This window comes from Oryx dammah, unplaced genomic scaffold, assembly GCF_014754425.2.
Source record: "Oryx dammah isolate SB20612 unplaced genomic scaffold, SCBI_Odam_1.1 HiC_scaffold_4, whole genome shotgun sequence".
In the NCBI taxonomy this organism is placed as follows: domain Eukaryota; kingdom Metazoa; phylum Chordata; class Mammalia; order Artiodactyla; family Bovidae; genus Oryx; species Oryx dammah.
The window spans coordinates 32,339,581-32,411,669 of NW_024070188.1; the positions used below are offsets into that span (position 1 = coordinate 32,339,581).

General features: G+C 41.1%; 1 protein-coding gene and 1 long non-coding RNA gene across 3 annotated transcripts; one reads left to right on the forward strand and one right to left on the reverse strand.

Annotated features, from left to right (window-relative positions):
* Nucleotides 1-7,320: 7,320 nt before the first annotated feature.
* Nucleotides 7,321-58,167, forward strand: BVES (blood vessel epicardial substance). 2 transcript variants are annotated; one of them, XM_040239110.1, is made up of 8 exons: nucleotides 7,321-7,442; nucleotides 16,194-16,430; nucleotides 19,985-20,109; nucleotides 22,949-23,136; nucleotides 24,183-24,291; nucleotides 36,743-36,910; nucleotides 37,845-37,986; nucleotides 57,569-58,167. In XM_040239110.1, exons 2-8 carry the CDS (start codon nucleotides 16,205-16,207, stop codon nucleotides 57,691-57,693), a joined length of 1,083 nt encoding a protein of 360 aa, XP_040095044.1. In that variant the 5' UTR covers nucleotides 7,321-7,442; nucleotides 16,194-16,204; the 3' UTR covers nucleotides 57,694-58,167. The 2 variants fall into 2 exon arrangements, with proteins under 2 accessions (XP_040095044.1, XP_040095045.1); XM_040239111.1 differs by lacking the exon at nucleotides 7,321-7,442 and adding an exon at nucleotides 9,202-9,268.
* On the reverse strand, nucleotides 37,937-48,043 carry LOC120862940. Its single transcript, XR_005720887.1, has 3 exons — nucleotides 47,967-48,043; nucleotides 43,602-43,780; nucleotides 37,937-38,023 (listed from the first exon to the last, which is right to left on the reverse strand). It is a non-coding gene; the product is annotated as an uncharacterized LOC120862940 (long non-coding RNA).
* Nucleotides 58,168-72,089: the final 13,922 nt, after the last annotated feature.

The window sequence follows — 72,089 nt, forward strand, 5'->3', positions numbered from 1 at the left end:
CATTTTAAAAAACTTTAATTCTAAAGATTAGAATTTCCAAATATTCTGTCAACTAAGAATTACCTTTGAAGTTTTACAAACAAGCAATTTAGCTCAGAAAAATTTAATAAATGATCTGAATTTACTCAGTTTACTAAATGTAAAACCATGATTCAAATTCAGCTGCTAATTCCAAATACCATACTCTTATAATTCACTGTTCTCTTAAAGTACTGGGTCACTTTTTTGAGTTTCAGTTAGGTTTTGTTTCTTTTAAGGGTTGAACCCTTCGGGTAAAAGCTCATTGTTCAATGAACAAAGTATAATTCAACTTTTTAGGGAACTCCTCCCAGAATGGAGTATTAGCAATATTTAGCCACTGTTTTAGACTGTGGGCCTTTGGGTTGCAACAGTGATATGGAAGATTATACCCTTTTGCTTTGTTATTTCCTGTTTTTTATTTAGCCAAGATATAAAACATTTGTTCAGTGTATAACCTGAAAAAAATTAACCAACTGAGTCAATGTAAAAAGCAGAAAACACACCTGGCTAAAATCCAAAATCATTATTGCAAAATTCAGACTTAAATTGAAGAAAGTAGAGAAAACCACTAGGCCATTCAGGTATGACCTAAATCAAATCCCTTACAATTATACAGTGAAAGTGACAAATAAGACTCAAGGGATTAGATCTGATAGACAGAGAACTATGGAAGGAGGTTCATAACATTGTACAGGAGGCATTGAACAAAACCATCCCAAGAAAAAGATATGCAAAAAGGCAAAATGGTTGTCTGAGGAGGCCTTACAAATTGCTGAAAAAAGAAGAGAAGCAAAAGGCAAAGTAGAAAAGGAAAGATATACCCATTTGAATGCAGAGTTCCAAAGAATAGCAAGGAGAGATAAGAAAGTTTTCCTCAGTGATCAGTGCAAAGAAAATAGAGGAAAACCATAGAATGGGAAAGACTAGAGATCTCTTCAAGAAAATTAGAGATATCAAGGGAACATTTCATGCAAAGATAGGCACAATAAAGCACAGAAGTAGAAGAGGTGAAGAAGAGGTGGCAAGAATACACAGAAGAACTATACAAAAAAGATCTTAATGACCCAGATAAACATGATGGTGTGATCACTCACCTAGAGGCAGACATCCTGGAGTGTGAAGTCAAGTAGGCCTTAGGAAGCATCACTACCAACAAAGCTGGTGGAAGTGATGGAATTCCAGCTGAGTTATTTCAAATGCTAAAAGATGATGCTGTTAAAGTACTGCACTTAATATGCCAACAAATTTGGAAAACTCAGCATTGGTCAGAGGACTGGAAAAGGTCAGTTTTCATTCCAATACAAAAGAAGGGTAATGCCAAAGAATGTTCAAACTATTGTACAATTGCACTCATTTCACATGCTAAGCAAGGTCATGCTCAAAATCCTCCAAGCTAGGCTTCAACAGTACATGAACCAAGAACTTCTGGCTGTACAAGTTGGATTTAGAAAAGGCAGAGGAACCAGAGATCAAATTGCCAAGATCAGCTGGATCATAGAAAAAGCAAGAGAGTTCCAGAAAAACATCTAATTCTGCTTCACTGACTATGCTAAAGCCTTTGACTGCGTCGATCACAACAAACTGTGGAAAATTCTGAAAGAGATTGAAATACCAGACCACCTTGCCTACCTACTGAGAAACCTGTATGCAGGTCAAGAAGCAATAGTTAGAACCGAACATGGAACAACAGACTGGTTCCAAATTGGGAAAGGAGTCCATCAAGGCTGTATACTGTCACCCTGCTTATTTAACTTATATGTAGAGCAAGCACATCATGAGAAATGCTAGGCTGGATGAAGCACAAGCTGGAATCAAGACTGCCGGGAGAAATATCAATAACCTCAGATATGCAGGTGGCACCACTCTAATCACAGAAAGCAAAGAGGATCTAAAGAGCCTCTTGATGAAGGTGAAAGAGGAGAGTGAAAAAGCTGGCTTAAAACTCAACATTAAAAAAACTAAGGGCCATGGCATATGGTCCCATCACTTCATGGCATACAGATGGGGAAACAATGGAAACAATGACAGACTTTATTTTCTTGGGCTCCAAAATCACTGCAGATGGTGACTGCAGCCATGAAATTAAAAGACGCTTGGTCCTTGGAAGAAAGGCTATGACAAACCTAGACAGCATATTAAAAGCAGAGACACGACTTGGCTGACACCGGTCCATGTAGTCAAAGCTACGGTTTTTCCAGCAGTCCTGTATGGATGTGAGATTTGGGCCATAAGAAGGCTGAGTGCTGAAGAACTGATGCTTTTGAATTGTGGTGTGGAGAAGACTCTTGAGAGTCCCTTGAACTGCAAGGAGATCCAACCAGTCAATCATAAAGGAAAGCAGCCCTGAATATTTACAGGAAGGACTACTGCTGAAGCTGAAGCTCCAATACTTTGGCCAGCTCATGAGAAGAGCCTACTCAATGGAAAAGACCCTGATGCTTGGAAAAACAGCATGCAGGAGATGGGGACAACAGCGGATGAGATGGTTGGATGGCATCACCAATTCAATGGACATGAGTTTGAGCAAACTCTGGGAGACAGAGCAGGACAGGGAAGCCTGGCGTGCTGCAGTCCATGAGGTCACAAAGAGTCAGGACCGAGGGACTGAACAACAGCAATGCAAGATGTTAACAGCAGGGGAAACTGAGCAAAGGAGAAAGGGGTATATAAGAGCTTTCTGCACTATCGGCTTAATCGTCTGTGAACCTAAAACTGCTCTAACAAAACCAAGTCTATTATCGTTTTAAAAAGGAAAATAAATTTAAAAAACAGTTAGTGAGGTTGGTTTTCAAACTGGTCAATGGAAGAGTTAATGTAATATTTAATGAGCTTAAGTACAGAAAGAATCTAATCAAAGGGAACCATCCTACAGTGCTGGTGGGAATGTAAATTGGTGCAGCCATTACAGAAAAAGCAATATAGAGGTTCCTCAAGAGGCTTAGGAGGAGACAGTGGCGGCCCACGCCAGTGTTCTCGCCCAGAGAATCCCAGGGACGGGGGAGCCTGGGGGGCTGCGGTCCATGGGGCCGCGAAGGGTCGGACACGACTGAGTGTCTTCACTTTCACTTTTCACTTTCACGCGTTGGAGAAGGAAATGGCAACCCACTCCAGTGTTCTTGCCTGGAGAATCCCAGGGACGGGGGAGCCTGGTGGGCTGCCGTCTACGGGGTCGCAAAGAGTCAGACACGACTGAAGCGACTTAGCAGCAGCAGCAGCAGCCACAGCAAGAAGCTAAAAATAGAGTTGCCATATGATCCAGAAATCCCACACCTGGGCATATATCTGGACAAAAGTAATTCAAAGAGGTCCATGCATCCCTATGTTCACAGCAGCACTATTTACAATAGCTAAAACCCAGAAAAAAACTAAATGTCCACTGACAGATGAATACATAAAGAAGATGTGCCATAGATCGCACAATGGAATACTGGTAGGCCATAAAAGGAGTGGAATTATGCCATTCGCAGCAACATGGATGGACCTAGAGATTATCATACTAAATGAAGTCAGAAAGAGAAAGACAAATACTACATCGTATCACTTATATGTATAACCTACAATATGACACAAATAAACTTACCTATCAAATAGAAACAGATTTGTAGACAGTGGCTGCAGGGGAGGAGCAGGAGGAATGGATTGGGAATTTGGGATTAGCAGATGCAAACTATTACATATAGAATGGATAAACCAAAAGGCCTTACTGTATAACCTAGGGAGCTATATTCAACAACCTGTAATAAACCATAATGGAAAAAATATGAAAAAGAGTGTGTGTGTGTGTGTGTGTGTGTGTAAAACTGAATCACTTTGCTGTGCACCAGAAACTAACACACTGTAAATCAACTATACTTCAATAAAATAAAAACTTTATTAAATTACTTTACTAAAAAAGAAAGACTTTAACCAAATTACTGTTTAATTGCTGATCAGAACTGTCTACCATGAGACCATACCAGAAGCTATGACCCTCATGCAGTTAGGAGTAACATTTGAAAGAAAGTCTACACCAATGTAACCAAGGGCAGATAGAGGTAAGGAAGGTAATGCTACATAATTTTAAAACCAGTGACTTCCTCAGGTCTTGATTTATTTTCATGAAACTTATTCTATCTGAACTTTTAAACTTCATCAAGGTTTTGTTCAAATGATAAAAGCAGATTATGATGCCCATAGAGAAATAAAGGTAGAAATAATTATTTATATCAATCCAACCTGTACTAGCCAGAGCTTTTGCAGAGGAGACAGGTTTCCCTACATTTTGCTACTTATGCCTCATATCCTTTCATTCTACATTTCTGTGCAAGCTACCCTTCTGCATCATATTTGTTTTCACACAGTGCTCAGAATCCTTCAATCTGACCTTTCCATGACCAGCAGAAGGAGACCAGGGAGACTAGAGCACTCCCAAACCTGAGTTTTCATGTCTAGAATTCTATTTCTAATTTTATAGAGCTGGTATTCATATATCAACAAAAAGAAATTTAAAAATAAAATTATGCTTTGAATCCTTAGACAGGGTATAGTGAGGGAGATGAGTTAAATTCAGTCTAACTGTTCTGTGGAACACAGACTCCAAGAAAACAGGCTCTATCAAGACTCAAGTTTGATGATATCAAATGCAGTACTCTTTTCATAAAAGTATGCAATCTTGACATGATTGCCTCGCAGACATCTTATCTTTTTATGTAAGGAGTGAGAATGTCTTGTAACAGCTGACTCCATAACTACACCTCTGGAGTCTGCCATTCCAGTATGCAAAAGCCAGAACCTGGGCTCTATTTTAGTAAGTATGTGTTTAAATTTTAACATAATAATCATAGAAAATTTAACAGAAGCAGCAGCAGGAGGAGGGGCAGGAGAGGCTGGAGGATGAATGAAGATGAAAACGAAAGGAAGGAGAGAGAGGGAGAGAGAAGAGGAGGAAAAAAAGAAAACTCATCTACAACCTCAGTACCCTGAGGTAAGAAATATAAGTACTTTAACATCCTGGGTGATTTGTAATGTTCTTCACACTCTTGTAACTTGCCTTTTTCTATTTAACATCTTTTTATGGGAGGCAGTGTAGGCAGTGACAGAAGTTGGCAGGAACTGCATAGGTAGTGGACAGGAGCATAAACTCCAGAATTAGCCTGCCTGGTTCACATCATGGCCCAGCTCCTCATTAGCTGTGTGACCCTGAGCAGCCTACTCGACCTCTCTGTTACCTCAGTTTCCCATCCACAAAATGAAGATAATAATAGTAACTACTTCATAGAGTCCATCATGAGGATTCAGTGGCTTTACATAGCTACTTACATCCACTTATAAAAGTGCCTGGCACAAAGTACACTCTATATCGAGGGGAAGTAAACTTTTTCAGCAAAGAACCAGATAGTAAAAACTGTAGGCTCTGCAAGATCGTATAGTTTCTATCACAACTCTTCAATATAGCCCAAAAGCAGTCATGAATTAATGAGCTGACTGGGTTCCAATTAAACTTTATGAAGACTGTGCTTGAATTTCATATAATTTTCACATCATGAAATCTTCTTTAGATGATGTCAACCATTAAAAAATGTAAAAACTATTTTAGATGGGTAGTTGGCTGGGTATCTGGGCCAAAGTTTACCGACCCCTGTTCTGTATAATTTGCAGATATTATTATGTCTCTAATATCTTTCTATGAATTATTTTTAATAGCTGCATAGAACAATTATAGCTAATTGTTAGGATGACCTAAAATTTACTTAGTCCCCTATGACTAGAATTTAGGTTATTTCCAGTGTTCATTACTATAAGCCATTCTCCAATGATTATCCATGCAAAACTTTTGTGTGCATTTACGATTAAACCTACATCTTAAACTGCATGTAGCGGTAGCTACCAAAATCGCTAGCAGTGCATCTACAAAGAAGCAGACTCTGAAGAAGTAGCCCTGAAAATAAATTTTGGATAGATACAGCAAATTTCAAACATATTAGAGAAGGAGGTCTATAAGTAGAATATGTAGCCATACACACAGAACTTGCTCTGTATTACATACTAAGCCTTTTATGCATATTAAATCAGTTGGTCTTCCAAACAGTCCTGAGACAGGTGCAATCATCATCATCATCATCCCCTAGGTATAAAAGAGGAAACTGAGGCACAGAAAAGCTAAGTAACTTCCCCAAGGCCATACAGCTGGCTGGTGGTAGAGGCAGGATTCAAACCTGGTCTTTGCGGCACTCTGAGCCATGTTCTTGAAGAAGATGCGGCACTGCTTCTCCACTAGAGACAGCTGGCAAGGGTCCACACCCAAGTAGTCACTTTAAAATGTACCCGTGGTCTTTGGAGCATGTTTGGCACACATGAAAGACCTCACACTTTAATAATCGGCACAAACTCTGTCAGTCAATGGAACACTTGGGGTGGAAACTGTGAATGCCCAGCTAATATTCCCCTTTTGTCCTCCAACTCCTCCCCTGTACCTATTTTTCATTAATATGCCTAGCATTTCTTACCCCAAACAGTTGTCCTCTATAAACAGTAAAGACTGATTGGGGCATACTTTCATTACCTGGCTTTTCAAATTAGGGGTCCCGAATCTGCCAAATTCAGGCGGCAAATTCGGGTGGAGCTTCGCCTACAGTGGAGGCCAGGCGTTGCCACGGAAATGTAAATTTCAGATCAGTACCTTCTTTCGATGGAAACAAAACAGTGGCTGGTGTCGAAATCTCCCGCGTGGCCCCCCAAGCAGCAGCAGGGCCGGCTCCCTCGAGGGCGCCATCCCGCGTCCGCGACGGTGGGGACCAAACCCCCAGCTCCGCCTCCAGGCTCAGACTCCAGAGTTGTGCGCTCTCCAGGTCCTTCCGCCTTGTGCTCAGATGCGAGCGACTATCCCAGAAAGGAGTTATGCGACTTTGTGGGGAAATGATTCTAGTTTTCATTTCTTCTCCTGATTCTTCTCCCTCCTGGGACCCGACCGCTTCGAGTTATCCCCATGAGGATGAACAACCTACGCCGCTGGCCCCAAGATGTTGCCCGCCCCTCACTCGTGCCCAAACAAGGGCAGAACCCAGAAAGAGAGAGGAAACCAGAAAAGAAAAAGCGGGTGTTTCAAACAGACCACACTTGTGCCGACGCGGCAGCGGAGTTGCAAGAGCCGAGAAGGGAATCCTGGCCGAGGCCGGGGACTCCGCCCGCCGGGGGGCGCAGGGACGCCGGGCGCGTGCGCGGTGCGGCCCCAACCCCAGCCGCAGCTGCCGCGATGCCTATTTTAGTCAAAGCCGCTGCCGGCGCCGGACCCGGCACCCAAGGAGCAGCATCTCAGCCCGGGATCGGCTGAGGTTTTCGCGTCGCGCGCCCGTCGGGTGGCCAAGTCTGTGTCCCCCTCGGCCGCCGCTGCTGCCCCAAACTTTGGCCAGCGCCGCCCGGGCTCCGCGCCAGGGACGAGCCAGGTAAGGAGCGAGAGGAACAGCTGCCTCGGGCTCCCCCAGGGCGCCGGGTTATTTGCAGGCTCGCGCTCTCTAGGCTAAATCGGGAAGTGAAAGTTAGATCCCTGCACCGCTGGGAGCAACTTTGTCCTCACGGGCGGTGGCTGCGGGATCTCCGTGCCCCGGACCACTGGGAACCCCGCCCTCTCCTCTCTGGCCGCGCCCTCGTGGGGTTCCCTGTCCTTGGAAGCCGCCCTTCACCCGGGGTCTGGACAGCACGCTCACAAACCTGCCACTCGAGTCTGGCAATGCCAGCGTCCTCGGGTGCCCTGGCCCCATCGGGTGCCCGGTCCCGCGGTCTGCTGCCCGTAAGCCCTGGGTGAGCTCAGCCTCTCCACTCCCCGCCACGCTCCCTGGGCTCCCCACCCGCGAACCCAGTACCGCTCTTCCTCACCCCCTGTAGGGCCTCCGGGTCCCACGCGTAGGCAGCGCGCAGCCGGGCGCACCGTGTCGCCCGCCCTGGAGTGCCGCTGGGAATGCGAGGTGAGTCAGGGCGCTCACTGCACACCCCTTGGGCCCGAGAGCTTCGGACCAAGAAGAGTTGATATGGCCTTTCCTCTTTGAGGAGCGAGGTGAGCCGGGCGCCTGGGGAGTGCAGATGGATAGGGGACCGGTGATCCACCCGCGCCCTCTCTCCATCGTTTTCGGAGGCTTTGGGAAACCGATTGTCGGCCAGACAAGTCCCAGAAACTGCTGGCTTTTGAAGCAGGAGTAAGTGCGAAAAGACTTAGTAACATAACGCCCTTTACCATTCCGAAAATAAACAAAGGTTCAGTTAGGATTATGGAATGAATTGAGCCAGCCTAGGAGCACAACTTTTGCTCATTGTTGTAACCTTTTACATTTCTGCAGTTTGGCAAAAGATTAAGCTTAGTTTCACCATCTAGCTACTGATCCCTGCACACACCTATTTGAAAACCAACAGATCAACAGGACTTTACTAGAAGAGGGAATTTAAGAAATTAGACTCCAAGGAAACTAATACAAGAAAGAAAATTCCTCTTGATTTAGTCAGAATTAATGTGAATGCTTATCATTTTACCAGTCTAACCTCTCTCCGTTAGACCCGTGCATTCTCTGCTTAAGGATAATTCAGTGTAAGCCACATGAATCCATTAGGTAGTAGTCAAAAGAAATTGAAACCGGCAAGATCCTATCAATATTTGCTGACAGTAGATCACTGGCATTTCAAAATAGACATATAGATAAGTATACACAGGTAAATAGTAGACCTATAGATAAATAGTAGACATATAAATATACAAGTCAAATGAATCGTATGTTAATAACTATATAGTTATTAAGTTATTAACTATATATTTAATAAGGTGTGCTACATCAAAATATGTTATAGGATTAACTCACCTTTTAAAAATCCATGTTACTGTGTCCTTGGTTCTTGGGTTAGTAGATCATAGTTTTCCTGTCATTTTTCTTGACCATAAATTGATACTTTTATTTCCACTTAGAGAACTTTTAAAAGCCTGAAATTGAATTACAGTGGATTAATTGACAATACAGGTATAATCATGTGGATGTGAGAGAGAATGTGTATTAATTAACTGTGTAAATCTCTATTAGAGCCACAGGCTATTAAAACTTGAAAAGGTTTCGATGACCATCTAGTCCAGTTGTCTCAATTCCCAGGAAGAAACCCACCCAAAGAGCAGAAGTGACTTTCTCTTACTTAGGTTGGCTTTCCTGGAGCTTATAGTACAGAACCTGACTCTCAACCTTGGGAAGGCTTGGCACTCTTCTGCCGTTACTACTAGGCTTGGGGAGACTGAAAGGTAATTTCTAAAAGTGTTTGTCATTTTTGTGTACCTTATGTATGGCTTTCACCTCTGCCTCTGGCATTCTCTACAGAGACTAGGCTTGGATATACCTAGATGAATATGACATAGTCTGTCTTGTAGGGAACATAGGGTAATTTGAGGAACAAATGGGACAATGGAAATGAAAACACATTCTAAAATGCAGTAGAAATGGCAGTTAATTTTAGCTTATATGATACTAATGCATAGGCAGAGGACATTTAATATAATTCTCCCTCTTGAAAAAATTGTGAGATTAATTCTGATTTGGTTCTTGATTCCACCATCTTAATAAGCTTATATTTTTATTGATTCAAACATTTATTTTTTTTAATTTAAATTTATTTATTTTAATTGGAGGTTAATTACTTTACAATATTGTATTGGTTTTGCCATAGATCAACATGAATCTGGCACGGGTGTACACGTGTTCCCAATCCTGAACCCCCCTCCCACCTCCCTCCCTGTACCATCGCTCTGGGTCATCCCAGTGCACCAGCCCCAAGCATCCTGTATCCTGCATCGAACCTAGACTGGCGATTCGTTTCTTATACGATATTATACATGTTTCAGTGCCATTCTCTCAAATCATCCCTCCCTCTCCCTGGAAAGTAGAGGATTAAGAGGTATAAGCTATTGTAAATAAAATAAGCTACAAGTATATATTATACAACAACACAGAACTATAGCCAGTATTTTATAACTATAAATGGAGAATAACCTTTAAAAATTGTGAATCACTGTATCATACGCTTGTAACATATAATATTGTACATCAAGTATATGTCAATTAAAAAGTAGTTGAATTTTTATTATTTCTTTCCTTTTTTTCAGCAAATCAATATCTAAGTCAACTATTTCTTATATGTATGAACTGTTTTAGAACTATGAGACGAGATCTTTGACTTGTTTATTTACTGTTTGTAAATTTAGGCATGCATATTTTTCTATTATCTTAAGAGATGTGGAATTCTTTCACATTAATGTATTAATAACATCCTTGAAAAACGGCCAACCTGATACCAATTCATTCTGCCACCTGAAACCTTTACTTCAGTATGATGAAAGAAATGGAAACATATGGCTTATTGTGTGAACTTATTGGAAGGAAATTCATATTTTTAAATGAAATTTTTAATATGTTTTGGGTCTCCATTTGGAATTCTTTCCCTGAAACATAATAATTCACTTATTCTGTAAATCTACATAGTTTTTGTCAGGGACCAATTTGTATAATTAATAATAGTATTTTTAAAGTACCAGAGAAGACTGATCGTAGTGGCATTTTGTGTTAAGGTTTATGTAAACATGTGCAAAGTGTATTTTATTTGAAATGTATTTACTACTGATTCTAATATTAAATAGTCGAATGCATACTCATGACCCCTCCTACATATAAAGAACCTGGAAGTTTATTACTTTTCAATTTGTGAGATCTTTCTAACCAGAATTTTTATGAGAAAGAAAGTAAATTTTTAAATTAGAAGGTTAAAGGAGTAAATGTTAACTCTCTGTATATATAAATGACTACAGTAATATAGTTATTATGTGTGTATATGTTAATGTCTTCTTCATGGAGCACAGCCTTATCATGGCGAAGGTGCTTGTGTAACTCAGTGAAGCTATTAGCCATGCTGTGCAGGGCCACTAAAGTTAACTGGTTCTATGAAGACCTACAACGCTTAGAACTAACACCAAAAAAAAAATGTCCTTTTCATCATAGGGGATTGGAATGCAAAAGTAAGAAGTCGAGATATCTGGAATAACAGGCATGTTTGGCCTTGGAGTACAAAATGAAGCAGGGCAAAAGTTAACAGGGTTTTGTCAGGAGGACATGCTAGTCAGAGCAAACACCCTTTTCCAACAACCCAAGGGAGGACTCTACACATGGACATCACCAGATGGTCAATACCAAAATCAGACTGATTATGTTCTTTGCAGTCAAAGATGGAGATGCTGTATATATTCAGCAAAAACAAGACCTAGAGCTGACTGTTGCTCAGATCATGGGCTCCCTATTGCAAAATTCAGGCTTCAGCTGAAGCAAGTAGGCAAAACCATTAGGCCATTCAGATATGACCTAAATCAAATCCCTTATGATTATACAGTGGAAGTGACAAATAGATTCAAGGGATTAGGTCTGGTAGAGAGAGTGCCTGAAGAGCTATGGATGGAGGTTCATAACATTGTACAGGAGGCAGGGACCAAAACCATCCCAAAGAAAGAGAAATACAAGATGGCAAAGTGGTATTCTGAGGAGGCTTTTCAAACAGCTGAGGAAAGAAGAGGAGCAAAAGGCAAAGGAGAAAGGGAAAGATATACCCAACTGAATGCAGAGTTCCAGAGAATAGCAAAGCAAGATAAAAAAAAAAAAAGTCTTCTTAAATGAACAATGCAGAGAAATAGAGGAAAACAGAATAAGAGAGACTAGAGATCTCAAGAAAATTGGAGATATTAAGGGAACATTTCATGCAAGTTCAGTTCAGTCACTCAGTCATGTCCAACTCTTTGCAACCCCATGGACTGCAGCTCGCCAGGCTTCCCTGTCCATCACCAACTCCTGGAGCTTGCTCAGACTCATGTCCATCAAGTCAGTTATGCCATCCAACCATCTCATCATCTCTTGTCCCCTTCTCCTTCTGCCTTCAATTTTGCCCAGCATTAGGGTCGTTTCCAGTGAGTCAGTTCTTTGTATCAGGTGGCCAAAGTATTGGAGCTTCAGCTTCTGTATCAGTCCTTCCAATAAATATTCAGGACATGGAACAACAGACTGGTTCCAAATAGGAAAAGGAGTATGTCAAGGCTATATATTGTCACCCTGCTTATTTAACTTATATGCAGAGTACATCATGAGAAATGCTGGGCTGGAGGAAGCACAAGCTGGAATCAAGATTGCCGGGAGAAATATCAATAACCCTCAGATATGCAGATGACACCACCCTTATGGCAGAAAGTGAAGAAGAACTAAAGGGCCTCTTGCTGAAAGTGAAAGAGGAGAGTAAAAAAGTTGGCTTAAAGCTCAACATTCAGAAAACGAAGATCATGGCATCCGGTCCCATCACTTCATGGGAAATAGATTGAGAAACAGTGGAAACAGTGTCAGACTTTATTTTTGGGGTTTCCAAAATCACTGCAAATGGTGATTGCAGCCATGAAATTAAAAGACACTTACTCCTTGGAAGGAAAGTTATGACCAACCTAGACAGCATATTGAAAAGCAGAAACATTATTTTGTCAGCAAAGGTCCATCTAGTCAAGGCTATGGTTTTTCCAGTGGTCATGTATGGATGTGAAAGTTGGACTGTAAAGAAAGCTGAGTGCTGAAGAATTGATGCTTTTGAACTGTGGTGTTGGAGAAGACTGGAGAGTCCCTTGGATTGCAAAGAGATCCAACCAGTCCATTCTAAAGGAGATCAGTCCTGGGTGTTCATTCGAAGGACTGATGCTGAAGCTGAAACTCATGAGAAGAGTTGATTCATTTGAAAAGACCCTGATGCTGGGAAAGATTGAGGGCAGGAGGAGAAGGGGATGACAGAGGATGAGATTGTTAGATGGCATCACCGACACAATGGACATGGGTTTGGGTGGACTCTGGGAGTTGCTGATGCACAGGGAGGCCTGGTGTGCTGTGGTTCATGGGGTTGCAAAAACAGACACTGAAATGAATTTCCTTTAGGACTGACTGGGGACTCTCAAGAGTCTCCTCCAACACCACAGTTCAAAAGCATCAATTCTTTGGTGCTCAGTTTTCTTTATGGTTCAACTCTCACATCTATACATGACCACTGGAAAAACTATACCTTTGACTAGATGGATCTTTGTTGGCAAAGTAATGACTCTGTTTTTTAATATACTGTCTAGGTTGGTCATAGCTTTTCTTTCAAGGAGTAACAGTTTTTTGATATCATGGCTGCAGTCCCATCTGCAATGATTTTGGAACCCAAGAAAATGAAGTCTATCACTGTTTCCATTGTTTCTCCATCTATTTGCCATGGAATGATGGAACCGGATGCCATGATCTTAGTTTTCTGAATGTTGAGTTTTAAGCCAGCTTTTTCACTCTCTCTTTAGTTTCATCAAGAGGCTCTTTAGTGCCTTTCACTTTCTGCCATAAGGGTGATGTCATTTGCATATCTGAGTTTATTGATATTTCTCCCGGCAATCTTGATTCCAGCTTTCATGCAATGGTGGGCACAATAAAGGACTGAAATGGTAAGGACCTAACAGAAGCAGAAAAGATTAAAAAGAGGTGGCAAGAATACACAGAAGAACATTACAGAAAAGGTCTTAATGACTTGGATAACCACAGTGGTGTGGTGACTCACTTAAAGCCAGACATCCTAGAATGTGATGTCAACTCTATACAAAGCATTACTACAAACAAAGCTAGTGGAGGTGACAGGTTTTCAGCTGAGTTATTTAAATCCTAAAAGATAGTGCTATTAAAGTGCTCTACTCAGTATTTCATCAATTTTTAAAAACTCAGCAGTGGTCACAGGACAGGTAAAGGTCAGTTTTCATTCCAAACCCAAAGAAGGGCAATGCCAAAGAATGTTTGGGCTTCCCTTGTGGCTCAGACGGTAAAGAATCCACCTGCAGTGCGGGAAACCTGGGTTTGACCCCTGGGTTGGGAATATCCCCTGGAGGAGGGCATGGTAACCTATTTCGGTATTCTTGCCTGGAGATTCCCCATGCACAGAGGAGCCTGGTGGGCTACAGTCCATGGGATTGCAGAGTCGAACACGGCTGAGTGACTAAGCACAGCACAGCAAAGAATGTTCAAACTATTGTACAGTCGCATTCATTTCACATGTTCACAAGGCTATACTCAAAATTCTTCAAGCTAGGCTTCTGCAGTATGTGAACCAAGAACTTCTAGATATACAAGCTGGGTTTCAAAGAGGCAGAGGAACCAGAGCTCAAATTGCCAACATTCACTGGAATCATGGTGAAAGCAAGGGCGTTCCAGAAAAACATCTACTTTTGCTTCATTGACTACACTAAAGCCTTTGACTGTATGGATGACAACAAACTGTGGAAAATTCTTCAAAAGATGGGAATACTAGACCACCTGCCCTGTCTCCTGAGAAACCTGTATGCAGCTGAAGAAGCAACAGTTAGAACCAGACATGGTTCAAATTTGGGAAAGGAGTACATCAAGGCTGCGTATTGTCACCCTGCTTATTTAACTTATATGCAAAGTACATCATATGAAACACCAGGCTGAATGAATCACAGGCTGGAATTAAGATTGCCAGGAGAAATATCAACAACCTCAGAAATATCAACAATCTGCAGATGGTATGACTCTAATGGCAGAAAATATGGAGGAAGTAAACAGCCTCATGATGAGGGTGAAAGAGAAGAGTGAAAAAGCAGGCTTAAAATTCAACATTCAAAAAACGAACATCATGGCATCTGGTTCCATAACTTCATGGCAAATAGAGGCAGAAAAGTGGAAGCAGTGACAGGTCTTATTTTCTTGGGCTCCAAAATCACTGCAGATTGTGACTGCAGCCATGAAATTAAAAGATGCTTGCTCCTTGGAAGGAAAGCTATGATAAACCTAGACAGTGTATTAAAAAAAAGAGATATCACATTGCGGACAAAGGTCCATCTAGTCAAAGCTATGGTTTTTCCAGTAGTCATGTATGGATGTGAGAGTTGATCCATGAAGAAGGCTGAGCACCAAAGAATTGATGATATTGAATTGTGGTGCTGGAGAAGACTCTTGAGAGTCTCTTGGTCTGCAAGGAGATCAAAGCTGGCCATCTTAAAGGAAATCAACCCTGAATATTCATTGGAAGGACTGATACTGAAGCTGGATCTCCAATACTTTGGCCACCTGATGGGAAGCACTGACTCACTGGAAAAGACCCTGATGCTGGGAAAGACTGAAGGCAAAAGGAGAAGGGGGCAGTAGAGGATGAGCTGGTTAGACAGCATTACCGACTCAATGGACGTGAATTTGAGCAAACCCAGAAGTGACTCAGGAGCAGCAGCAGCAGGAGAGAGTAGAGGACAGAGGAGACTGGAGTGCTACAGTGCAAGGGGTCACAAAGAGTTAGACATGACTTAGTGACTGAACAACAATATGATAATGCAGTCTATACGTATATATGGTACAGTGATTAACAACGGCATCAGCGGTGAAGAATCCACCTGCCAATGCAGGAGATGCAAAAAGTGCAGGTTTGATCCCTAGGTCGGGATCAAACACCTGGAGTAGGAAATATCATGCTACTCCCATTTTCTTGCCTGGAAAATTACCTGGGCATAGGAGCCTGACAGGCTGCAGTCCATGGGGTTACAAAGAGTCAGACATGACTTAGTGACTAATCAACAACAAAACATCCTAAGCCTTCAAATAGTAAATAACAAGGTGTTAATTTTTCAAAGTATTCAGAAAACCCATTTTCTAGTCATTTTTCCTGCGTTTGGATTCAGTGTCTCTAATGGCAGCATAATAGAAAACTATATTAAATAACTTTTAAATTGTGGTTTATGAATATTGGTGATTGTTTATAGGCTAGTTAAATCCCTCCTTCCTCTTTACCCCACCAAGTATGTTTAGATGCAAACGTATTAATAGATAAATGTTTCGATATGTATAGGTATATACATCAGGGAATAGTTATGCAGTAGCCTAAGTATTTTATATATTTCATCATAAAGTCAGTGAAGTATTATCGTCATTAACAGATAAGAAAATGGATACACTTAATATGTGACAGAGTGGGAATTTGAACCTAGGTCTGTCTAATTCATAAGCACCAGACAAGTCTATTTACCAACATCTAGTTCACAGAAATAATTTTGGTAAAATATAATACCCGTAGGGGTAGGTGATAAGATACAGCTGTCATTTTTTGACTGTCCTTTCATTTTTTCATTTTTACAGGAATTTTCAAGATGAATTATACCATGTCTAGCCCACTGGCAGAAGCAACTGCAATAAGTTTTACACCTGAGTTAGAAAGAATCCTACCTGTGCCTTCCAATGAGACCACTTGTGAAAACTGGAGAGAGATACATCATCTAGTTTTTCATGTAGCAAATATTTTTTTCGCAATTGGATTGGTTATTCCAACTACACTTCACCTTCATATGATACTTCTTAGGGGGCTGTTAGCTGTAGGTAAGATACTTAACTGATGTTATATAAAATTTTTCTATAACTTGCATCTGATGGGCTTTGTATTGGGGAGGGTCTATAGCATACCAAAACTATGAGCCTTCATTAGCAAATTAGCAGTACATCAAGTAAGTTAGAACATAGGCCTTCACCCTTTTGTACTTTAGATAAAGCTAACAACATGTTCATATGTTGTTTAGATTTTCCAGACATCAGAAATCCGTTTGTGAGTAAGAGTGCAAACTTTGGAGCCAGACTGTGTTTTTACAATCCTGGTTCCAGCACTTGCCAACCATTATTAACTGGGGCAATAACCTTTCTATAGCTCAGTTTTCCCAGGTGTCAAATAAGGGTAAAAATAATACCACCTCCTGGGGTTTGAGAATTAGGTGAGTGTTTATGAGTATATGTGTATATGTGATATTTGACTTACAATAGTGCCTGGCATCGGAGAAAGCGATGGCACCCCACTCCAGTACTCTTGCCTGGAAAAATCCCATGGACGGAGGAGCCTGGTGGGCTGCAGTCCATGGGGTCGCCAAGAGTCGGACACGACTGAGCGACTTCACTTTCACTTTTCACTTTCATGCATTGGAGAAGGAACTGGCAAGCCACTCCAGTGTTCTTGCCTGGAGAATCCTAGGGACGGGGGAGCCTGGTGGGCTGCCGTCTCTGGGGTCACACAGAGTCGGACACGACTGAAGTGACTTAGCAGCAGCAGCAGTGCCTGGCATATAGTAAATACTCTATAGTTTCAACTATCATTATTTGAATAGTCGTTTACTTGCTGGGAGCAGTAAAGCAACACTGGGAACAAAAATAGTTGCCCAGACACAATAGTTCAAATAAAATTTTAGGGAGATACTCTGTTAACCCTGATGAAGTAAGTTAAATTAATGCATATCAAAATACTAAAACAGACGGATTTACCATTTTAGCCAGTGATTCTGGACAAGTTACTCTCTGTGTGATTATGTCCCTGGTGATTCATTGATTCAGATGCAGTTTTGAGCATCTGTAAAATGTCAGACAGAAAGTGAACAATGAAGTCTGCATCCTTGAGGAAGACACTCTTTTGGAGGCCAGAGAGAAACAGGTGGGCAGTCACATAGGACACATCAGATGCTGTGATGCAGGTGGGCATTCCAGTGCCAGGGAGAAACAGACAGGGTGATGGGCTCAGCGGGAAAGCAGACCAGGGTGCACTGCAGAGATGGCAGTGGAGCTGGCTTCGGGAAGATGAACAGGATTCCTCTGAGTGTGAGTGTGTGTGGTATCCAGGGCAAAGGAGAGGAGGGGGAGATCCAGCACCTTGAGGGAGGATGAAAAGTAGCTCACTGTGCCTGAAATATACGATAACGACAAGGAAGGGTCAAAGAAAGTGCTGGAAGGATGGCTGGAAGGTAGGGTTCTGTGGCTGTTACCTCTGGGTCAGGTAGGGATTATAGCAGGAGGAACAGAGTATCGAGGGAAGAAATAAAACCACACCCTATAAAAAAGCAAAAGCTAATTATGACTTTTAAGACAGAACTTTGGAGGTGGAACAGACCGAGGGAGATCACCTAGTCCAGCACTGTAGAAACAAAGCAACTGAGGCCTTGGAGAAATCACATGAATCATCCAAGGTTAAGACCAGAGAAAACTAGCCCAACCAGGACTATAATTCGGGTCCTCCAGCTTCCCAGTCAGTCCTTCCATCATGTTACCCCTTCTCCTTTAAGTAATAAGATTTTACATGTCTTCAGTATTTGCTATGGCAACCCACTCCAGTATTCTTGCCTGGGGAATCCCATGAACAGAGGAGCCTGGTGGGCTGCAGTCCACAGGATCGCAGAGTCAGGTGTGACTGAGCGACTTCACTCACTCACTCACTCATTATCTAAAGAACATTAAAATTTTTACACTTTGGGTTATTATTCAGGTGCCCCACATCATTTTAATGAAATTTTAAAATTGCAAGTGAATAACTTTGTAAAAATGGAAGATTTAGTTTTTCTGTGTGTATGTGTGTTGATATATTTGTATTGATAACTGATATGGATAATTTTAAATTTAAAATATATACTGATTCTCCCATCATAAAGCCAATCAAATTTGTGCAGATTTGAAACCAACCAACCAATTTGTGCAAATTTGCACAAGTCTTTTGGAAAACAGTCCTTTAATGTCATCAGAGTCTATAAAGCTTATTCTCTTAGCTCACTGTTGGGTCATCCACCCTAAGCAAGTAGTCACAAGAACAGATACATTTTTATATATAAAGCTGCTTTTATAAAAAATTACAGGGACTTCCCTGGTGGTGCAGTAACTAAGACTCTGCGCTTCCAATGCAAGGGGCTTGGGTTTGATCCCTGGTCAGGGAAATAGATCCTGTATGCCACAACTAAGACCTGAGGCAGCCGAAATAAATAATTTTTTTTTAAATTAGAGCCAAAGTATTTCAGCTGTCCACCAGCAGGGAGATAGTTAGATTATGGTTTATCAGTTACAATCAATTAAAACTATGTATTCAGTTCAGTTCAGTCGCTCAATTGTGTCCGATTCTTTGCGACCCCATGGACTGCAGCACGCCAGGCCTCCTTGTCCATCACCAACTCCCGGAGTTTACCCAAACTCATGTCCATCGAGTCAGTGATGCCATCCAGCCATCTCATCCTCTGTCGTCCCCTTCCCCTCCTGCCCCCAGTCCCTCCCAGCATCAGGGTCTTTTCTAATAAGTCAGCTCTTCGCATGAGGTGGCCAAAGTACTGGAGTTTCAGCTTCAGCATCAGTCCTTCCAATGAACACCCAGGACTGATTTCCTTTAGAATGGACTGGTTGGATCTCTTGCAGTCCGAGAGACTCTCAAGAGTATTCTCCAACACCACAGTTCAAAAGCATCAATTCTTTGGTGCTCAGCTTTCTTTACAGCCCAACTCTCACATCCATACATGACCACAGGAAAAATCATAGCCTTGACTAGACGGACCTTTGTTGGCAAAGTAATGTCTCTGCTTTTTAATATGCTATCTAGATTGGTCATAACTTTCCTTCCAAGGACCAAGCGTCTTTTAATTTCATGGCTGCAATCACCATCTGCAGTGATTTTGGAGCCCCCCAAAATAAAGTCTGACACTGTTTCCACTGTTTCCCCATCTATTTCCCATGAAGTGATATGAAGTGCTTTAATGAAATGAGAAAATCACTGCAATAAGTAAAAAAGTAAGTTTTAAATTGTGGATTCGTTAGGTTTGCCATCAGTTAAAAACACAGAAAAACTGTGAGTCAGTATTAACTATCAACAAGGGCTATCTTTAAGTAGTAGAATTATGAGGTTCTGTTCTCCTTTTAAAAATGATTTTTATACTTTACAAGTTTTCTGCAACAACATGTGGTTTGGTTTGGTAATCAAACAAAAACCAAAATGTAACAAAGTGATATTTGACATGTATTTCCAAGATGTGTTTGGAAATATTTTATATACAGAGGATGACAAATGTATTAAGCTACATACTGAAGCTACAGGACAAGCTTATTAAGCTACAAGACATCTTACATGCCCACCTCGTTGTTCACAGGATGTGCCCTTTATGTCGTCTGGGCCACTCTCTACCGATGTGCCTTGGATATCATGATCTGGAACTCAGTGTTCCTGGGGATCAACATTCTGCATCTTTCATATCTTTTGTACAAGAAAAGACCGGTAATTACTAACAATTAATTAATAAGTAAGAGATTTTAAAGCTAATCAAGTACTTTGTTCATATTTGAGAATGAGCATCTAATATCTTTAGGCCCTTTAATATCATTTTTCTGAAGATGAGACTTTTTGTGTATATATGCCTGAAAATGAAATATTTGAATATCATGAAATTTGTTCCACAAACGAGTTTTTAAAACATTTTTAATCATTAGGGCAATTTAGACATGAAAGAACATGACAGTATTCTCTCTTTTTAGTCATCTAAGCTCATTATTTCTTCTTCTTATTGATATTCAAATGTCATTTGGTAATATCTTTGCTTAGTTATAAAATTAAGTGCTCATAGACAACTTTCAGAACACACTAATGATTTACAAGTAGTTCATGTTATGTTTTATGCTAGTTTTTAAATGTAATAGCTTTTTTTTCCCTATGTCCAAAATACTCATTTAAGGAAATCACCATTTTCAATGAGTTGTAATGAAAACAGTAATATTTAACTTTTTCTTTTCCACTCCAACTTATCTTGCTATGTTTCCTTGGTCATAAGGTAAGGTAAGGTAAGGTGAAGTCGCTTAGTCGTGTCCGACTCTTTGTGACCCCGTGGACTATAACCTACTAGGCTTCTCTGTCCATGGGATTCTCCAAGCAAGAATACTGAAGTGGATTGCCATTTCCTTCTCCAGGGGATCTTCCCAACCCAGGGATCAAACCCGGGTCTCCCGCATTGGAGGCAGATACTTTAACCTCTGAGTCACCAGGGAAGCCCTTCCTTGGTCATACCAAGAACAAATTGGTGCTAACAGAAAAGGAAAATAGCATGGTCTCTAGCAATCACTGCATAGCTGTTTGTTGACTGTTGACTGTCAAAGCACATGCAAATATTCAGTAGAGCAAAAGACAACATGCTTGCTCTAATCTTACATTCAAGGCCAGACATGCACATAGAAAAGTGTTAGAAACGATAATTCTTAGGAAATGACAATTTCCCTGATACAGATTGATATGTGTCATAGACATTCCACTAGACTGTGACCTCCTCAAACATTGTAACCCGCTCTGTTTTGCTTACTGTATTAGTCAGTTTTTACTATGTTATGCTGTGTAACAGTCTGAAAGTCTCAGTGCCATATAACAGCAACACATTTTTTCTTCATCACCTAATATATGGACTGTGGCAGCTGTGTACAGCTGTAATTCTATTCCCCGTGTCTTCTTCATTTCAGGGTCTCTGCTGAAGCAGCAGGTTCTATTTGGACATGCCTTGTCATGGCAGAGAGAAAAATAGAACAAAAGAAACACTTATTGTTTCTTAAAACTTCTGCTCAAAAGGAGCATATATCACTTCTGCTTGCCAGAGCAACTGACATGACCAAGCCTGATGATGTGGGAGTAGGATGGGGTAAGAGGATATACGATCCTCTTTCAGGGGTGGAAGCAGCCAGAAGCTGCAAACAATAGGATCGTCTCCCACGGTTATTGTTGTATTCTCTGTTCCAGCCAAGCACGGCTGGCATGTAACTGGTGCTCAAAAAAACCTTTGATAGGTGAATGCTTTCAAAGAGAGGAATTTAGACGGCTTCATGGAAGAACTGGGACTTGAGCTAAGGCTGGCAGGATTAGCAGATCATGAATTTAAGTCAGTTTTTCAGTTCATATATTCATCGTGCCACATTGGCTAGTGTGCATGCTGAAAGTGAAACAGATCTGTGATTTAATTAAACACTCATTACGAAAGCTCTAGAGTGGAGAAGGTAGATGATAGTAATAATAAGGATTTCAGCTTCTCAATATCATAACTTACTAGAATCCCACGTTCTGAACATAAGATTCAGTAGTTGTTGTTGATGTGATAGTGCCACCGAGGAAGTAAATTACTCAGTATCTGTGCTTTTGTTTCTTCTCAGGCTATAAGCCTATCTTTTTGAAAAATATAAATGCTAATTCTTCATTAAAATGAAACAGCAGGAAAGTGAGAGTGTCAGAAAGGCTGCAAGTGACATCTGAGCAGCCCTGATCTCCTGGGTCTGTAGCTTCATGGCATAGCTGCCACAGATTTCACTGAGATGGAAGACCACTTGAACATCAAAGTTCATTTGCATGCAGTACAGATTTCCCAGACTAATGCTGGGCACACGGATAGGCTTGACTTGGGCCTTGGATAGTCTGACAACAGAGGCGACTGAGCCATTTGAATTTTACATTCTTCACTTTGCTTTGGAATAAATACATGAGAAGTAGTAATTACAGCTAAGGATATTTGATTTCCTGTATTAACTCACTAGATAATAATTGCACATAAGTAAAACATTTAACGCATCAATCTTCGTAAATTTATTTCCGAGTTGATTCCTAATTTATGTACCTATTTCCTTGCTGTAATATTTCAGAGTTACTGTAACTTCCTTCTGTGAAACAGAAATGTTCTAAAATGAAAAGCTTTTATTAATATGTTGTTTATAGAAAATGCTAAGATGGGCAAGGCGAATACTGTGACAACAGTCAGAACCTCCACGGTTGCTTGACAGTGCATAGAAAGAGATGTAATCGACAGTGCATAGAAAGAGATGTAATCGACAGTGCATAGAAAGAGATGTAATCGACAGTGCAGATCTTCACCATATGCTGTCAGAGTTCAGCTTAATTGCAAAAGTGCCCTTTTAGCATCGAAACTTACATCACCACTTACTCTTGGTGTCAGATTCCACTGACCAAAATATAGAAGAATGAAGGCATGTATTGCAGATCCGTTTATTCTGAAAACTCTATTTAGACCACAGCAGCTGATGTTTTGGGGTTGCTGCATTAGATGTGGCATTCGGTCACTGCTTCCTTTCAGGTAAAGATCGAAAAGGAACTCAAAAGCATCTACCGGCGATTGTTTGAACCCCTCCGTGTGTCTCCAGATTTGTTCAGAAGATTAACTGGACAGTTTTGCATGATCCAAACGTTGAAAAAGGGCGAAAGCTATGCTGTAGAGGAGCTAACCTCAGTTGACGACCGTCTGAGTATTCTCCTGAAAGGAAAGTAAGTGCTCTATGGAAATCAAAATGCCTTGTTTGCCTGGAATCTTCTGGCTTCTGGGTAGGAAATGAATGAAAGGCAATGTTGCCAACTAATGGTGTAAGTGGTCATGGAGGTAAATTTTCATCTGGACAACTGCATTATAGAATGTTACAGAGTAATATGGTAAAGTTATGTAGGATTTCTCTCAGTGAATCATGTTGCTAATCAGGATTTTTACTTGTGAATAGTTTTCACCTTTTTAGTAAGTTTAAATTGGGTATTAAAATTTAAGAAGCTTATGCGTGAGTCTGAGTGAACTCCAGGAGTTGGTGATGGATGGGGAGGCCTGGCGTGCTGCAATTCATGGGGTCGCAAAGAGTTGGACATGATTGAGTAACTGAACTGAACCGATGCATGTTTTAGAGGTGACTTGCTTATTTTTTTGAATATCACAAAAATGCAACTTCTAGGAATATCAGTCTCCTGGGGAGACAGCAGTGTCTATTTTCTCTCAGAAGTGTACCAGTTTGAATAATGAATTATATGGTCATTCCAGCTAGACACTCAGAGAAGGCAATGGCGCCCCACTCCAGTACTCTTGCCTGGAAAATCCCATGGATGCAGGAGCCTGGTAGGCTGCAGTCTATGGGGTCACTAAGAGTCGGACACAACTGAGCGACTTCACTTTCACTGTTCACTTTCATGCATTGGAGAAGGCAATGACACCCCACTCCAGTGTTCTTGCCTGGAGAGCCTGGTGGGCTGCCGTCTGTGGGGTTGCAGAGTCGGACATGACTGAAGCGACTTAGCAGCAGCAGCAGCAGCTAGACACTGATGAAATTAAACATGTCTGCTTCAATATGGACACTTTTTTCCCCTGTTGTTAGTGAAACTTATTTTGAAACTAATACATGTGCCCCGGGAAGTGCTTTTTAATTATGTCAGTCTCCTGTGGGGTCTTTAAGTTTTTACAAAATAAAAAAACCCATAAGATTATGGAGATTTTAAGGCTTGTCATGTTATGTGTGAATTATTATGCATTTATTAACACTAATTTCTGTTATCAGAATGAAGGTTTCCTATCGAGGACATTTTCTGCATAACATTTACCCCTGTGCCTTTATAGATTCTCCTGAATTTAGATCAACCCAGATGCACAAAGGTGAAAAATTCCAGGTATGTTTTGGCATGATTTTTAAGAAGATTGAAACTAGTTAATGTCTTATTCGAAATCCAAAGGATATGGATGGAAAAGTGACCGTGACTTATTGAAAAAAGAGATTACCATATGCTATAGATAGTATGATCCCATTTTTGCAAAAAGTTTTTAAAATTTATTTTTGGCAGTCCTGGGTCTTCGTTGCTGCATGTGGGCTTTTGTCTAGTTGCAGAGAATGGGAGTTACTTTTCAGTGTGGTGCGTGGGCTTCTCATTGAGGTGGCTTCTCAGGTGGCAAGGGCTTAGTTGCTTTGTAGCATGTGGGAATCTTCCTGAACCAGGGATCAAACCTGCATCCCCTGCACTGGCAGGCAGATTCCTAACTACTGGACCATCAGGGAAGTTCCTTGTAAAACTGAAAGTGGTGTGTATAGGTACACAAGAAGAGGTCTATAAATAAATATCCTGATTTAGCCATTATGTTAACACTTATTTCTGAAAGTCTGATTGCTTTGTTTTCTTCCTTTTTGTTTAGTTTTTATAATGTTTCCATAGAGAACATCTAATGCTTTTGTTATGAAAAAAAAGGAAAAGGTCATTTATGGATAATCAGTGTACTTAAAACATGTAATTGGTTACTTTTACTGGGGAAAAGCAGGAAACTGATTTTGCCCTAGAGAACCTACTTTGTTAATCCTCATAAAAAAAAATTTAACCACTGTACTCTTTTAAATGTAATGAATATATTTAAGGGCAAAGAATGAAGTTCTTTACAGTTAGAATAATTTGAAGTACTCAGCCTGACTCTTTCAATATCTTAAAAAAAACCAAAACGCTCCATTATGTGATTCTTTGTTCTGATTCTTCCTGTAAATGTCCAGCTGTCCTATTTTATTCCCCTCAGTATTGTCAGGAAAGTAACCAAGAAAATGGGTGAGAGTTTCCTTAGTCTGAGCCTCTAGATAAACAGCAGTAAGGAAGTATCCTGAGAATAGGGTTTCTTATGAACAGGAGCCGCGTTAGGCATTACTGACAGGAGGGTTAATGTAAACATTTAGGTGGGAAATGGAATAGAAGGGGATGCTACCACCTGACGGAGGAAAAATCCGTGTTTCTTGGTGACAAAGTCTTATTGTTGAGTCTCATTTTGAGATGCCACACTCTTGGGGATGCCACATGGAGCTACAAGGGGACATTCCCAGACACTAGCTAAGTGGATTTACAATGGTTTCAGGCCTGCCCCGCTCCTACCCTGCCTGAGTAACCGTACAACGTGTTAAAGTTATGTGCGTCTACTAGAGGGTCTCATATAAATTTACTACCTGGCTGCAATGCTGTCCCAGGCTTGCAGAGCTAAAGATACAGGAGAAAAAAGCAGAGCCTACATCCTGCCTCCTCTAACTTACACACTCCCTTGGGTTTTTCTGGGGTCAGCTCTGCACTGAGATTTATTCTTACAGTATCTTTAATCACCACCACCTATAAACTGGTCCAGGGCCACTTCTTTCCTCTCTCCCTCATTCCTCTGACCTGCTTCCAACTTCTTCTTCCAAAGCCCAACATTTATCTGTTGCATCTATTTCTGTTTATAGTAGCAAGTGATTTTACACAATAACTGTTTCATAGGATCCTGAAGAGACCAGCATTTGGGGAAAGGAAGGGGACTGAACCTCCTGTGTTTCCAGCAGCTTGTAGCCCCTGGGACATAGCATGTACTGTCTTTAACACCGGACTTCAAATTATGTGTGTAATTAAATTAACATACAAAGGAATTTCTACCTCTCATCACAGTTCTCCTGCTTCTTCAGGACAGGGGATTGGGATTTGGCATTTGAGAAATAGTCCTCATGATTGATTTGCTTCTCATGTTTCTAAAAACGTGACCAAACTCAAGGTACCCTAACTGGGTGAAAGATACTGGTTCAGCCTCCCCAAGCACTAGTTAGCTTTTCTCCGCATAGAGTCTGGTGTGGCTGATTGATCAATGGATAAAAACTGCTCTGGCATCATCGAGCCTAAGTCCCGTACAGCTGGAGAAGACTCCCATCAGAGAAAGCCCTCGGGAGAGATTCTGTTTTGCTTGTTCACTAAATGTTCCTATTGGCGGATACTCAAGAGTAAAAATAGCTGTTGCACATCTGTGTAGGAGTATATTGCCTCTTCCTGAAGCGAGTTCCCAGATGAAAACCATCATGTGCTCCCAGAGTCAGCTTTTCGCTCTCTATGCCAATGGCAGAGGATCCTTGAAATTGTCAGTGGCCAGACTTCTGCATCCACACACCCTCTTACCTGCTAGTTTCATTTTTCTCTAACTCTGGATAGTCGTACGTGCTCTGACAAAGCGCTGCTTCCTTTGCACTTTCGTTTCTTTAAATTCATTCTTTGGTAGGGGTGCTAGTGAATTCGAAAGGAGGAAAGGAAGCCAGTAGAATTGGCAGCTGTCCCTTGAGATCACACAGTGAATGCTGTTCAGGAACGTGCGGTAATTATGATGACAGGCAGTGGCAGAGCTGACCCACCAACTCTAATCAGCCAGCTGCTCCCTTGGTACTCTGCTAGGACTTACAGACACAGGCTGCTGCTGAGAGCTCTTGGGAGAATCTTGAGTATCAATATCACCAAAGGCAGAAGTAGTGTTTTGTGTCTTATTTCTTCTTTGTACAGTCATTTCATCTCCAGTGAGCTTTGCCATTTTCATTTTTCTTTTGGGTTCTACCTCCCGCTGTTGCCTTCCCATAATCGATAGCACATCCTGTGCTGTGAAGCTTGAAAAACAAACCTTTTTTGACTTTAAGGGAAAAAGAATGTCTTGGAGGCAGATGTCCAGGCTCTGGTGAAATAAAGGAACACTGAGTTTTAACTCCTTTTAAATAAAACCTTATCTTAGTGTTAAGTAAATCTTTGGGTTGAGTTGCAAAGCAGTTTAATCTGCCAGCCTTGGCTCTGCTGTGTTTTAGTGTTTATTGATGAGAATTCAATAAAAATTAGCTGAATGGACCACTTCTGGGACATTTTCACATGTGAAATGTTGTGCAGTACACAAAGAAAATAATAAATTCTCCCCTGAGAACAGTCAGTCAGTCATAATGTCAGACTGCCATTTCCCATGCTAGCACATTCAGCATTTCCCTCTGACATCCTGGTTCTTCATAAGGTGTTTTCATTAAGTGAGGGTGTAAGATTGGTTTGGGACTAATCCAGCACCTTGAGTAATTGCAGCAAACCTGGTTACAAATGCTTTGTCTAATTCTCTACTTGAGAGAAATACTTTTGTGTCTTCCACTACTTTTATTTTATTTTTTTAGGCTTATATTTCTTCTGTAAAATTCTTCACAAGAACTTAAGCATGGCACTGCTGAAAATACCCTAATAATCTAAAAAGCAAATGTATTTTGTGGAAGCTTTAAGAATTCCTAGGTGCTTCAAAAAATTCCTCATTAAAGATATGTTTCACTTGGCTGCTGTGACAGGAAATCATTAAGTAAAACTGTCTATTTGACAGAAATGAAGCATTAGCTATCAGGTGAAATGACCTCAGTCAATATGCTAACTACCTGCTTCCAACTAAATGCTTGACCTTGTGGACTTGGAAGACTCAACTTCCCAGGTGTCGCTAGTGGTTAAGAACTCTCCTGTCAATGCAACAGACATAAGACTCAGGTTCCATCCCTGGGTTGGAAGATCCCCTGGAGGAGGGCATGGCAAGCCACTCCAGTATTCTTGCCTGGAGAATCCCATGGACAGAGGAGCCAGGGGGGCTATGGTCGGAAGGGTCACAAAGAGTTGGACACAACGGAAGTGACTTAGCATGCACGCATAGCTTATTATATGAATACTGTTACTATATTTAAATTGAATAATAATTTAAACAGGTTTAAAGTAGTTTTCAACCATCAATAAAAAAATGGTTGCCTAGTCACATGTAAAGCAATGAAGTTAGAATACATCCTCTCACGCACACAAAAATAAACTCAAAATGACTTAGGGACTTAAACATAAGACATAATTCCATAAAACTCTTAGAAGAGAACATAGGTAAAACATTATCTGCCATAAATCATACCAATGTTTTCTTAGGTCAGTCTCCCAAGGCAATAGAAATTAGAACAGAACAAACAAATGGGGCCTAATCAAATTTACAAGCTTTTGCACAGCAAAGGAAACCATCAAAAAAATGAAGACAACCTACAGAATGGGAGGAAATATTTGCAAATGTTGCAGCTGACAAGGGTTTAATTTCCAAAATATACAAATAGCTCATACATCTTGACAACAACAAAAAGTCCAATGAAAAAATGAGCAGAAGAACTAAATAGACATTTCTCCAAAGAAGAAATACAGATGGCAAACAGGCACAAGAATAGATGCTCAACATCGCTAATTATTAGAGAACTGTAAATCAAAACTGCAATGAGGTACCATCTCACACTGGTCAGAATGGCCTGGAGAGGGTGTGGAGGAGAGAGAACCCTCCTACACTGTTGGTGGGAATGGAAGATGGCGCAGCCACCATAGAAAACAGTATGGAGGTTCCTCAGAAAACTAAATATAGAATTACCATATGATCCAGGGCATATGTCCACACAGAGCTATAAGTCAAAAAGATACAAGCACCCCATTGTGAATTGCAGCACTGTTTACAATAGCTAAGACATAGAAGAAACCTAAATGTCCATCAGCAGATGGATGGATCAAGATGTGGTACATACATATAATGGAATATTACTCAGTCATTTGCAGCAATATAAATGGAACTAATGTGGATCACAAGAAACTGTGGAAAATTCTGAGAGAGATGGGAATACCAGGCCACCTGACCTGCCTCTTGAGAAACCTGTATGCAGGTCAGGAAGCAACAGTTAGAACTGGACATGAAACAACAGACTGGTTCCAAATAGGAAAAGGAGTACGTCAAGGCTGTATATTGTCACCCTGCTTATTTAACTTATATGCAGAGTACGTCATGAGAAATGCTGGACTGGAGGAAGCACAAGCTGGAATCGAGATTGTTGGGAGAAATATCAATAACTTCAGATATGCAGATGACACCACCCTTATGACAGAAAGTGAAGAGGAACTAAAAAGCCTCTTGATGAAAGTGAAAGAGGAGAGTGAAAATCTTGGCTTAAAGCTCAACATTCAGAAAACAAAGACCATGGCATCCAGTCCCATCACTTCATGGGAAATAGATGGGGAAACAGTGGAAATAGTGGCTGACTTTATTTTTCTGGGCTCCAAAATCACTGCAGATGGTGACTGCAGCCATGAAATTAAAAGACGCTTGCTCCTTGGAAGGAAAGTTATGACCAACCTAGACAGCATATTCAAAAGCAGAGACATTACTTTGCCGACTAAGGTCCGTCTAGTCAAAGCTATGGTTTTTCCAGTAGTCATGTGTGGATGTGATTGGACTGTAAAGAAAGCTGAATGCTGAAGAATTGATGCTTTTGAATTGTGGTGTTGGAGAAGACTCTTGAGAGTCCCTTGGACTGCAAGCAGATCTAAACCAGTCCATTCTAAAGGAGATCAGTCTTGGGTGTTCATTGGAGGGACTGATGTTGAAGCTGAAAATCCAATACTTTGGCCACCTGATGCAGAGAGCTGACTCATTTGAAAAGACCCTGATGCTGGGAAAGATTGGGAGCAGGAGGAGAAGGGGACGACAGAGGATGAGATGGTTGGATGGCATCACCGACACAATGGATGTGAGTCTGAGTGAACTCTGGGAGTTGGTGATGGACAGGGAGGCCTGGCGTGCTGCGATTCATGGGGTCGAAAGAGTCGGACATGACTGAGTGACTGAAGTGAACTGAAATGGAACTAGTGATTATGAAACTAAGTAAAGTAAGTCAGAAAGACAAAGACAAATACCATATGATGTTACTTATATGTGGAACCTAAGATATGGCACAAATGAACCTATCTACAAAACAGACTCACAGGCATAGAAAACAGATTTATGGTTGCCATGGAGGCGGGAGTTAGAGAGGGGTAAAGTGGGAGTTTCAGGTTAGCAGATGTAAGGTATTAAGTATAGAATGTTTAAACAACAAGGCCCTACTGTATTGCACAGGGAACTATATTCAATTCCTATGATAAACAATAATGGAAAGGAATATTAAAACAGAATGTATATATGTATAACAGAAGCACTTTGCTATATAGCAGTTCAGTTCAGTTCATTTGCTCAGTCACATCTGACTCTTTGCAACCCCATGGACTGTAGCACACCAGGCCTCCCTGTCCATCACCAACTCCCGGAGTTTACTCAAACTCATGCCCATAGAATTAGTGATGCTATCCAACCATCTCATTCTCTGTTGTTCCCTTCTCCTCCTGCCTTCAATCTTTTCTAGCATCAGGGTCTTTTCAAATGAGTCAGTTCTTCCTATCAGCTGGCCAAAGTATTGGACTTTCAACTTCAGCATCAGTCCTTCCAATGAATATTCAGGACTGATCTCCTATAGAATGGACTGGTTGGATCTCCTTGCAGTCCAAGAGACTCTCAAGAGTCTTCTCTAACATCACAGTTCAAAAGCATCACTTCTTTGGTGCTCAGCTTTCTTCACAGTCCAACTCTCACATCCATACATGACCACAGGAAAAACCATAGCCTTGACTGGATGGACCTTTTTTGGCAAAGTAATGTCTCTGCTTTTTAATATGCTATCTACATTGGTCATAACTTTTCTTTCAAGGACCAAGTGTCTTTTAATTTTATGGCTGCAGTCACCATCTGCAGTGATTTTGGAGGCCCCCAAGATAAATCTGTCACTGTTTCTGCATCTATTTCCCATGAAGTGATGGGACTGGATGCCATGATCTTCGTTTTCTGAATGTTGAATTTTAAGCCAACTTTTTCACTCTCCCTTTTCATTCATCAAGAGGCTCTTTAGTTCTTCTTCACTTTCTGCCATAAGGGTGGTGTCATCTGCATATCTGAGGTTATTGATATTTCTCCTGGCAATCTTGATTCCATGTTGTGCTTCATCCAGTCCAGCATTTTGCTTGATGTACTGTGCATATAAGTTAAATAAGCAGGGTGACAATATACAGCCTTGATGTACTGCTTTCCCGATTTGATGCCATAAGGAACGGTATTCAATCTTATAATAACCTATAATGAAAAAGAATCTGAAAAAGGAGAAATGTATTGTATAAACAAATCCCCTTTGCTATATACTTGAAACACTAAATCAACTAAACTTCAATTTTTAAAAATAGTTCTAAGCAATGGTTCTAAGCAAACTATAATATCATATTAAAAGTATTTTTGCCTCATGGAAAACTTAAGGTTATTAAAATGGTTGGAAAAAAGTTAAATGCATGTGCAATATATCACCTGTGCAATGGCGCCTTTTTTCGCTGGATGATTTCCAACTCCTCCTTTACTTCTTCCCCCACTGTGCATGAATTGTATCTTCCAAAGGCATGGATGATGTCTTTGCAGAACGAAGGGACTTCAACTTTCTTAACTCTTTCTTCAATGCTTGGATACAGGACTTGGTCATCCTGAATGCCCAGTGCTCACCTTCTCTAAAAATACTCCCTCCTCGAGAATATTATTCAGTCGCCTTTTGTTTACATACACGTCTCCTACTGTTTCTGGGAACTCCTAAGGACAGGTTTCTATGTCTCTTGACCTTATACTTCTCTTCCTATAAATCTTTTTGTTCTTGGTCACGTATCCTTACTTATTACCAGCTTGCTCCACTAGAATGTAGGCTTTATGACACTATGTTCAGTTGTTCTTTACACAGAGGATTCTTGATGGTGAGTCAGCCTTATGCTCACTTCACCAAATGGCTTTCTCGGTGATTGTCTTGATGAATCTAGAACATATTGGATTTCCCACCTGGTGGGAAAACATGTCTGGGCTGGAAGTCAGAAGTGCTCACTCTACTCTTCATTAACATGTGTCCATATATAAGTTTTTTGGTGCTTATTTGGCATCTTGAAAATGAGGAAGAATGTTATCTGTCTTATCTCAAAGGCAGTTTTAAGGATCTGCTTACATGATAGATATAAAAGCACCTTAAATATTTCAAAATGCAATACATTCTTAAAGGAAGGGCATTATGTGTACCTGGAATCTCCTAGTCATTCTCTTCCATTTTACCCTGTCCTGTAATTTGTCAAAACACTTACTGCCACCTGAGGTTGTCACATTTCTTTATTATCAGCTTCCTCCACTAATGTAAGCATCACAGGGCAAGGATCTTGTCTTTCTTGTTCACCATGATAACCTCAGTGCCTTGAACTGGGTCTGGCATAAACTACCAGCCTAACAATGTATGTTGAAAGAATAAATGAAATTTAGCATTTTATGGAACCATAGAGAGAATCCCTCAGAAGAAATGGAGTAGCCATCATGGTCAACAAGAGAGTCCGAAATGCAGTACTTGGATGCAATCTCAAAAACGACAGAATGATCTCTGTTTGTCTCCAAGGCAAACCATTCAATATCACAGTTATCCAAGTCTATGCCCCAACCAGTAACGCTGAAGAAGCTGAAGTTGAACGGTTTTATGAAGACCTACAAGACCTTTTAGAACTAACACCCCAAAAAGATATCCTTTTCATTATAGGGGACTGGAATGCAAAAGTAGGAAGTCAAGAAACACCTGGAGTAACAGGCAAATTTGGCCTTGGAATTCAGAATGAAGCAGGGCAAAGGCTAATAGAGTTTTGCCAAGAATGTGCACTGGTCATAGCAAACACCCTCTTGCAACAACACAAGAGAAGACTCTACACATAGACATCACCACATGGTCAACACCAAAATCAGATTGATTATATTCTTCGCAGCCAAAGATGGAGAAGCTCTGTACAGTCAACAAAAACAAGACCAGGAGCTGACTGTGGCTCAGATCATGAATTCATTACCAAATTCAGACTTAAATTGAAGAAAGTAGGGAAAACCACTAGACCATTCCAGTATGACCTAAATCAAATCCCTTATGATTATACAGTGGAAATGAGAAATAGATTTAAGGGCCTAGATCTGATAGATAGAGTGCCTGAAGAACTATGGAATGAAGTTCGTGACATTGTACAGGAGACAGGGATCAAGACCATCCCCATGGAAAAGAAATGCAAAAAAGCAAAATGGATGTCTGGGGAGGCCTTACAAATAACTGTGAAAAGAAGAGAAGCAAAAAGCAAAGGAGAAAAGGAAAGATATAAGCATTTGAATGCAGAGTTCCAAAGAATAGCAAGAAGAGATAAAAAGCCTTCTTCAGCGATCAATGCAAAGAAATAGAGGAAAACAGCAGAATGGGAAAGACTAGAGATCTCTTCAAGAAAATTAGAGATACCAAGGGAACATTTCATGCAAGGATGGGCTCAATAAAGGACAGAAATGGTATGGACCTAACAGAAGCAGAAGATATTAAGAAGAGGTGGCAAGAATACACGGAAGAACTGTGCAAAAAAGATCTTCACGACCCAGATAATCAAGATGATGTGATCACTAATCTAGAGCCAGATATCTTGGAAAGTGAAGTCAAGTGGGCCTTAGAAAGCATCACTACGAACAAAGCTAGTGGAGGTGATGGAATTCCAGTTGAGCTGTTTCAAATCCTGAAAGATGATGCTGTGAAAGTGCCGCACTCAATATGCCAGCAAATTTGGAAAACTCAGCAGTGGCCACAGGACTGGAAAAGGTCAGTTTTCATTCCAATTCCAAAGAAAGGAAATGCAAAAAATGCTCAAACTATCGCACAATTGCACTCATCTCACCTGCTAGTAAAGTAATGCTCAAAATTCTCCAAGCCAGGCTTCAGCAATATGTGAACCGTGAACTCCCTGACGTTCAAGCTGGTTTTAGAAAAGGCAGAGGAACCAGAGATCAAATTGCCAACATCCGGTGGATCATGGAAAAAGCAAGAGAATTCTAGAAAAACATCTATTTCTGCTTTATGGACTATTCCAAAGCCTTTGACTGTGTGGATCACAATAAACTGTGGAACATTCTGAAAGAGATGGGAATACCAGACCACCTGACCTGCCTCTTGAGAAATCTGTATGCAGGTCAGGAAGCAACAGTTAGAACTGGACATGGAACAACAGACTGGTTCCAAATAGGAAAAGGAGTACATCAATGCTGTATATTGTCACCCTGCATATTTAACTTATATGCAGAGTACATCATGAGAAATGCTGGACCGGAAGAAACACAAGCTGGAATCAAGATTGCCGGGAGAAATATCAATAACCTCAGATATGCAGGTGACACCACCTTTATGACAGAAAGTGAAGAGGAACTAAAGAGCCTCTTGACGAAAGTGAAAGAAGAGAGGGAAAAAGTTGGCTTAAAGTTCAACATTCAGAAAACGAAGATCATGGCATCCGGTCCCATCACTTCATGGGATATAGATGGGGAAACAGTGGAAACAGTGTCAGACTTTATTTTTGAGGGGCTCCAAAATCACTGCAGATGGTGATTGCAGCCATGAAATTAAAAGACGCTTACTCCTTGGAAGGAAAGTTATGACCAACCTAGATAGCATATTCAAAAGCAGAGACATTACTTTGCCAACTAAGGTCCAGGTAGTCAAAGCTATGGTTTTTCCTGTGGTCATGAATGGATGTGAGAGTTGGACTGTGAAGAAGGCTGAGCACCAAAGAATTGGTGCTTTTGAACCGTGGTGTTGAAGACTGTTGAGAGTCCCTTGGACTGCAAGGAGATCCAACCAGTCCATTCTGAAGGAGATCAACCCTGGGATTTGTTTGGAAGGAATGATGCTGAAGCTGAAACTCCAGTACTTTGGCCACCTCATGCGAAGAGTTGACTCATTGGGAAAGACTCTGATGCTGGGAGGGATTGGGGGCAGGAGGAGAAGGGGATGACCCAGGATGAGATGGCTGGATGGCATCATGGACTTGATGGACGTGAGTCTGAGTGAACTCCGGGAGTTGGTGATGGACAGGGAGGCCTGGCATGCTGTGATTCATGGGGTTGCAAAGAGTCGGTTACAACTGAGTGACTGAACTGAACTGAGAGCTGCTGATGCATTTCTTAAATGCCAATGTGTTTGGTTTGGTGGATTTATTATTTAATATTATTTAATATAATATTTTAATATTATTTAACATGATAAATAAGTACAGTTTTATTTTCCTGGGAACCCTGACCCATCTTTTGTAGTCAAACCCTCTGATTTACTGAGGATCAGATTTCAGCCACTGACACAAGGAGAGAAGCTGGGTTTTCTGTTTTCTCCCCTAGTAGAGAGAAAACATATCCTGTCATCTGAAATACATTTAGTTTTCTGACTAACAAATGGTAAAGAGCTCCTTTGGAAACCTTTGCTCTGGGCCCAGATATGACTTCATGTCAATTTTGAAAACTTTTATTAATCTCCCACTTGGAAAGGCATTGGGTTTAATGTTAAAGATATAAAAACACTTTTTGCCTTAAGTATTTCGTTCATCTGTTAATTCCTTCTTCAGTAAATCTGCACTGAGCACCACTCTGTGTTAAAGGCCAGGCACTCAGTATGAAGATGCAGTCCCTGCCCTCAGGGTGGTCAGGAGAGAGAATGGACCACGGATGAGCTGGAGCTCAGTGATAGGCATGCCATGTGAAGCTGGTGGGAGGACCAGCATGGGAGGAAGGGCGTGTGAGGATGAGCTCCTCATTCTGGAGAGAGGATTTCTTTACGGAATACTTAGGCTCTGCACAGTGCAATTACAATGCTCTCCCACTTTCTTATGTAATGACACTAAAGGAAAGAGTATGGTTTCCCAGTTCTGAGCTAGCTGGAGCTTTTCTGTGTGTGTCCCCATCATGCTACCCTTGGTAGTTCACACATGAGAAATACCTATGACAGAAGGAACCAAAAAGGACCCTTACTAGCCTTATTCATCAATGACAATCTGGGTCCTAAAATCAATTCACATTTGTTCATATTTTCATTCTCTAGTATAATAATCCAAGTATAAAGAAATATTTAGCCATCTTGAACACTGCTAGTACACTCTAGCAGTGCTATTGACATGGAAGCCAATCTTCTGTCACCAGACCTCACAAAACAGAGCAACAAAACTTGAAGATTTCATTTCCACTTAGTCTGCAGATCGCATGCTGAGTTGCTTCGGTCATGTCCAGCTTCTTGCGACCCTATGGACCATAGCCCACCAGACTCCTCTGTCCATGGGGATTCTCCAGGCAAGAATGCTGGAATGGGTTGCCATGCCCTCCTCCCAGGGATCTTCCTGACCCAGGGATTGAACCTGCGTTTCTTATGTCTCTTGCACTGCAGGCGGGTTCTTTACTGTGTCCAGTGTACAGACTGCTTGATTTTAAACATGTTATATTTATAGAATCTTGTGTTTATGAATCTTATTTTAACTAATATGATAAAACATTGCTATAATAATATCCACTAAATTATTCCACTCTTCCCTTGCTCCAAGTTACTGACATCATAATTCATATACATTTTTCTTTCTGTTTCTTTGGCAGGTCACCATTATTGCAGATGATAATTGCAGATTTTTATGCTGGTCAAGAGAAAGATTAACTTACTTTCTGGAATCAGAGCCTTTTCTGTATGAAATATTTAGGTATCTAATAGGAAAAGACATTACAAACAAGCTCTACTCATTGAATGATCCCACCTTAAACGATAAAGTACGTATTTTTCTGAGTCCCTTTACTTTGTTAAATACATATGTAGAGTGAGGTATCCCTCCTTTATGCAGTGTATAGGTTCCTAAATCTTCGTTCATTAATCATGAATTAGTTCTTTGTTAAATGAAGTGGGGATGCTTATAATTGAGAGACCCTTCAGGGGATCATTTCTCAAGAATGAGAAAATACCATATAATTATTATATCTCCCATGACCTAGTGAGGTTGTCTGCACATGTCAGACACCTGATATGTAGTGAGGACGTGCTGTCCTCTTCATAAAATGCCTTTCAAGGAATCTAAAGAAGATGGTAAGTGAGACGGAGGACTAAGGGCAATGTGTGTAGGCCAGGGAAGGCAGGGCAGACTGATAAATGCTGATCAACCCCAGCAAGCAGGAGGTTGGCATTTTAACCCCGTGTCTTCCAGTCTTGCACATCCTACTGATCAGGTCCCTTTCCAGAAAGCCCATAAGTGACAAGAGAGGTATAGGATGGAAGCCTGTGGCCATTCATTTAGGCATTTCAGAGCTATATGGATCTTCAACAATTTGCAATTTGATCTTCATTTCCCCATGTTTGATGAGAAAGAAATTTAAATGATTACAGAAGAAAACTTGCAAAACATTGTTTCCATAAGTACTGTTCCCCAGGGACTAAGAGTATGGGTGTGTGCACTCTTCAAGTTATCTTGTCTAGGCTGTTATCAAATTAGGTTGGTGCTTAGCATTTTTCAGATTAATATATAGTCCAGTGAGTATATTAAATTTTTATAATGTATTTGCAGTAATAGCTTATAATAAAAAATTATAGCTACTATTTATTTGGCACTATGTACCAACAGTTCTTTATTTCAAGGAAAAGTAAATGCTACTTACAGGAAAGCTATGATCTAAGTCCCACAGCGCTCAGAAATCTTAAAACTTTGCTTTACAGAAGATGAAAAAGTTGGACCACCAGCTCAGCCTTTGCACTCAGTTGTCCATGCTAGAAATGAGGAACAGTATAGTCAGCTCCAGCGAAGACGAAGACGGCTTACACCAGTTTCTTCGGGGCACCTCCAGCGTATCCTCTCTTCGTAAGTTATCCCCTCCCTGGGATTCTGATGGATGTTGCTAGAAAAGGACAAATGACAACTTTGATCAGAAAAGTAACTTTTCAAGTTGAAATTATTTGACAACCTAAAGGTAACAATAAAAATAATCACTTTTTCTAGCTTTTTTTCTCTATTGCCCATCAGTTAAAATCTAACTAGAACTCCTATTTCCATTTCCACTTGCCATATACTTTTCTCAAACTATTGAGTGGAATAGTATGAAACAGTCCATATGGCTTTCTGGGCATGGTCTTCTTGTTTTCACAATTTTCGTGGAAACTACACCCAGTGTTTAAAATGGTAGGAAGCAACAGCTGGAGGTTATACTGCCAGCTGGTTATCTCACTGTGACCACCCAGAGTTAACAGGTGATCAGTTAACAGAACTTTCCCTAAGATGAAGGAGGCCACTCAGCTCCACTGTGAATCACCTCATTCACCAAAAGGCAAGTTTTTCAAGATTCTGCTATAGCTTAGATTGCTTTAAAACATTTTAAATAGCACTAATGACACAGATGTTGAAGTTAATAAGATGAAACAGAATTATTTCAAGAGATGCTTAATGTTAATACTTAAAATTACTTCATAATAAGTATTATTCCAATAATGGCGGTGTAAGAATGTTGAACCAATTTATGGGAAATAGCAGACAGGCAGATTCTCTCACTGCATGAACTAAAAACTATTCATCTTTGCAATCATATGTAAAACCAAAGTAACTTTTAAGAAGGTCCAGATACACAGTCAACAATCCTAAACATGTACGTAAATGATCTTGTAACTTTGGATGCTTTAGAGAAAAGGGATTAAGGATCTTAAGTATCGCACATTATTGCTGGAATTGACAAGGCCATGTAATTGGTGTAAGTGTCAAAGCAAAGACTAGGCACAGAGGTGCATTATGGGCCTAAAGGAGATTTCAGAAATAATACAGACGAGAACCTGGAAATGGCTGTATTTTATTCCGAAGTAACTTTTTGAAAGTACAACTGAGGTTGACCAAACTCTGAATCTACTAGCATGTCAGATGTATTATCTGCCTTATTGAAACAGTTTGGTGGTCATTAATAAGCATTTTTCAATGGACCCATCTTAATTACTCATACAGTGATTTCTAAGAAAGGCCCGCAGAAGGGGAATTACACTGAAATATTGTGTGTGATTATTCTTCCTGTAGAATGGCTGTTTTTGTAGTTTTTATAGTTCTGCAGTATTGCTGAGGAAGCCCTGAGAACAAGCAGTACATGGGGTGGCCATTCATTTTCTTAAAATCAGCTTGGTTTTTCTGTAGTATTTTATTGTATAATCTAAAGCTTTTAGACATTTTGAAAGTGAAAGTGTTAGTTGCTCATTCATGTCCGACTCTTTGTGACCCTATGGAGTGTAGCCCGCCAGGCTCCTCTGTCCATGAGGATTCTCCAGGCAAGAATACTGGATTGGGTTGCCATTTCCTTATCCAAGGGATCTTCCCTATCCAGGGATCAAACCTGGTTTTCCTGCATTGCAGGCAAATTCTTCACCGTCTGAGTCACCAGGGAAGTCCTTTGGACATTTTAACATTTTAGAAAAGAAAACCTTCTCTAGGGTATGTTGTTTAAACAGAATGAGAACATTTTTTCCAAGATTAACATCTTGGAAAGTACTATACTTGCCTCCAGAAGCCTGGATTTCCAGGTATCTTGTGGATAGATCACCCCTCTTGTGCATACAGACCTGGGTCCTTGCTTGCTGGGGTCCAGCCCCGGTGGATCCAGGGAATTCAAAGGGTGGAAGGAGTCGGCGGCGAGGAAAGACTTATTTATTGATTGATATAAGATTAGATTAAGAAACAATAGTGTAGTAGAAAGATTAAGTGGAGGAAGAGGGCTGAATAACTTGGATTACGCGGAAGACCAATAAAATTCCAGGCAAGGAATTTGCATCATCTACGTTGGGCCACCGGCGCTCGCTTGAATATCTAAGGGTGCCTCGCCTTAGGCTCCCTTTCGGGCGGGTCTTAACAGCCAGGGCAAGTAAGTAGACTTGGCGAGCCTCCACGCCCCAGATGGGAATTCAGCCTGAAATTAAAGTAAAGAGGAGAGGGAGGAAAAAGAGAGACACAGGGGAAACCAGTCCAGCGACTGGCTCTGGCTCCTATTGTTTAGAAGGCCTTGTATACCTTTTTGATTGTACATAGAGATCAATGGGTAATACAAAATTATGCAGTGTTAGCAGTCTAGACTCTTATCAAAACCAGGCTTTTCTCTCTGCATACCTAATTGTATACACAAGTCTTAGGTGATTTACATCATCTTCTGGCCAAAAAGGGCCAATTAACATTTTACAGCCTTTTTCTGATAAGGGTTTGTCAACCAGAAGACTTATTTGTGTTGATCTTCCCAAGGTTTGGTGCCACTCTCAGAAAGTACTAAATAAAGTTACGTTCTTACATAGCAAGGACACAAGAGGAGTGCAGTGATGTATAACAAAAGAAGTAATTAACTCAAAAGTCTAGTGTTGCTAACATCAAAACTATTATATATCTTTTTCCATATCCCGTTTACATTGATTAACATCCTCCCAGGTGCCTAAAAGATAAAGAATATGGAGGCCTGGCAGCAATCATTGAGTCAACAGTGAAATCCCGTCACCAATATAATTTTTAACTCTTTAGAAAAGGCTCTGTATCTTTAAGATGCTTTTAAGCTTTGTGCCTCTCGAGGTTGGGGGCTGCAAGCAATTCACAAGCTGTAAGAGGTCCAGGGAACCTGTTAGGCAAGCTAGAGAGCTATCAGAGGGGTTTAACTGAAACATCCCTTTCAAATACAGAAGACTAAAGCCCTGAGTTGACTTTTTTCCAGAGAATTATCAGAAAAGTGGAAAAGCAGACTACAAAAGCCGGCAGATTTTTATTTGGGGGGGTGGATGCTCAGGAAATGCCAGGGGGACCTCCTGAAGTCTGATCACGGCCTTGCGTATGTCAGCTTCCTCCCTCATGACCTTGTCACGGGTGGGATTCCTCACACTGGCTCCCGGCACTTGCTCTAATAATTATTAGTTATATGACTTGGAATAAATTGCATGACCTTTCTAATCTGATATGAGCTGTCATATCAGATTGTCAGGGCACAATTCCTGGTCTGTTTCCTTCCCTCTTCCTTATAGTGAATTGTGAGTTTAATCCAAATGGCTGTTTCTTGCATGGGTAATTGAAACTTCCATGTCTGAAGAGGCAGGTAGCCCTGGGGGACAGGGTGGCAGCTTTCCTTCTCAGTTCCCTTGTTCAGTTGCACTTTGCTGTACTGAAAATGTGTACAGCCTGCTTATGTTGTTTATTTAATTATTAAGTATATATTTTAGCCTCAGGTTTATTTTACAAGCTCTTACATGTTATGATGTAAATGCATAGAGCCACATATATGCATAGTTTTGAGTGTGTGTGTGTGTGTGAACTGCACAGCAGATGGACGTTCATCCTTGCTTCCTTTTAACAGTCCTCATTCTCAGTTTCTCAGCTTCACCTCTGCAGCTTAATGGAAGACATTAGAATTTGAGCACAACACTGATATTAATTATGAATTATTCATCCTACCATGTGATTCATTAAAAATTGGTTAGTTCTTACTTTTTCTTACTTAGATTTTGTCCCAGAACTACAGAAGGCTGTTTTTGCTTTTCTTTTGCCCAATCCATCAATAGGGCATCAACTTATCCAATTTACATTCCTTGTAAAACAGAGAATACAAAACCAATCCCTTAGGACTGTCAGGCTGAAATAACAAAATTCAGCATACTTTGAGCATGTGAGGTCCCCAAAACAAATGCCTAAGCTCTGATTATTCTGGATTTTTGATAAACAAATGGGGGCTGCCAGGGCAGCTGGACTCAGCAACAGCAAGTATCAGCTTCATGAATGCTAGTGGCAAGAAGGGAACACACGTTTATTGACAATAGCAATTATTATTTTTTCAGGTACTCTCTAAACATAATCACATTTAATCTTCACTGTAGTCTGTGTGGAAGAGAGGTATCTTAGCTCTCACCAGACGACACAGTGCTAACAGATGGTTCCCCCAACCTCTGGCTACGATAGAGAGTCTGCTTTCTTTCTTTCTCACGTGCACATGGGTGCTGCTGGGTCCTCCTCACTCTGGGACACTGAATGGAGCAGCTGCTGTGTGGGTCACTGCCACTCGTGGCTGAGGGAAGATAGTGATGGCAGAATCACAACGTGGCTCTTAAAGCTGTTTAATTCCTTTTTGCTCTCCTGTTGCTTCATTTGCTTGAGTTCCATGTTTGGAAGTATGATTGTGAGACAGGATGTCCAGGATGTGTGAGGAGGATTTAATGCCCTTATATAGATATAAGCTTTCTTCCCTCTGCTCCTGGACCAAGGGGCTCATCGAGATGCCTTGCCATTTCTGTCTTCCCCTCCTTACAGGTTTAGCTCCCTACACGTAGTATATAGACACGCATGCAGACTGACTGTCCTTGGCAATTCCATCATGATAAGTGGTGCTGAGCGCAGGCATTGTCATGGCAACAGGTGGACATACAATGTTTCTTTGCAAGTTGAGAACTTTATTTTAGTTAATTGGAGTTAAATAATCTAGTTTGTTTTTTTTTAAAATCCTGAGTCAGTGTAGGTGATCCAGTCTGTTAGAACTCATCTTTGAAAGCTTTTGCTAATTTAAATCATGTTTTTCAGAAATTATAATTAAAATGTATGATTTCTTTAACAGACTGTGGAATAGTTAAGAGATATTTCTTCCTGACCAAAAAAGCCTTTTCAAGTATTTTTTGGTTATTAATGTCAAGAAGGCGGTCTGGACAGTCTACTAATTTCATATGACCTAGGGAAAAGTGAAAGTGAAAGTCACTCAGTCGTATTCGACTCTTTGGGACCCCATGGACTATAGTCCATGGAATTCTCCAGGCCAGAATACTGGAGTGGATAGCCTTTCCCTTCTCCAGGGGATCTTCCCAACCGAGGGGTCAAACCCAGGTCTCCCGCATTGCAGGTGCATTCTTTACCATCTGAGCCACGAGGGAAGCCCGACTTAGGGGTGCAGATCTGTGCTAAGCTGAGTTCGCTTGCATCTGGTTAGTATTCTTGTCTGCTAAGACTAGGCAGCTTATCTGACATAATAAGTTTCCCTCAGCTCTCTTATATATTTCTTTACCTGGAAATATACAAAAAGCCAATTCCATCTTCTGAGTTTCATGAAATAATCTTCTCAATCTAATTTGTATTTCATTTCCCCCTGTGAACAACTGTAGGCTTACAAACAGGATTATAGGGAGAGGTGGAAAGACAGCAGGGACCCAGAGATGAACCTAGGAACTGTTCTCAGATCCACCAGAAGGGCTAGTGAAAAGCAGTGCCCCTACTTCGTAGATGAGCAGAGTGCAGCTTAGGAAGGTTAAATAACCTGCTCTGGGCCGCTCGTCAGCCCTGAAACTAAGAAGTACTGAATTGGTTCCAAGGTCTTGCTTTGCCTCTGACCTTACAAATACCCGTGCATGAGTGTAAACTTGTTTGGGATTATTCAGCCCCTGTTGCAGCCACTGACACATCCTGAGCACTGTCATATATGTTCTCATTTCATCTTCACTCACCTTCACAAGGTGAGTGTTGTATTTCCTCCTTCTTATGGCAAGGAATATGCCATTCTTCTCCTCTGGGACATTAGCGCACAAGCTCCTCCTGGCTGGGGGATCGTCTCCAGGGCCCCAGCCCTCACCAGTCCTTTAAATGGCCTCTCTCCTCACCCAGCATGTTCCCATCTGTGAAATGACTGTAAAATAATTTTATTGGGCTGTGTACTTTCAGTCTTTTAATAAAATTAAAATCATCAAGTTAATATGCAGTTATCAAATAATAATTGTTTTCAATGAAAAGAACAGACCCCTTTCAACCTAACCACTCTTTAAGAGCAATCATATTGGAACAATTTTTGTCCAAAATGCTAAATAGTGTGCTGTTATTTATTGATTTATCCCCCTAACCTTTATCTTCTAACCTAACTTAGTTCACTTTTAACTTCCCTTCCCGCTTCTGCTCAGTATAAAATATGACTAGTTTTTATCCCTTTATTGTTTATATTTGTAACATTAAATCATACATATAAACCTCCATTTCTTTTTCTCTCTGAAGCACTTCTAAAGGTGAGGACATTAACTTCCCTACAGTTACTTATTCTTTCCCCTTCTACCTTCAAACTCCTGTCTCTTCTTCAACTTTTCAACAATCAAGGTTGAAAACATATTTCTATTCCTTTTTTCTTGTTTATTTTTTAATCGGAGGAAAGCTGCTTTACAATATTGTGTTGGTTTTTGCCATACAACTGCAAATTAGTCAACATTATATATATGTGTGTGTATATATCTCTCCTCCCTCGTGGGCTTCCCTCTCAGCCCATCCCACCCCTCTGTGTTATCACAGAGCACCAGGCCGGGCTCCCTGTGTTACATAGCAACCTCTCAACAGCTGGTTTACACATGGTAGTTTATAGACGTCAATGCTTTTCAACTCATCCCATCCCCTCCTTCTTGCACTGTGTCCACAACGCCATTCTCTATGTCTGCATCTCCATTCCTCCTCTGCAAATAGGTTCATCAGTACCATTTTTCTAGATTCCATATAAATATGCATTAATACACAGTCTTTGTTTTTCTGACTTACTTCACTCTGTACAACAGGCTCTAGGTTCATCCAACTCACTACCACTTACTCAAGTCCGTTCCTTTTTATGGCTGAGTTATATTCCACTGTATGTATGTACCACAGTTTCTTTATCCATTCATCCGTCATTGGACATCTAGAGTCCTTCTATGTCCTGGTTATTGTAAATAGTGCTGCAGCAAATGTTGGGGTGGGTACTTGTGCCTTTTTGAATTGTGGTTTCTCGGGGTATATGCCCAGTAGCTGGATTGCTCCATCAGATGGTAGTTTTATTCCTAGTTTTTTTAAGGACTCTCCATACTGTTCTCCCTAGTGGCTGTATCAATTTACATTCTCACCAAAAGTGCAAGAGGGTTCCCGTTTCTCCATACCCTCCCCAGCACTGATTGTTGTAGACTTTTTGATTATGGCCATTCTGATTGGTGTGAGATGATACCTCATTGTAGTTTTGATTTCTCTGATAATGAGCAATATTGAACGTCTTTTCATGTGTTTATTGGCCAGCTGTTGTCTTAATTGGAGAAATGTCTGTTTAGGTCTTCTGCCCTTTTTTGATTGGGCTGTTTTTCTGATGTTGAGCTACATGAGCTGCTTACGTATTTTGGAAAGTAATCCTTTGTCAGTTGCTTCCCTTGCAATTATTTTCTCCCATTCTGAGTGTTGTCTTTTCATCTTGTTTATAGTTTCCTTTGCTGTGCAGAAACTTTTATGCTTTTTTAATTGGAGGAAAATTGTTCACAATGTTGTGTTTCTTTCTGAATTGTTTTTTAATGTGGTAAAATACATGTAACACACCAATTACCCATCTTATCCATTTTTAAAATGTACAGTTCAGTTCAGTTTCAGTTCAATCGTGTCCAACTCTTTGCGACCCCATGAATTGCAGCACGCCAGGCCTCCCTGTCCATCACCATCTCCCGGAGTTCACCCAAACTCGTGTCCATCAAGTCGGTGATGCCATCCAGCCATCGCATCCTCTGTTGTCCCCTTCTCCTTCTGCCCCCAATCCCTCCCAGCATCAGGGTCTTTTCAAATGAGTCAACTCTTCGCATGAGGTGGCCAAAGTATTGGAGTTTCAGCTTCAGCATCAGTCCCTCCAGTGAACACCCAGGACTGATCACCTTTAGAATGGACTGGTTGGATCTCCTGGCAGTCCAAGGGACTCTCAAGAGTCTTCTCCAACACCACAGTTCAAAAGCATCAATTCTTCGGTGCTCAGCTTTCTTCACAGTCCAACTCTCACATCCATACATGACCACAGGAAAAACCATAGCCTTGACTAGATGGACCTTTTTTGGCAAAGTAATGTCTCTGCTTTTGAATATGCTGTCTAGGTTGGTCATAACTTTCCTTCCAAGGAGTAAGTGTCTTTTAATTTCATGGCTGCAATCACCATCTGCAGTGATTTTGGAGCCCAGAAAAGTAAAGTCTGGCACTGTTTCCACTGTTTCCCATCTATTTCCCATGAAGTGATGGGACCGGATGCCATGATCTTTGTTTTCTGAATGTTGAGCTTTAAGCTAACTTTTTCACTCTCCTCTTTCACTTTCATTAAGAGGTTTTTAAGTTCCTCTTCACTTTCTGCCATAAGAGTGGTGTCATCTGCACATCTGAGGTTATTGATATTTAGCAATAGTTGGCAATCTTGATTCCAGCTTGTGCTTCATCCAGCCCAGTGTTTCTCATGATGTACTCTGCATTTAAGTTAAATAAGCAGGGTCACAATACACAGCCTTAACATACTCCTTTTCCTATTTGGAACCAGTCTGTTGTTCCATGTCCTGCTCTAACTGTTGCTTCCTGACCTGCATACAGATTTGTCAAGAGGCAGGTTAGGTGGCCTGGTATTCCCATCTCTTGAAGAATTTTCCACAGTTTATTGTGATCCACACAGTCAAAGGCTTTGGCATAGTCAATAAAGCAGAAATAGATGTTTTTCTGGAACTCTCTTCCTTTTTCAATGATCCAGCAGATGTTGGCAATTTGATCTCTGGTTCCTCTGCCTTTTCTAAAACCAGCTTGAACATCTGGAAGTTCACGGTTTAAAAGGTATTAAATATGATTATTCTCTCTGCCAATTATAGTTATGTTTCCTCCCTTCATCCATGGCTTATTTTATAAAGTTTAAAGCAAATAAATAATATTGACATTATGCTTTATTCATAATTTAATAATGGGCTATGACTACATTGCTTTCTTTGGGTTCCATTGTATCATGATTCCTGATCTGTTCACAGAGTCTGTTTCTGTTAAGTTCAAATGGATTCTCCTTTTTTAAAAACACAAATAAATAATGCCACTGTAGTTTACTTCCTGCCATGCCTCTCCTTTTTTCCTTTAAAGTTTTTCTTATGCCTTACTGTCAGGACCATCTTATTCACCAGATCCCCAATGGGGTGAATCATTTCATTTCTTCTTAAAGTCTGAGTAGTTATTTGATATTTGAGTCATGCCTTTTCCTACTGCGTTTTGTTTTCATGGATCTCTCTAGTGGCCTCTCTTTTTCCTTATCCTTACCTTTTTGGTCTCACATCCTCATTCTCCTGGGCCATCAGTTCCATGTCCCCTTTGTCTCAGACCTTCCTCACGAAGCCTCTCACCCTCCTACCTCACCCCATACTGGTGATTCTCTGGCTCTGCTGCATAGCTACCATCCTTGAACTGCCTTTCCTATTCCCCTGAGCTTATCCACCAACTCTGCAACCCTAAAGCTTTCTCTTTAGGGCAGGAGAGGACTCAGGTTATTCCTTGGCTACTCACACCTGTTGCCTGGGCATCTCAGGGCCCCGACCACCCATCTGAGAAGCCAGGAATTGATCCAAGAACCTCTTCATGAGAGCCACTAGCCTCCTCATCCTCCCCATTTGCCATAATTTGTATAATTCTTTGCTGAATCCCTCAGTGGTGCTGAGTCCCTTTAAGGAAATTAGGTTTAAAGGCATACTTACTCTTTAGCACTATTATTCAGAAAACTTCCATCCAAACTCAGTTTCTACAATCTGAAATAATCTTATGACCTCAACGAAAAACACGTTTTTTAAATTTAACAGTCTTATAATACACATAAGGCAAAGGCATAAAGGGGATGATAATCCTTTTCTAGCAAAAAAGCCATTACATTTCCCCCATCCTCATACATCAAAAAATGTATAATCTAATTAAAATTCTAAACCCCTGTAAGGTTTTTAATTACTTGTTAAAGCAGTCGGCCAGATGGTTAAACATAATAAAAGAACACTTTGAAAGGAATGAAGAAAATGTCATCAAAGTTAACAAAGGAAAGGGGAAAACCATCTTACCACAATTATACTGGAGAGTTTATAAAAGTGTCATTCCTTGTTAAAATTTCTGAAGCAGAGAGAGAAGTCACTTTACAAACTTCATATCATGGTCCTTTGCTTACTTAAAGATCAAACTTGAGGTCACTGACTCATTCTCTGGAACAAGTGTGACCTTCACTCTGGATTTAATAAGAACAACTATGTCTGTTTACTTTCTCCTGCAAGGAGAAGCCTTCAGGCCCTCATGTAATCAGAAGCACACCAAAATAGAAATAAGCTCAATAAGGATAGAGTTCTGTCAAAGGGCATTTCTCCTACCTAATTTTTTAGCACTTATAGCAGAGTTTGGACGGATGGTTATATAAGATCCCCTGGGTCTGTGTATAAAAAGGCTTCCTGTGTTTAATTCGGGACTTTAAGGTACAAGGCCTGGCAGGGCAGCCTGAGCCCATCCTCCGTGGAGGCGCCTGGCTGGTTTGCCCCTGCCAGCAACAACCCTCAAGGACACAAAGCGCGTCTTGATTGCCAGCTCCTTTTCTTTTCAGCTAGGTTCACGCACAAGCTGCTGTCTAAGCAGGTGTGCTGAGAAGAGACCCTGCTTCCGGGATCCAAAGCCACCTGAGGGTGTCCTCCTGCATGAGTAGAGGTGTCCACTGTTTGGTTCAGAGCTATTCCTTTAAGTCTGTCTTCCGCATTTGCTTAGAGGCCGTGGTTTTTAGTTTTACTCTCTTACGTCCTAAGGACGATGGCTACCTGGTGCTCCCATTCTCTTTCCCACCTAACACACCGAATTGGCACACAGCTCAGAGTCAGTTCTGCTCTGCTGGCTGGTGTTCTCCAGGCCTTGCTATCAATGGAAGCAAGTACATGTCTTCTTGGCAGAATTTTTCTTTTTTTTTTTGCCAAGCAAAAGTAACTCTTGATGTAGCTGTTTAACAAGATCACACCTGATAAGTCTGGATTGAAGTTCAGTCTGAGACATTTGTTTTATTTACTTTTAGAATAAATTGTGTTAATTGGCAGCCAGGGGCAATTGGATGATATTGATAACTAAAAGCCAAAAATAATGCTAGTTATCACTTCTTGATTATAATAAATATCAAAGATACAGTTAACCACTTCTGTGTCTCAATTGTAGAAGTGGCTTTAAAAGAAGAATAAAAATCAGTTTTATAGAAAATTTATGGAGATGGAATTATTTGCCCCTCTAGAATTTGGAGTAAATGAAAAGCAAAGCATTATACAGAGGTCATGAACGTCATAGTCATGTCCTCGAGAGGCAAAAGAAATTTGAAAATGCACTTAGCTAAAGATGAGCTCAAATTCTCCCTCTGTTCTGTCCTCATGTTCTCACACTTAGGGAAAGTATTGGGCCTTCTGGGCAAACTTCTGATGAGGCATCAGTGCACAAGGTTAGTGAAAAACTGGGCAAACTTGTAGAAAGAATTTTTATTAACGTTCAATTTTTGAAATATAACTAGTCTCCTTGAAGTAGGACATTCTTTTGTTGTTGTTGTTCACACTCCAGACTGGGTTTTAATTAGTGGACAAAAATGATTTCTGGCAGCATGGTGATGGCCTCTGAGTCTTTCCACTGAACCAGTGGTTCTCCTACAGAGGGCAGAGACCACCAGGTCAGGGTCAGTGAGCTCCTTTTCCAGGAAGCTCCTGGCTGTGACTGTGGCCGATTCCCAGGCAGGACCAGATGACTGTCATACTCGGCTCTTAGTGGCACAGAAGCCAGGCCTCCTGAGGTTGAGACAAGGGAGTGGGCTGGGCTGTCAGCGTCTCCTGCTTTGCCCTGGCCAGTTTTGTTTCTCAGTGGTTCCCTCTCTGGTGGGAATGAGGTTCATCCACATCATCTCCCAGCTATTCTTCTTAGGTATCCAGGTTGTCTCTGCTTTAGCCTCTAAGTAAAAATACTGATATGGATGCTGCAAGGATGAATTGCTCCTCTACTGTACAGTGGAATTTCTGAGAAGTAAGATAGAGGCAGAAACTAGGTTTGGTTCGCTTTTATTTCCCTAACGTTTAACCTAGCCTCTTGCACAGGGTAGTCCCTTGGGGATCCTCTAGGCCGACTGGATGAAAGCTCTGTAGCAGGTGATAGCACTGATGCGCCTCACTGATGCTGACTCGGACAGATGGCACTCCTGCCTGGGCTGCAAGTGCTGTCGAACCATCAGTGACATGAAAGTGATTTCCCTCAAGGCACGTAGTACAGAAGCCAGTGATAACAGTCACTTTTGCAATGAGGCGCTACTGTAAACTGAGACCTGCATGCATCTGAGGGCCACTGATGGTGGCCCACTGGCAGGCCTTGGACTTGACCCATCAGAGTTCCAGTGTGTGGTTGTGTGGTTTCCCCATGTCCTCAGGGAAGGCCCCATGCAGAGTTTCAGAGAGGGAGTTTTCTCATGTACTAAGTAGTTATCAAGGACCTAGCTACATGTGGGTACTTCAGAGAGGCTGCAGGAGAGAAAAGGCTGTGATGACACCCATAAGATGCCTGTTTTCTAGTAAGGGAGGGATGCGAGTACTTGTCTTTTGGTGGAAAACAGAATCTCCCCAGAGAAGGAATTAGGGAAGACTACAAATGAAGGAGGTAGAGCTTAAGGCTCACCTTGCGGAGTGGAGAGGAATTTGGTGGGGAGAGTGGAGAAATCAGCTCACGAGGAGAGAAAAGCAAGAGGAGAAGAGGAAAACACTAGGCTGGATTTGGGGCACTGAGAGTTTGCCAGAAGGGAAGTGGGCCCCTGGATGTCACTCCAGGACTGGAAGTAAATCTTGTTTACTTTTTAATGTTACATCCTAAGACTACAGTTCTTCCTTTCTCAGGCAAATAGAGTGGGGACAGAAAAAATTCTTTCACAGAGTAGTAGTAAACAATCTGCCTGCCAATGCCAGAGACAAAAGAGATGGGGGTTCAATCCCTGGGGTGGGACCATGCCCTGGAGTCGGGCATAGCAACCCTCTCCAGCATTCTTGACTGAGCACGCATCAGTGAAAAAGAAATGCTTCCGGTCGTAATAGTAAACAAGAATTGCAGTCGCCAAGTCATCTCATTACAGCCACCCTGATGGTGAGCCCTGAGGGAACTCAAGATTCAAACAGGATGCCTGCCACATAGCAGTTAACCACGGGAGCCACCCTGATCACACACCCTGAGGACACTCAGGATGAAGCAGTACAGAACACTGGCCCCAGACAGCTGAGGTGCATGGCAAAGGAGCGATTTCAGTCAGTGCAAACTCTTGCATCTTCTCTTACATAGAAGAGTGCTAAATTACTTGAGATGTCTGGTTTTCTTTAATTAACAGTAATCTTTTGATATTCTGACTACCTGGTCTTTGTTGCAAAAAATCCTGTATATCCAGGCCCCTCTCTTCCCTCCTGGGACCAATCTCTCAGGGAAATCTGAGAGACTGTGTCCTGGGCTTAAGTCCTCAGTTTTGTCTGCCAAATAAAACATAGTTCTCAACTTTTAATTGTGCATTGTTTTTCAATTGACAATAGAGAAGCTAAAAGTTCTTCCAGAGTTTCTCTAGGTCATTTCTAGTTGTATTGGTTCCTCTCCTCATTCTCTCTCAACAGAAAAAGGCAGTGATTGGTGAGGTAGCTAAAGGGGCAGATAACATTTTGGCCCCAACATGGATAACTACCTCAGGTTACTATAGAACCTGTAGTACCATGCCTTTGGTTGGATAGTTCTATACATTTAGTTCTCTAGTTTGATAGATGGGCTTAAAATCTACAGACCAATTCTCCCCACTTCCCCAGCCAAAATGCAATGGGCATGTTCGTGTTACGTGTATCATACATCTTCGTACATCTGGATGCTCTGCATAATTGATTCGGCATAATGCTCTTAGGCATGCCATTTTGCTTGTTCTCAGGGTTTATCTGATTGCAGATACTCAGCCAAAGTTAATATTTCATGAGATTCAATCATAACTTGAGGCTACAAATATGATGGAAGTCATGCCTATTGTTTTTCTTAAAAAAATAATAGACAATTTTGCTGCACTCTTACACTGAGCAACACAAAATGCTATTTGAGCACAAGTCTCATTTCCTTTATTTGCTATTCCTATGAGCGATGATGAATTTTAACAAGTTTTCTAATGATTTAGGCCATTGCTCTCCTAAGGCCATATTATTAAGTCATTTTACTGACTTATATTTACAAAGGGATTATGAAATCCTAGGCACAGATATAAGAATTTAACAAGTTTAAGTCATGTAATCCTCTTAACAACCATATGAAATACATGCCATTATTATGACTTCTATTTTACAGATAGAGAAATTGGGGCACAGAGAAGTGAAGTAACCTGCCCAAGGTCACACAGATAGGTTACATTGTCATTTGAATAATTCACATGCAAAATTCCAGGTTATGGTTGGTATGTCTGCTGTAACCTGTGTGAAAAAGGATAAAAAGAATATGTCTGAGAGATTCTCCCATGCTGTGCTCGAGGCAGAATTGTGTTCTTAGACTGTTTTAATAGAAGCTAATTTTCTACCAGTTACATCAGTAGTTGTCTCCCTGTAAACTCAGTATTTTAACTAACTGCAAATGTTTAAAAATGAACAATTTCCATTTATATATGACAAACACACTAGCTCTGCCAAAGTCCAGCTCCGCACTGTATAATTATGATCTTTTGTGTTGAAAGATGTAGCTGTGGATCATGGCATCTTCCAAGATGGCAATGACTGTATAGTTACTAATAAATGACAGTTACTGTATACAACTTTTTGTATATACTTTTTGCTTCCTCTTGTCCCCCTGAAAAAAACTCAGCCATAAAAAAGAATGAAATGTTGCTATTTGCAACAACATGAGTAGACTTGGAAGGTATTATGCTAAAGTGAAATAAGTCACACAGAGAAAGACAAATACTGTATGATATCACTTCTGTGGGGAATCTAATAAAATACAGTGAACTAGTAAATACAGCAAAAAAGAAACAGACTTATAGAAAACAAACTAGTGGTTACTAGTGGGGAGAGAGAGGGAAGGGGGAGGAACAATACAGAGGTAGGGAATAAAGAGGTATAAACTACTATGTATAAATAAGTTACGAAGATATATTGTATACCACAGGAATATAGCTACTATTTTATAATAACGATAAGTGGAATATAACCTTTAAAATTGTAAATCACTATATTGTACACTTGTAACTTATAGTATTGTACATCAACTATACTTCAATAAAATTAACAAAAAAAATTTAATGTTTATGTAATGGTGTTATATGAATCTCTAACTGGAAAACAGTGATAAATGTTATATATGCCAAAGAGACTTAAGTGAAAATAATTTATATGTAAACACATCTTTTCTTTGATGGTATTGATGTGCTAACAATGGTGACTGATTCTGAAGCTGTCAATGGAAGGAACACAGAGTTCCCAAAAGTTACTTTCCCAAGTATCTTTATCCTGATCTCAAAATTCGATCTAAAATAAGCAATGTACACTTTTTATCCAAGTAAGTTGAAATATATATATATCTTGAAAAAAAATGACAGCAACATTTTATATGTGCCAAGCACATCCCATGATTATTTTGTTTAATCCCCTGAACAATGCCATGAGGCAGGTCCTGTGGATGTCTTCTTTCCACAAAGGTGGAAACAGGCCTAGAGAGGTTTAGTAATGGAGGACAGGTCACACAGCCAGGAAGCAGCAGAGCAGGGATCTGAACCTTGGAAGTGTTTCCTGAGCCTCTGGTCTTGGCCACTGTGCTCTGCACCCTTACCCCTGTGCGTAGAGTACATAGCTGCCTCTGGCTAGGGATTAAGAACTGATCCTGATAAATTTCTTGTTGCCTTTTTGTGTCTTCATAAGATCCCACTACTGTTCTTTGCTGTAGAGCAAGTATTTGAAGAGTCAGATTTCTCCCATTGTTCCTCCTTCATCAACCTTACGCTTAGCCTGAGTTCAGCATTTGCTGATATATTGATTTCTAGCTGATCTCACCCTGCTGGAGGGTAGAGCAAGAATATGGCGCAGGCCTGGGTGGGGCGAGGGAGACCCTCATAAAGTGGAGCCTGACACAGAATGTGGGAACTATACAGGAGGGAGTTTGTGTGTGCTATAATAGTAGGCACCTTGAGAAGCCTATGCACTTATTTACAATAACTTCTACTCTTACTTTTAGGCAGTGTTTTTTCTTCCATCAAGCATGGTGTCCATCATAGTAGAAGCTCAATTAGCACTTGGTGAATGCATGAATGAATGAAGGACAGACAGAATGAATGGATTGTTTATTTGGTTTCTTTGATATAAGGGCCTCTGCTGCTTTTCTCGATTATATTTGCTCCATCCAGCTCTTCCCTCCTGCATGCCTGGATTCTCCTCCTTGCCCCCTCCTTCTCTCTCTCCCTCTCCCCTGTAAGTCCAGGGTGTTACTAGACAGTTGGTGGCAAGAAATATTCTTTTGGGTGATGTTCCAGATGGTGGAGGTTCTATAGTTTCAGAGTAGAACCATTCTTTAGGGAAAGTAGGAGTTAAATCCACCTTCAAGGGACTAAAATTACCACCTATGATATTAATGTAGGAACATGCATTCTGAGTCCTAAGCAGACTTTGGTGCAAACCACTGGGAACTGCATATGTTTGAGAAGCTCATACCATCCAAGCACCTGAAGTGACATCCTCTCTACATCTGTTCTCATGGACTAACAATGGCTTATTGACTTTGCTGCCTTGCAGAACATTGGTCTATAAGACATCTGGTCCATGCTAAGGTCCTTGATGTTTACAGGATCATATAGTGCTGTCTAAAAGGTCCAAAGACATTTGGTCCATTGCCAAAAGGTCCCTAATATTTGGTCTTGCCCGAAATGATTTGGCGTGCACAGCAATCAGAGAAGAGGTAAAAGGGACCCAAATTGGAAAAGAAATAAAGCTGTGACTGTCTGCTGATAACATGATACAATACATAGAAAATCCTAAAGATGCTACCAGAAAACAATACTAGAGCTCATCAATGAATTTGGTAAAGTTGTAGGATACAAAATTAATACACAGAAATCTGTTGCATTTTTATACACTAAGAAAGAAAGATCAGAAATGAGAAATTAAGAAAACAATCTCATTTACCATCACATCAAAAAGAATGAAATACCTAGGAATAAACTTCCCTAACATGATGAAAGACCTGTACTCTGAAAACTATTAAGACACTAATGAAAGAAATTGAAGATGACATAAACAGATAAAAAGATACACTGTGTTCTTGGATTAAAAGAATCAATATTGTTAAAATGACTATACTACCCAGGCAATCAACAGATTCAATGCAATTCCCATCAAAATACCAATGGCATTTTTCACAGAACTAGGAAAAAGAATTTTATGGAAACACAAAAGAACCCGAGAAGGCAAAACAAACTTAAGAAAAATGGAGCTGAAGGAATCAGTCTTTCTGACTTCACACTATATTACAAAGCTACAGTAATTAAAACAGTGTTGTACTGGCACACACACACACACACACAAACCAGAAATATACATCAATAGAAGAGGGTAGGAAACCCAGAAATAAACCCATTAATCTATGACAAAGGAAGCAAGACTATACAATGGAAAAGAGATCAACTTCTTCAATAAGTGGTGCTGGGAAAACTAGACAGCTACATGTAAAAGAATGAAATTAGAACATTCTCTAACATCATACATAAAATAAACTCAAAATGGATTAAAGACCTAAATTTAAGAATGAATACTATAAAACTCCCAGAGGAAAACATAGGCAGGACACTTTTTGACACAAATCACAGCAATATATTTTTGAATCCATCTGCTCCAGAAAACAAAATAAACAACTGAGACCTAATTAAACTTAAAAGCTTTTGCACAGCAAAGGAAGCTATAAACAAAATGAAAAGACAACCTAGAGAATGGGAAAAAATGTTTGCAAATGGTGCAACCAACAAGGGATTAATCTCTAAAACATATAAACAGCTCATGCAGCTCAATATTAAATGAATAACTTTAAAAATAAGATTTCCTCAGACACTTCTCCAAAGAAGACATACAGATGGCCAAAAACCACGTGAAAAGATGCTCAATATCACTAGTTGTTAGACAAATGAAATCAGAAATATGAAGTATCATCTTACACCAGTCAGAATGGCCATGATCAAAAAGTCTACAAATAATAAATGCCAGAAAGGGTGTGGAGAACAGGGAGCATTAATACACTGTTAGTGGGGATGTAAATTGGTGCAGTCACTATGGAAATCAGTATTTAGTTTCCTTAAACTGAAAACAGAGCTACCATATGATCCTGCAATTTCACCTTTGGGCATATATCCAAAGAATGCCCCATCCAAAGAATACGATCATTCAAAAAGATACATGCACCCTAGTATTCACTGCATCACTGTTCACAATAGCCAAGATGAGGAAGCAATGAAATGTCCATCAACAGAGGAATGGATGAAGATGTGGCACATACATACAATAGAATATTACTCAGCCATACAAAAGAACGAACGAATGCCATTTCCTGGGCTTCCCAGGTGGCACTATTGGTAAAGAGCCTACCTGCCAATGCAGGAAACATTAGAGACGTGGGTTTAATCCCTGGGTCTGGAAGATCCCCTGGAAGAGGGCATGGCAACCCATCCCAGTATTCTTGCCTGGAGAATCCCCATGGACAGAGAAGCCTGGTGGGCTATAGCCCATAGGGTTGCAAAGAGTTAGACAAGACTGACGTGACTTAGCACACACACACGCAGCAACATGGGGGGACCTAGAGATTATCATATGAAGTAAACCAAATATCATATGATATCACGTGTGAAATCTAAAAGAAAGACACAAATGAACTTACTTACAAAGCAGAAACAGACTCACAGACTTTGAAAATAAATTTATGATTGCCAAAGGGGAAAGGTTGGGGGAGAAGGGATATATTAGCAGTTTGGGATTAACATATACACACTCGAGCTCAGTTGCTTCAGTCGTGTCCGGCTCTTTGCAACCCTTTGGACTGTAGCCCACCAGCCTCCTCTGTTTGTGGGATGTTTCAGGTAAGAATACTGGAATGGGCTGCCACTTCTATTCCAGGAGATCTTCCCAACTCAGGGATCAAATCCACCTCTCCTGCATTTCAGGCAGATTTTTACTTGCTGAGCCATCGAAGAAACCTCTACATATACATACTACTACATATAAAATAATCAACAAGGACTACTGTATAGCACAGGGAACTTTACTCAATATTCTGTAATAACCTATATGGGAAAAGAATTTGAAATAGGGTAGATGTATGTATAACTGAATCGCTTCACTGTACATCTGAAATATAGCATTGTAAGTCAACTACACTCCAATATAAAATAAAAATTCAATTTAATGTTGAGGTATGGCAGAAACCAACACAACATTGTAGAGCAATTATTCTCCAATTAAAAATAAAAATTTTAAAATTAAATTTAAAAAAAAAGAAGATGCAGTATTAGGAAAACTGCATTCCTGGTGCCAGCTATAGTCTCCCAGAGAGTTTTATTTTCCAGTTGGAGTTTTTCACTGATACATCACGCCAGCATTAGGACAGGCTGTACATTAAGTGGTTTTCCTTTCTGTGTCTTTGACAGATGTACCATCCCCACACCAGCGAGCCTCGGCTAGGATGAAACCAATAGAAGAAGGAGTGGAAGATGACGACGAGGTCTTTGAACCTGCGCCTTCAAATACATTTAAAGTTCGTCAGTGGCCTTGATCCCAAGAGAGGATTCAAGTTACCAAGAGGGAAACTGTCTTGGAGAGATCCTGAAAAATACCAGCACTTCTTCACGGCTTTTAGATTTTTTTCTGCTTTCATACACCCAGCTTGGTAGAGTCTGAGGGCAGGAAAGTGAGGGAAATTCAAAAATGGGAAGGGTACCTTCACTTTTACTGGTCAGCTTTCAGTTTCACTGAGCCTTCTGACTAAAATGTGTGCTATTTTTGAGAGACATTTTCACAGTGTTTTCTAGATATATTATCATTTAAATTTTAAAAAATCTTAGTGCTTTGTCATTTCAGATGCCTTCATTTATCTTTCCAAGTTGTTGTTCACTTTTCAGAGAGTTTATTCTCTGCTGTGGCAATGGGGTTGTCCATTTGATTGAGGTGGAGGGAATGTTTAAAAAAAAGAGGCAGGGAACCTCAGGCTTTGCTCAATGGATTTTCTGGCTGGAAAATTTTAAAGAAAGATGTGGTGCGACTCATGTATATTTTTCTCTCAGACCAGATACATCATTCTACTAGAACATCTCACATTTGTGGACCCTGTATGGATAGGTTGATAATGGACAAAGCTCATCAGACTTTACTCACATTACCCTGATATTACACTGTTTGGAAGTTGGGATGAACCCTAGACCTGGAAATGTAACAGTGGAAGCAGTTCTGAGCTCAGGGTCACCCTTTGGCTAAACCAGCTCAGCTGTGATGTGGAGCCATCTCGCCCCATGCTCTGAAGCACATTACTGCAGAGTCAAGTGGCCAAAGAAGCGCCACAGAATGATGAGGCTGACACAGCCACTGTGCTCTCTGGCTACTCCTCTGACTTTCAGATGGTTCCTCCAGGGCCACAGATGGCTCCTTACTGTGTGTGTGTCAGACACCAGATGCCAGGGCTGCAAACGGAGACACAGCTGTGAGGCAGACGGTCCACCACAAGCTCTGCCGTGATCACCCAACCTAGAGAGTGTTGTGAGGACCTTGATTCTAGATCTCTTTTTTCCACCAGTTGTGATTCTAGACACGATGGTACTTGGGAAATTTGCGTAAATCATCAAGCGGGTCAGTGTGACTGTGGCCCTTCACGGGCCACCCATTTGGGGGAAGCCCTGGGGAAATGGCAACCCACTCCAGTGTTCTTGCCTGGAGAACCCCAGGGATGGGGGAGCCTGGTGGGCTATGGTCTATGGGGTTGCACAGAGTCGGACACGACTGAAGTGACTTAGCAGCAGTAGCTTGGGCTTCCCTGGTGGCTCAGACAGTAAAGCGTCTGCCTGCAATGCGGGAGACCCAGGTTCGATTCCTGGGTCGGGAAGATCCCCTGGAGAAGGAAATGGCAATCCACTCCAGCACTCTTGCCTGGAAAATCCCATGGATGGAGGAGCCTGATAGGCTACAGTCTATGGGGTCGCAAAGAGTTGGACATGACTGAGCGACTTCACTTCACTTCCCCTGAATGGCTGTGCTCCATCATGCCCCACAACCTTTATTTTGTGTACTCCGACTCTGAGTTAGTCCCATTATGTTAAATAACAAGAAAAGTTCCATAAAAAATTATTTTCAGGTGAGCTGAGCCAAAAGCATCTTTTGCCAAGAGGTGATTTCTATGAGAGAAGATATAAAACTTAAGTACTCCAGGGTCACTTCATTTTCCTAAACTCATTTTTTAAAGCCAGTTATTTTAGTAATTTCAATTGAGTCAAATTTACATGCTTGATCACTCACTAAGAAAAATTCCACAGACTGGGTATCCAGCTCCTAACACATTCATCAAATGAATAGCTTGTTAACCTCACCATAGAAAGGCTGATTTCACTTTCTGCTGTAGTGGTCTCTTCTGTTTGCTAAATTAAGATTTTATTTTGGGGAAATGAAACAAAGGTGAGTGAATGACTTTACCTTGACTTTAAGACTTCAGATACAGCAGACTGAACTCTCTCTTTCAGTGCCTGAATCAATGGTTTGAAGTAATGGTGTTAATACCACTTTAACTATTGAAGTGACGCTATGTAGGCCACTGAGTTTATACATGCATAGGACTAATTTATAAAATCGTTCAACAGAGTAATTAGATATTACATCCTTGTCTAAGTAGAAAGCAATTTTAGATTCTACAAAAGCCATGTTTGTAATGTTCTGTGAGTCCACAGAACATTGAGATTTTCTTACCCTGACCCATTTTCAGACACGTCTCACTTAATCAGCCTTAGACAGCAGAGGGGAGCATCTCTAATGATCAACCTGGATGTGTTTAGAGGTTATTTTCTGTAGTGCTGGGAAAGCACACTGTTTAAAAGCACACTGCTAAAATTAGGTGATATGCAGTCATTTACTTTTTTAATGTGTTTGTGTGTTTCAGTGCCATCAATAATGAAGATTATAATCTCAAGATTAGGAATCTTCAAAGAGCCACTTATCTTGAATAGGAAACATAGAACTATCTGTAAATACATCCCTCTAAAGATGACAGTGAAGGAGCCAAAGCCATTGAGTAGTCCTCCCATTAGACTTGATAGCAACAAAGCAGATAAGAAAACATAAAAGATCTCCTATGGATGATTTTTATAGATTCATGGACACAAGTGTGTCTTTTATAACATGTAGATAAAAAACACATTTGTTGCCAAAGCAAACAATAAAACGCTTCCTGTGTTTTTTGGCCTTCACTTAGCTGTGTGACCAAGGTCCAGAAAATGGCCTACAAAAATTACTCTATTTATCACCCCAAATCCACTATGTTGAAATGTAACTTCAAGTTCCTTGTATGAAGCTGGAGTCAACATTTATACCAGAATGTGTGGCATTTATAATATTCTGCAAGCTCTCATAAGTGTTGTATTTATAAAATAATAGCACAAACCCTATGATGTTTATAAATTTAAATTAGCAATAATGGGTGCTATATAATTATTTTTCAGTTACCTCTTTGGCTTCCTGGGATCTTTTCTGTTTCTCCCTGTGGTTCACTTCACTTTAATCATTTTGTGCCTTTGTGCTTTGCTCCCAACAGTGTGTTGTGCCCACTGGGAGACACCACCTTCTTTGCATCTGGTTCTCCTTCCACACGCCTGAAGTTTTTCTGATTTTGTAACTTGCAGCTGCTGATTCTTGCTTCCCAGGTCCTATCGTGGCCTCAAAGGCAGAGTCACTTAGATGCTAGAAAAAGTATTTGGTAGAGAAATTTATGTAACTACACACTTAGCTCTGCCTGTGGTGCACCCAGGTGACGACCTTGCCCTCTGGTGAGGATTTAATGCTAGTGTGTGTGGCACCCAGTCGAGCCCTTGGGCATGCTGGTTGGTCCAGACCCTGGGGTGCAGCTCCAAGGATTCACTGTTGTTTTTAAAATCCATTTTCCTGGGCATTTGTAAAGCTGCTCTGCAGAAACCGTTGACTTTGCCATATTTCCCCTCCCTTCCCTCTTTCCTAACCTGGTTTCACAACCTTTTTCTAATTATGCCCAACTAGACTGATTAGAAATTCCCACCCACTCAATTCCAATTCTCCATGTGAAGGGATAGGACTACGCGGGGAACTCAAGGTTGTTCCACACTCATGACCCATCTCACTGACACTCTGATCATCACAGGACCCCCATGACATATTGCAGGGGAAGTTTAAGAAACCCACTTTAAGCACTATTTACAGATTTTACCAATATACCTACAACCTAGTTTTAAAGTACCTGAGAATTTTGTGAATGCTTTATACAGACATAGTATTTATAGGAATTGCATTCTTTCTGCTTTTAGATGCCATTTACATGGATATCATTTTACTTTATAATAAATTTACATTTTGTCTGAATAGAGCTTTATAGTTTAAAATATCTTCATCTTTTGTCATTTGATCAAATAAACTTCTTACTTGGAATATGTACCCTTTTTAAAAATTTTACTTTATTTTACTTTACAATACTGTATTGGTTTTTAAAATTTCATTTCTCTTAGAGGTAGCTGGTTTTCTCTAATGCCTAAAGGTCCAAGAGCGAGCCTTCACGGGTTATGGGAATTGCTCTGGTTTAGGCAATCTGAGCAGACATGCACAAAGCATGCTCCTGGGTTAGCTCCACTTAGTTCTGAAGGCCTGCTGTCTTGCTGCCTTTGGCCATGAAAAGGGTGGGCCACAAAGCAGTGGACAGTCCTGCCTGGATGCAGCGACTGAGAAGCCTCCAGAGTTTCAATGTGAGGATACATATATTTCAAATTTTTAATCCACTGTATTTGAAACTTCACTTCTAGTTTTCGTAAGGTTCAGCAATACAAGGAATCACATGAAGGGGGCGGAACACGTCTCCTGGGTCTACTCTGCGGTGGGAAGTCTTTATTTTCATAAAGAAACTCGTATTCGCTTCCATCACCTGTGCTCGATGTTAAAAAGGGACTGGAAAGCCCATCTCTTGGCCATTTGTAGTAGGTACTTGACACCTAATTAACTTGCCCTGATCAGCGCCAAGATGAGACCCAGCTGGACCGGGCATCTTACACCACTAGTTAAAGAGTTAATTCTCTTGCCCGATAACCCGCGTCATTCAGGCCTAATGTCTGGTTCTAAGACCTGACTTTCAAGCTGACCCATCTTTGGGGCAACTTCCCCTTACCCAGCCTGTGCTGTGAGACTTAAGAGTTTCCCATTATGCCCACGAGGGGTTTTCTGTGGATGGGTGTGGGTACAACCCCACATGAGCTAAAATCGACAGGACTTGGTTCCAGATTTGTGGGAGCAGAGATGGTGGTGAGAGGGGAAGAGTGTCACAGAGCTCCAGCTGGAGTGCTGCTGGACTCCGTGGTGAGCAGCAGGTTGAGTAGAGAGACTACTTTCTTCATGTTGCGTTTGAGGGGCCTCAGGGACAGCAGAGGTGTCAAATCTGAAACTCAGAGGTGGGGTTGGGGCTAAGGATACAGATTCCTGAGCTGAAGATGGCACCACGAGCTTGACAGCTTCCCAATAGGTAAAAAATTTTCTGTTAAAGGGTGTGTGTGTGATGAATAAATATGAATGAATACACTACACCAATACTTCCTTAATGTGGGTGGACCTAGAGGTTCTCATACTAAGTCAGAATGAGAAAGACAAATCTATGATATTGCTTATGTGTAGAGTCTAAAATATACAGATGAAATTATTTACAAGTCAGAAACAGACTCACAGACATAGAAAACAAACTGACAGTTACCAAATGGGAAAAGGGATGGGGACAGTATAAATTAGGAGTTTGGGATTTCCAGATACAAATCACTATACATAAAATAGGTAAAACAACAACAACAAAATAAAACAGGGTCCTACTGTAAAAAATTTTTTCCTTGCTATTTACTAAGGGCAAATATATCCCCACTGACTCTCAGGTTCTCCCAGCCTCCTTTGTCATCCTTTCGCAAGATGATTGCCATCTTCCCAGCTTACAGCTAAGCTTTCTGCTTTTCTGTCCCGTTTGCCTGGTCTAGCTGCTCAGTGCAGGCAGGACTCCATATCGCAGGACTGACCCCGGGCCTGCTCCTGGGAAAGCAGCACCGTGGCGCAGGATTTCATCCCCTGACTTATTGCACGACAAACCAGCAGAGGCAAATGTGGCCTGAATGAAGCTAAACTACCTTACAGCTGAGTAAATGAAGGCTCACAACCAAAACCTGACTGGTGGAGGAATGGAGCCTTCAGGGAAAAATGATTAGCGCCATTTACCTCTTGATATTTCTCTGCGAATGCTGAAAACCTCAGAGCTGCTCCCGTTCCTTGGTGGTTACATATGATTAGGTCATTTGTGTAGAGAGGGACAGAGGTGAATCCTGGAGTCCCCTTGAAAAAGTTCAGACAGGGGCCAAGTTTCAGGCCCTGGCCTCCCACGGGGGCCATGCTGCACAGAAAACAGAACAACTGTCAGCTGCTCTGAATTCTTTCTCTTTAAAGGGTTTCTGTTATCTTGCAGGCCTCCCTAATGTTTTTCAGTGTGCTTCCCACTATTTCTGTTGTTCTCATCTAACCTCGTTAACTCTTCTCTTTATTAGTACGGATACATTTTGCTATAAGAATAATTATGATATAATGTAGTAGTAACAGCTGTCTACTAAGTGCATATTATTTACCAGAGACTGTTAAAGACATTTAAAACAATTTAGTATTTTCACAAAAGTCCCGTAAGGTGGTTAACACAACAGAACTGAAGTCCAAATAAGCTGATTTTGCCAGAACAAACCAGCCAGGAAAAGGGCCGTGTTCCATCCCAGATACCTCAGCCTGTGGCCCTGCTCGCCCTGCTGCTTTTTCCGGTCCTCTTCAACAGGAAGCCTGCAGCCGCCACTACCACCTGTTCTCAGCTTCTCACCTTAGGTTATCAAAGGAGTTTCCATGCTGGAATTAAAGACTATAATACTTCATATTTTTTGTACAAAAAATATGTATTGTTTAGGGAGAGGCTTTTTTTTTTTTAAGACAAATGAAAAGCCAAGATTTATATTGACTTATAATCTATCAGCTCATGTGAAAATATAAGGTTCTAAATACATGATGTCCCAAACTGGTTTCTAATCTCTGCTGTCCACCTCTCTTAGCTCAAAGCACTGACTTGAAAAAGGAGGCAGAGTTTTTGCCCTTGGACATGACTTCGAAATTAGGCAGATGTAGTTCTGAACATGGGCTCTGACCATGTGATCTTCACCAAGTCCTTACGCCTCTTAAAGCTGCTGTGTCCTTACCTGTATTCTGTTGCTGCTAAGTTGCTTCAGTCGTGTCCGACTGTGCGACCCCAGAGACGGCAACCCACCAGGCTCCCCCATCCCTGGGATTCTCCAGGTAAGAACACTGGAGTGGGTTGCCGTTTCCTTCTCCTGTATTCTCCAAAGGCATAGTTGGCACAAAGTACAAGTTCGTTCTCATCCCCCTTTCCCTTTGGTTGCTACGTTGAATCCTTAATGATTCTGGAGTCTCGGTAACCACAGTTCTTGTATAGAGTCAGAGAGTTGGTATCAGCAGGACCTGAAGGACAGGCAGGGTAGGGGACAGGCACCGAGGCCCCTCCTGCTCACAGCAGAAACATCTGCAGGTCTAGGGCACAGTTCCCAGGCTGCAGTCTCTCTGGACATCTTTGGCTGAGGCAAAGAGAGAAGGCCATCTTGACTTCCACACATGCCCCCAGAAAGCTGGAGGCGGGGAAAGGAGGCTGTATGTGCCTCTCGTGGGAGGTTGCTGTGAGTAGAAAATACCAGCATTAGGTTAAATGAGGCTCTCCAGGAGGTGAAGAGATGACCGTCTTCAGCTGTGGTTGTTTTGAACAGATACCTTGTGTTCAGCTCCGCATGGGGACCACGTGAGAGCCAAGAGCAGGTGCACTGGATACACGTGCATGGAGAGACGTTCCTCTATTCCCCAGGGAGTAAGGGTGGGCGGCCAGGTCTCAGACACTAAGGAGACGGGTGTTCCTAATGCAGCTTGATTATTCAAGAATGCTAGGACCCTGGGCAGCTCACGTCTCCTAGGGGAGCCCCAGTTTTATCTGTAAAAGGTGGTGCAACCAGACGAGGGATATGCCAGTTCTGGCAGTTTAATTCCCAGTGTGTGGGCTTCTTAAGGGCTGCTGCCATGATGTCTTCTTGTTCCAAGTGTGCCTTGCGGTCCAAGCGACTCACGACTCTTTGTTTTGTTTTTGCTTGAGGATGACTTGAGGGGTTAGACAAAGTCTCACCTGCTGTCTTTCTCTCCAGAGTTCCCCCGTTCTTGGACTGCCCTTCACAAACGCTGTATCGTCTGTGTGAAGTTGAATAGTATCATCACGATAATGACTTGCACCATTGCAGTCTGTCTTTCTGGTGTATCATTTAAAGTTTTCTCGAAAGTTGTTTTCAAAACAGTCAGCTTGCTGACAAATCCCTTTCAGACCTTTCCAGAATGGTGGAGACTGTGGTTTTCCTTTGGAGGGGACAGAACTGTAGAATTTTAGAGCAGGTAGGTAAATTTCACCAGGATCACCTGGAGGCCCCTATTAAAAACCAGCTCGGGCACAGATGTGGCGGTCTGCCTGACCTAAAAGTCTTGCAAGTTCCGGCCTCTTATTGGAGCCTTTTGATGCTGCCCCTGGTTCTGCCCCAAGACCTCAAAGCCCTTGATGACCAGTATGTGAAGGACGCCTGGAGAAGGAAATGGCAACCCATTCCAGTATACTTGTCTGGAGAATGCCAGAGGCGGAGAAGCCTGGCAGGCTACAGTCCATGGGGTCACAGAGTTGGACACGACCAAGTGACTAAACACACACACACAATGGGGCTATCCCAGTGGCTCAGTGGTTTAAAAAACCTGCCTGCCATGCAGGAACCTCAAGAGACTCTGGTTGGATCCCTGGGTCTGGAAGTTCCCTTGGAGGAGGGAATGGCAACCCATTCTAGTATTCTTGCCTGGAAAATACCACGGACAGAGGAGTCTGGTGGTCTACAGTCCATGGGGTCACAAAGAGTCAGACATGACTGAAACAACTTAGCACACACACGTGAAGGACAAATTTAGGAAACATAGGACCATTGGTTATGAGGAGGCCAAGGGATTCTTGCAGCAGTGCTATAACAACAAGCTAATGAAAGCAGACAAAATGCAACTCTAAAGTTGTTTGGAATCTCCCTACCAGAAGAAAAACTTAATGCTGTTTGTGGTGAACAGATTGGCAAACTGTAGGAGCTGATGCAAGAAGCCACTAAACCCAATGGGCAATTTAGTACTAGTGAGTCTAGGAAAACAACATTTCAGTCTATACAATAAAGTTTAACAAAGGGGAGGGGGTAACAACTCACCGGATCCCATCCCAGAATTTGATTCGATATAGCCGGGGTAGAGACCGAATGCGGCAGTTCTGAGTTCCCAGATAATGTTTATGCTGCTATTAAGGGGACCATTCTTTGAAGTCCCCTTAACTAGTCCAGCCCCCTTATTAGCAGATGAGAAGGGTGTGGCTGAGAAAACCGAACCCAAGAAAAACTAGAACCCAAGTATCCTTGTCCATAGTCCGATGGCTTTCAGTTAAAAAAAGCAACTTTTTTTTTTTTTGCTCTAGATCAATAGTTCCCAAACTTTTAATGAGTCAGTTAGGGAATCAGTTAAAATTTGGCTCCAGTAACTCAATATACTTAGAAGAGTGAGTCTTAACCTTGGCTGTACATTGGAGTCAGAGATTCTGAAGTAATTTATCTGAGCATCAGGATTCTTAAAAGCTCCCCAAGTAACTCAAAGTGAAAGAAAGTGAAGTCCCTCAGTCGTGTCCGGTTCTTTGCAACCCCGTGGACTGTAGCCCACCAGGCTCCTCCGTCCATGGGATTCTCCAGGCAAGAATACTGGAGTGGGTTGCCACTTCCTTCTCCAGGGGATCTTCCTGACCCAGGGATCAAACCCTGGTCTCCAGCATTGCAGGCAGACGCAGGGAAGCCCAAGTAACTCAAAGGGGAAAATAAATTTGAAAAGTTTTGGTCTGGAGGAAGGTCAGAAAGCTTCACTAATCCAGAGATCCCAGGTAATTTGGCTGTAGCTGCAGGATGGTCTGTACTTCACAGGCAAAGGTTCTCCTGATCTTACTTCCTGCTTTAGGAAACAAAAAAGACACTGAAGTGTTAGTGTGAGGTTTGAAGAGTGAATACCAGAGGCATAGGTGGATCTATTTTCCTATGTATAACAATATTTATTTTGGAACATTTAGTCTCTTTTTATTAAGACATAATCTAGGACAGTATATTAATTTCAAGTGTACAACCTAATGGTTTGATATTTGTATATATTGTGAAATGGTCATCAAAATATGTCTGATTAACATCCACACATAGTTACAAATTATTTTTCTTGTGATGAGAACTTTTGAGATTGACTCCCTTAGTAACTTTCAAATGTGTAAAAGACTGTTTTACTAGTCACCGTGTTGTACGTCACATCCCCAGGACTCATTTGTGGCTGGAAGTTTGTACCTTTTGACCACTGTTGGTGTATGATTTTGATCCTTTCAACTCCTTACTTTCTTTGGCTCCCTGTGGCTTCCTATGTATCAGAGTTAGAAAGAAGCTTTCTACCTGGTTTCGGTGTTGGGAGGAAAAGAATTAATTAGAAGCAGAATCCTGAAGTGTCTTTTCTAGCTCCAAGTCTATTTGTGTGACCTGAGCAGTTAATGTCATCTCCCTAAGTACAATTGTACATTTCTTTGTAATACAGAAATAGTTATATCTGCCATCTTTACCTTAGAAGGGCTTTGTGAGAACCAGATTTCAAAGCTCATGTAAACTATAAAACACTATAAAAGTGAAAGCTATTATTAAATTAACCAGCAACACACAAATGGGAGCTTAAAGTGAAAGAAATATCTCTTCACTAAACTATGCCTGGGAATTCTGTTGGAACTTGTGTCTAATTTGTCCTTGCTCTTAGACTCTAACATTCAAACCCCAAATCCAGAAGAACTGGGTATGATAATGTGAGCACTTTAACAAAATATGGTTTCTTCTCAGATATTGGGAGCATAGACAGACTTAGTAAGATGTCTAAAGTGAAAAAAACACTGCCAAAGATTTAGGTAATAAAATACCAAACAAAAAATTTAAAAGTCTTTTATTTCTTATAGCTTGAAAGGTAGATGAGAATTTCTGGAGTAATAACACAACATGAGTATTTAATTCTCTAGGGTTGTTTACCCTTTTGAAGTTTCTTATTATAAGAAAACTTAGAAATAAATGAAATACTTAGTAACAAGTTAGCATTATCAGTATCCCTTCAGCATCATGAACTCCACAATGACAGTCTCTCTCTTGTACATAAGAGCCTATAAAACCATTACTTATAAGTACATATTTTTCTAGGCAGAAATTTTCCTAGATAAGTTTATCAATCATGATCAGAAATTCAAATATGTAGTAGCTAAGGTGATGCAAAGTGAGTGAAGAGTGCCCTCTGGTGGTGTCATGCATAACTGAACTGTATCAAGGTTGTTTTAGTCGCTAAGTCCTCTCCGACTTTACGACCCCGCGGACTGTAGCACGCCAGGCTTCTCCTGTCGGTGGGATTTCTCAGGCAAGTATACTGGAGTGGGTTGCCCTTTTCTGCTCCAGTGGATCTTCCTGACCCAAGGATTATGCTTGGTCTTTCATCGAAGAATTACTATACTACTGTTCTACAGTTTCTTAAAAATCAGACTTTCATCTTGTTTTCTTTGACTAGTTTTATTTATTTTGGCTGTGCTGGATCTTTGTTGCTGCGCTGACTTTTCTCTAGTTGCAGGGAGCGGGAGCTACTCTGTTTGAGATGCACGGGCTTCTCATTGCGGTGGCTTCTCTTGTTACAGACCATGGGGTCTAGGGTGGGGGGTGGAGGCTTCAGTAGTTGTAGCATATGGGCTCAGTAGTTGGGGCTCGAGGGCTCTAGAGCACAGGTTCACTAGTTGTGGCTCACAGGCTTAGTTGCTCTGTGGCATGTGGGAGCTTCCCAGGCCAGGGATTGAACCGGTGTCTCCTGCATTGGCAGGCAGATTCTTTAGCACTGAACGACCAGGAAGCCCCCAAATCGGAATTTCATCTTAATCCGAGAGAATTTTTACATCTCCAAAGGCCCATTGTACAATGGACTGTATTAGAACACACCTTTTAATTGTTGTGTTATTTAGGTTCTCTTTTACAGAAGTCCTAAAGAAAATTCTAATTGAGACAGTGTTCCATTAAGAAATAATTTTTAATTAAAAAGCACTGTAGGTTGTTAATATGGCACCTCCAAATGGAATCTCTTTAAAAATCTGACCTTGGTCCAGAGTTTTTTGTATTGCTTATTTGTTTTGGTTTGGTTTGGGGTTGGGTTAGGAATTGTGTTGGAACATTTAGACATTGTCCTAGGGTTTTTACAGGACTTGTTGAATCTTTTCTGACAGGCTTGGGAATAAAATCTGGGATGATCCATGTGATCGAGGCAAAGACAGAATATTGACCCAAATGACATTCTAGGGTCTCTTCCAACCGTTTTGTTCTATGTTAAACTTTCCTTGGCAATCTGATACATTTCCATCATTGCTGTGCAGTATTAACAAGTAGAAGGAAAATACACATCTAAGGAAATAGAATGAGCTCTGCCACATCTCCAGAATGGTTCTGCAACGGCTGCTCACACTTCGGCCCCTCCTCTGTACTTTTTCCAATTTTTTACCATGAGAAAGTTTATTGTGGTTGGAATGAGATTTTATTATTACTGTTTTAAATGGATTGCCCTGAATGAGTGGCAGAAGCAAGTTTAACACAGGACCGGCAAATTAATATCTGGACTAGCTAATGAAAGTTATTTGTTCAGAATTAATTTCATGAAGAAATGAAAGCATGTGAAGAGCTCATGTGAAGATAATGGTCGTGGCTTGAATACGTGAAATGATGAGCTAAATGAAATAAGTGATTATAAATAGGACTTGAAATATCTGCCATAAATACTCGAGGCCACATTCCTAGAGGAAAATATGGAAAATAGAAAGTATCACATGTCAATAATACACACATCTGAACTAACTCAAATCAAATATGGTTTGTGTCTTAAATTTGAAATTGTCTTTCACTATACCTTGATTTTGCAATATTGCTGCTGCTATAATACTTAGGTGTGAGTCCAGTTTTCCAGACAAAAGAACAGAATGAACCATGTCATTGGGGTGTAAGCAAAACACCCAAGGTTGAAAAGAATTTTTACAAACTGGAGCAGGCAGCTCTAGATGCTACGGGGCTCAGAAATTAACTAACAATTGAGGCCCTCGACCTTGAAAAAAATAATTCACATCTTCAAGAAACTTCATTAATTTTAGAAACAAAGTACACACACGTGTCCTAAAGTCAGGAAGCTTTTAAAGTGGAAATACTATGCTAAGAAACATGCCTGATATGCAGCCTCAGAGACATTTATCATTTTTCAGGGTGCCTAAGATACTTCAGAAAGTGTGTGTGTGTGTGTGTGTGTGTGAGAGAGAGTCAGAGAGAGGATTAGACAGAGTAACATATGATGAAGAGATACCACACGCCCAAGGTAAGAGAAACCCAAGTAAGATGGAGGTGTTGCAAGAGGGCATCAGAGGGCAGACACACTGAAACCATACTCACAGAAAACTAGTCAATCTAATCACACTAGGACCACAGCCTTGTCTAACTCTATGAAACCAAGCCATGCCCCGCAGGGCAACCCAAGATGGGTGGGTCATGGTGGAGAGGTCTGACAGAATGTGGTCCACTGGAGAAGGGAATGGCAAGCCACTTCAGTATTCTTGCCTTGAGAACCCCATGAACAGTATGAAAAGGCAAAATGATAGGATACTGAAAGAGGAACTCCCCAGGTCTGTAGGTGCCCAATATGCTACTGGAGATCAGTGGAGAAATAACTCCAGAAAGAATGAAGGGATGGAGCCAAAGCAAAAACAATACCTAGCTGTGGATGTGACTGGTGATAGAAGCAAGGTCCGATGCTGTAAAGAGCAATATTGCATAGGAACCTGGAATGTCAGGCCCATGAGTCAAGGCAAATTGGAAGTGGTCAAAGAAGAGATGGCAAGGGTAAACGTCGACATTCTAGGAATCAGTGAACTAAAATGGACTGGAATGGGTGAATTTAACTCAGATGACCATTATATCTACTACTGCGGGCAGGAATCCCTCAGAAGAAATGGAGTAGCCATCATGGTCAACAAAAGAGTCCGAAATGCAGTACTTGGATGCAGTCTCAAAAAACACAGAATGGTCTCTGTTCATTTCCAAGGTAAACCATTCAATTTCACAGTTATCCAAGTCTATGCCTCAACCAGTAACACTGAAGAAGCTGAAGTTGAACGGTTCTATGAAGACCTACAAGACCTTTTAGAACTAACACCCAAAAAAGATATCCTTTTCATTATAGGGGACTGGAATGCAAAAGTAGGAAGTCAAGAAACACCTGGAGTAACAGGCAAATTTGGCCTTGGAATTCAGAATGAAGCAGGGCAAAGGCTAATAGAGTTTTGCCAAGAATGTGCACTGGTCATAGCAAACACCCTCTTCCAACAACACAAGAGAAGACTCTACACATGGACATCACCAGATGGTCAACACCGAAATCAGATTGATTATATTCTATGCAGCCAAAGATGGAGAAGCTCTATACAGTCAACAAAAGCAAGACCAGGAGCTGACTATGGCTCAGATCATGAACTCCTTATTGCCAAATTCAGATTTAAATTGAAGAAAGTAGGGAAAACCACTAGACCATTCCAGTATGACCTAAATCAAATCCCTTATGATTATACAGTGGAAGTGAGAAATAGATTTAAGGGCCTAGATCTGATAGATAGAGTGCCTGATGAACTATGGAATGAAGTTCGTGACATTGTACAGGAGACAGGGATCAAGACCATCCCCATGGAAAAGAAATGCAAAAAAGCAAAATGGC

Excerpts from the sequence above, each read along its gene's own strand:
- BVES (XM_040239110.1), top strand. The coding sequence starts at position 16,205 with ATGAATTATACCATGTCTAGCCCACTGGCAGAAGCAACTGCAATAAGT. Across the intron at positions 24,292-36,742 it reads ACAAAGGTGAAAAATTCCAG|GTCACCATTATTGCAGATGA; the intron begins GTATGTTTTGGC and ends TTTCTTTGGCAG. Across the intron at positions 36,911-37,844 it reads ATCCCACCTTAAACGATAAA|AAGATGAAAAAGTTGGACCA; the intron begins GTACGTATTTTT and ends TTTGCTTTACAG.